Genomic DNA, 72,089 nt, shown 5'->3' with positions numbered 1-72,089 from the left:
CTGAGAAACTTCTTTCTGATCTGTGAGTTCTTCTCACAGAGTTACAAACTCTGCCTCAAGAAGCAGTTTGCTAACACTCTCTTCGTGGAATCTGCAAAGTGATATTTGGGAGTCTATTGGGGCCCATGTTGATAAAGCAAATATCCTCACATAATAACTAAAGAGAAGCTTTCTGAGAAACTGCATTGCCATGTGTGAATGCAACTCACAGAGTTACACGTTTCTCTTCATTGATCAGTTTGTTAGCACAGTTTTCTGGAAATCTGCAATTAGATACTTCATAGCGCAATGAACATTACAGTGACAAAGGAAATATCCACAGATGAAAACTAGAAAGAAGCTTTCTTAGAAACTTCTTGGTGATGTGTGAATTCATCTCACAGAGCTACACTTATGTTTCGTGGAGCATTCCATTAACACTGTCTTTGGGGAAACTGAGAAGGGCTTCTTTGGATCACATTGAGGCCTAGGCTGATAAAGGAAATTTCATCCGTTCAAAACGTGAAAGAAGCTTTCTGAGAAACTTCTTTCTGATCTGTGAGTTCTTCTCACAGAGTTACAAACTCTGCCTCAAGAAGCAGTTTGCTAACACTCTCTTCGTGGTATCTGCAAAGTGATATTTGGGAGTCTATTGGGGCCCATGTTGATAAAGCAAATATCCTCACATAATAACTAAAGAGAAGCTTTCTGAGAAACTGCATTGCCATGTGTGAATGCAACTCACAGAGTTACACGTTTCTCTTCATTGATCAGTTTGTTAGCACAGTTTTCTGGAAATCTGCAATTAGATACTTCATAGCGCAATGAACATTACAGTGACAAAGGAAATATCCACAGATGAAAACTAGAAAGAAGCTTTCTTAGAAACTTCTTGGTGATGTGTGAATTCATCTCACAGAGTTACACTTATGTTTCGTGGAGCAGTCCATTAACACTGTCTTTGGGGAAACTGAGAAGGGCTTCTTTGGATCACATTGAGGCCTACGCTGATAAAGGAAATTTCATCCGTTCAAAACGTGAAAGAAGCTTTCTGAGAAACTTCTTTCTGATCTGTGAGTTCATCTCACAGAGTTACAAACTCTGCCTCAAGAAGCAGTTTGCTAACACTCTCTTCGTGGAATCTGCAAAGTGATATATGGGAGTCTATTGGGGCCCATGGTGATAAAGCAAATATCCTCACATAATAACTAAAGAGAAGCTTTCTGAGAACCTGCATTGCCATTTGTGAATGCAACTCACAGAGTTACACGTTTCTCTTCATTGATCAGTTTGTTAGCACAGTTTTCTGGAAATCTGCAATTAGATACTTCATAGCGCAATGAACATTACAGTGACAAAGGAAATATCCACAGATGAAAACTAGAAAGAAGCTTTCTTAGAAACTTCTTGGTGATGTGTGAATTCATCTCACAGAGTTACACTTATGTTTCATGGAGCATTCCATTAACACTGTCTTTGGGGAAACTGAGAAGGGCTTCTTTGGATCACATTGAGGCCTACGCTGATAAAGGAAATTTCATCCGTTCAAAACGTGAAAGAAGCTTTCTGAGAAACTTCTTTCTGATCTGTGAGTTCTTCTCACAGAGTTACAAACTCTGCCTCAAGAAGCAGTTTGCTAACACTCTCTTCGTGGAATCTGCAAAGTGATATTTGGGAGTCTATTGGGGCCCATGTTGATAAAGCAAATATCCTCACATAATAACTAAAGAGAAGCTTTCTGAGAAACTGCATTGCCATGTGTGAATGCAACTCACAGAGTTACACGTTTCTCTTCATTGATCAGTTTGTTAGCACAGTTTTCTGGAAATCTGCAATTAGATACTTCATAGCGCAATGAACATTACAGTGACAAAGGAAATATCCACAGATGAAAACTAGAAAGAAGCTTTCTTAGAAACTTCTTGGTGATGTGTGAATTCATCTCACAGAGTTACACTTATGTTTCGTGGAGCAGTCCATTAACACTGTCTTTGGGGAAACTGAGAAGGGCTTCTTTGGATCACATTGAGGCCTACGCTGATAAAGGAAATTTCATCCGTTCAAAACGTGAAAGAAGCTTTCTGAGAAACTTCTTTCTGATCTGTGAGTTCTTCTCACAGAGTTACAAACTCTGCCTCAAGAAGCAGTTTGCTAACACTCTCTTCGTGGAATCTGCGAAGTGATATTTGGGAGTCTATTGGGGCCCATGTTGATAAAGCAAATATCCTCACATAATAACTAAAGAGAAGCTTGCTGAGAAACTGCATTGCCATGTGTGAATGCAACTCACAGAGTTACGCCAGTGTTTTTTGGAGCCGTTTCTTAGGACTGTTTCCATGGATTCTGAGAAGTGATATTTCAGATAGCTTTGAAGAATAGAAGGAGAAAATAATTATCCTCCAAGAGAAAGCAGAACCAAGCTTTCTGAGAAACTGCTTTGTGATATGTGAATTCATTTCACAGTGTTCTATCACCCTTTCTCGGTGTTGTTTCCTAGCACTCATATTGAGGAATCTCAGATGTGATGTCTTGGATATCGTTGAATCGCATGCTGAATAAGGAACTATCCTCAGAGAAACCTGCAGAGAAGCCTTCTCAGAAACTTCTATGTTGTGGGTGAATTCAGCCCACAGATGTCCATCATTGTTTCCACTGAGAAACTTGCTAGCAGAGTTTTCGCAGAATCTGCAATAGGACACACGGTGGCGCTCCAAGACCACAAATAACCTCGTCTTATTAAGGAAAGAAGCTTTCTGAAGACCGCTTTGTGAAGTGTGAATTCAACTCACTAAGTTGCAGCTGTATTTCGTGGGGCCGTGCCCTAGCCCTATTTGTGTGGAATCTGAGAACAGATATTCCCGATCCCTTTGAAAACAATGGGGCCAATGGAAACATCTTCCAATAAAAATGAGAAAGAAGCTTTCTGAGAAACTTCTTTCTGATCTGTGAGTTCATCTCACAGAGTTACAAACTCTGCCTCAAGAAGCAGTTTGCTAACACTCTCTTCGTGGAATCTGCAAAGTGATATTTGGGAGTCTATTGGGGCCCATGGTGATAAAGCAAATATCCTCACATAATAACTAAAGAGAAGCTTTCTGAGAAACTGCATTGCCATGTGTGAATGCAACTCACAGAGTTACACGTTTTTCCTCATTGATCAGTTTGTTAGCACAGTTTTCTGGAAATCTGCAATTAGATACTTCATAGTGCAATGAACATTACAGTGACAAAGGAAATATCCACAGATGAAAACTAGAAAGAAGCTTTCTTAGAAACTTCTTGGTGATGTGTGAATTCATCTCACAGAGTTACACTTATGTTTCGTGGAGCATTCCATTAACACTGTCTTTGGGGAAACTGAGAAGGGCTTCTTTGGATCACATTGAGGCCTACGCTGATAAAGGAAATTTCATCCGTTCAAAACGTGAAAGAAGCTTTCTGAGAAACTTCTTTCTGATCTGTGAGTTCATCTCACAGAGTTACAAACTCTGCCTCAAGAAGCAGTTTGCTAACACTCTCTTCGTGGAATCTGCAAAGTGATATTTGGGAGTCTATTGGGGCCCATGTTGATAAAGCAAATATCCTCACATAATAACTAAAGAGAAGCTTTCTGAGAAACTGCATTGCCATGTGTGAATGCAACTCACAGAGTTACGCCAGTGTTTTTTGGAGCCGTTTCTTAGGACTGTTTCCATGGATTCTGAGAAGTGATATTTCAGATAGCTTTGAAGAATAGAAGGAGAAAATAATTATCCTCCAAGAGAAAGCAGAACCAAGCTTTCTGAGAAACTGCTTTGTGATATGTGAATTCATTTCACAGTGTTCTATCACCCTTTCTCGGTGTTGTTTCCTAGCACTCATATTGAGGAATCTCAGATGTGATGTCTTGGATATCGTTGAATCGCATGCTGAATAAGGAACTATCCTCAGAGAAACCTGCAGAGAAGCCTTCTCAGAAACTTCTATGTTGTTGGTGAATTCAGCCCACAGATGTCCATCATTGTTTCCACTGAGAAACTTGCTAGCAGAGTTTTCGCAGAATCTGCAATAGGACACACGGTGGCGCTCCAAGACCACAAATAACCTCGTCTTATTAAGGAAAGAAGCTTTCTGAAGACCGCTTTGTGAAGTGTGAATTCAACTCACTAAGTTGCAGCTGTATTTCGTGGGGCCGTGCCCTAGCCCTATTTGTGTGGAATCTGAGAACAGATATTCCCGATCCCTTTGAAAACAATGGGGCCAATGGAAACATCTTCCAATAAAAATGAGAAAGAAGCTTTCTGAGAAACTTCTTTCTGATCTGTGAGTTCATCTCACAGAGTTACAAACTCTGCCTCAAGAAGCAGTTTGCTAACACTCTCTTCGTGGAATCTGCAAAGTGATATTTGGGAGTCTATTGGGGCCCATGGTGATAAAGCAAATATCCTCACATAATAACTAAAGAGAAGCTTTCTGAGAAACTGCATTGCCATGTGTGAATGCAACTCACAGAGTTACACGTTTCTCCTCATTGATCAGTTTGTTAGCACAGTTTTCTGGAAATCTGCAATTAGATACTTCATAGTGCAATGAACATTACAGTGACAAAGGAAATATCCACAGATGAAAACTAGAAAGAAGCTTTCTTAGAAACTTCTTGGTGATGTGTGAATTCATCTCACAGAGTTACACTTATGTTTCGTGGAGCATTCCATTAACACTGTCTTTGGGGAAACTGAGAAGGGCTTCTTTGGATCACATTGAGGCCTACGCTGATAAAGGAAATTTCATCCGTTCAAAACGTGAAAGAAGCTTTCTGAGAAACTTCTTTCTGATCTGTGAGTTCATCTCACAGAGTTACAAACTCTGCCTCAAGAAGCAGTTTGCTAACACTCTCTTCGTGGAATCTGCAAAGTGATATTTGGGAGTCTATTGGGGCCCATGGTGATAAAGCAAATATCCTCACATAATAACTAAAGAGAAGCCTTCTGAGAAACTGCATTGCCATGTGTGAATGCAACTCCCAGAGTTACACGTTTCTCTTCATTGATCAGTTTGTTAGCACAGTTTTCTGGAAATCTGCAATTAGATACTTCATAGCGCAATGAACATTACAGTGACAAAGGAAATATCCACAGATGAAAACTAGAAAGAAGCTTTCTTAGAAACTTCTTGGTGATGTGTGAATTCATCTCACAGAGTTACACTTATGTTTCGTGGAGCAGTCCATTAACACTGTCTTTGGGGAAACTGAGAAGGGCTTCTTTGGATCACATTGAGGCCTACGCTGATAAAGGAAATTTCATCCGTTCAAACGTGAAAGAAGCTTTCTGAGAAACTTCTTTCTGATCTGTGAGTTCTTCTCACAGAGTTACAAACTCTGCCTCAAGAAGCAGTTTGCTAACACTCTCTTCGTGGAATCTGCAAAGTGATATTTGGGAGTCTATTGGGGCCCATGTTGATAAAGCAAATATCCTCACATAATAACTAAAGAGAAGCTTGCTGAGAAACTGCATTGCCATGTGTGAATGCAACTCACAGAGTTACGCCAGTGTTTTTTGGAGCCGTTTCTTAGGACTGTTTCCATGGATTCTGAGAAGTGATATTTCAGATAGCTTTGAAGAATAGAAGGAGAAAATAATTATCCTCCAAGAGAAAGCAGAACCAAGCTTTCTGAGAAACTGCTTTGTGATATGTGAATTCATTTCACAGTGTTCTATCACCCTTTCTCGGTGTTGATTCCTAGCACTCATATTGAGGAATCTCAGATGTGATGTCTTGGATATCGTTGAATCGCATGCTGAATAAGGAACTATCCTCAGAGAAACCTGCAGAGAAGCCTTCTCAGAAACTTCTATGTTGTGGGTGAATTCAGCCCACAGATGTCCATCATTGTTTCCACTGAGAAACTTGCTAGCAGAGTTTTCGCAGAATCTGCAATAGGACACACGGTGGCGCTCCAAGACCACAAATAACCTCGTCTTATTAAGGAAAGAAGCTTTCTGAAGACCGCTTTGTGAAGTGTGAATTCAACTCACTAAGTTGCAGCTGTATTTCGTGGGGCCGTGCCCTAGCCCTATTTGTGTGGAATCTGAGAACAGATATTCCCGATCCCTTTGAAAACAATGGGGCCAATGGAAACATCTTCCAATAAAAATGAGAAAGAAGCTTTCTGAGAAACTTCTTTCTGATCTGTGAGTTCATCTCACAGAGTTACAAACTCTGCCTCAAGAAGCAGTTTGCTAACACTCTCTTCGTGGAATCTGCAAAGTGATATTTGGGAGTCTATTGGGGCCCATGGTGATAAAGCAAATATCCTCACATAATAACTAAAGAGAAGCTTTCTGAGAAACTGCATTGCCATGTGTGAATGCAACTCACAGAGTTACACGTTTCTCCTCATTGATCAGTTTGTTAGCACAGTTTTCTGGAAATCTGCAATTAGATACTTCATAGTGCAATGAACATTACAGTGACAAAGGAAATATCCACAGATGAAAACTAGAAAGAAGCTTTCTTAGAAACTTCTTGGTGATGTGTGAATTCATCTCACAGAGTTACACTTATGTTTCGTGGAGCATTCCATTAACACTGTCTTTGGGGAAACTGAGAAGGGCTTCTTTGGATCACATTGAGGCCTACGCTGATAAAGGAAATTTCATCCGTTCAAAACGTGAAAGAAGCTTTCTGAGAAACTTCTTTCTGATCTGTGAGTTCTTCTCACAGAGTTACAAACTCTGCCTCAAGAAGCAGTTTGCTAACACTCTCTTCGTGGAATCTGCAAAGTGATATTTGGGAGTCTATTGGGGCCCATGTTGATAAAGCAAATATCCTCACATAATAACTAAAGAGAAGCTTTCTGAGAAACTGCATTGCCATGTGTGAATGCAACTCACAGAGTTACACGTTTCTCCTCATTGATCAGTTTGTTAGCACAGTTTTCTGGAAATCTGCAATTAGATACTTCATAGCGCAATGAACATTACAGTGACAAAGGAAATATCCACAGATGAAAACTAGAAAGAAGCTTTCTTAGAAACTTCTTGGTGATGTGTGAATTCATCTCACAGAGTTACACTTATGTTTCGTGGAGCATTCCATTAACACTGTCTTTGGGGAAACTGAGAAGGGCTTCTTTGGATCACATTGAGGCCTACGCTGATAAAGGAAATTTCATCCGTTCAAAACGTGAAAGAAGCTTTCTGAGAAACTTCTTTCTGATCTGTGAGTTCATCTCACAGAGTTACAAACTCTGCCTCAAGAAGCAGTTTGCTAACACTCTCTTCGTGGAATCTGCAAAGTGATATTTGGGAGTCTATTGGGGCCCATGGTGATAAAGCAAATATCCTCACATAATAACTAAAGAGAAGCCTTCTGAGAAACTGCATTGCCATGTGTGAATGCAACTCCCAGAGTTACACGTTTCTCTTCATTGATCAGTTTGTTAGCACAGTTTTCTGGAAATCTGCAATTAGATACTTCATAGCGCAATGAACATTACAGTGACAAAGGAAATATCCACAGATGAAAACTAGAAAGAAGCTTTCTTAGAAACTTCTTGGTGATGTGTGAATTCATCTCACAGAGTTACACTTATGTTTCGTGGAGCAGTCCATTAACACTGTCTTTGGGGAAACTGAGAAGGGCTTCTTTGGATCACATTGAGGCCTACGCTGATAAAGGAAATTTCATCCGTTCAAAACGTGAAAGAAGCTTTCTGAGAAACTTCTTTCTGATCTGTGAGTTCTTCTCACAGAGTTACAAACTCTGCCTCAAGAAGCAGTTTGCTAACACTCTCTTCGTGGAATCTGCAAAGTGATATTTGGGAGTCTATTGGGGCCCATGTTGATAAAGCAAATATCCTCACATAATAACTAAAGAGAAGCTTGCTGAGAAACTGCATTGCCATGTGTGAATGCAACTCACAGAGTTACGCCAGTGTTTTTTGGAGCCGTTTCTTAGGACTGTTTCCATGGATTCTGAGAAGTGATATTTCAGATAGCTTTGAAGAATAGAAGGAGAAAATAATTATCCTCCAAGAGAAAGCAGAACCAAGCTTTCTGAGAAACTGCTTTGTGATATGTGAATTCATTTCACAGTGTTCTATCACCCTTTCTCGGTGTTGATTCCTAGCACTCATATTGAGGAATCTCAGATGTGATGTCTTGGATATCGTTGAATCGCATGCTGAATAAGGAACTATCCTCAGAGAAACCTGCAGAGAAGCCTTCTCAGAAACTTCTATGTTGTGGGTGAATTCAGCCCACAGATGTCCATCATTGTTTCCACTGAGAAACTTGCTAGCAGAGTTTTCGCAGAATCTGCAATAGGACACACGGTGGCGCTCCAAGACCACAAATAACCTCGTCTTATTAAGGAAAGAAGCTTTCTGAAGACCGCTTTGTGAAGTGTGAATTCAACTCACTAAGTTGCAGCTGTATTTCGTGGGGCCGTGCCCTAGCCCTATTTGTGTGGAATCTGAGAACAGATATTCCCGATCCCTTTGAAAACAATGGGGCCAATGGAAACATCTTCCAATAAAAATGAGAAAGAAGCTTTCTGAGAAACTTCTTTCTGATCTGTGAGTTCATCTCACAGAGTTACAAACTCTGCCTCAAGAAGCAGTTTGCTAACACTCTCTTCGTGGAATCTGCAAAGTGATATTTGGGAGTCTATTGGGGCCCATGGTGATAAAGCAAATATCCTCACATAATAACTAAAGAGAAGCTTTCTGAGAAACTGCATTGCCATGTGTGAATGCAACTCACAGAGTTACACGTTTCTCCTCATTGATCAGTTTGTTAGCACAGTTTTCTGGAAATCTGCAATTAGATACTTCATAGTGCAATGAACATTACAGTGACAAAGGAAATATCCACAGATGAAAACTAGAAAGAAGCTTTCTTAGAAACTTCTTGGTGATGTGTGAATTCATCTCACAGAGTTACACTTATGTTTCGTGGAGCATTCCATTAACACTGTCTTTGGGGAAACTGAGAAGGGCTTCTTTGGATCACATTGAGGCCTACGCTGATAAAGGAAATTTCATCCGTTCAAAACGTGAAAGAAGCTTTCTGAGAAACTTCTTTCTGATCTGTGAGTTCTTCTCACAGAGTTACAAACTCTGCCTCAAGAAGCAGTTTGCTAACACTCTCTTCGTGGAATCTGCAAAGTGATATTTGGGAGTCTATTGGGGCCCACGTTGATAAAGCAAATATCCTCACATAATAACTAAAGAGAAGCTTTCTGAGAAACTGCATTGCCATGTGTGAATGCAACTCACAGAGTTACACGTTTCTCCTCATTGATCAGTTTGTTAGCACAGTTTTCTGGAAATCTGCAATTAGATACTTCATAGCGCAATGAACATTACAGTGACAAAGGAAATATCCACAGATGAAAACTAGAAAGAAGCTTTCTTAGAAACTTCTTGGTGATGTGTGAATTCATCTCACAGAGTTACACTTATGTTTCGTGGAGCAGTCCATTAACACTGTCTTTGGGGAAACTGAGAAGGGCTTCTTTGGATCACATTGAGGCCTACGCTGATAAAGGAAATTTCATCCGTTCAAAACGTGAAAGAAGCTTTCTGAGAAACTTCTTTCTGATCTGTGAGTTCATCTCACAGAGTTACAAACTCTGCCTCAAGAAGCAGTTTGCTAACACTCTCTTCGTGGAATCTGCAAAGTGATATATGGGAGTCTATTGGGGCCCATGGTGATAAAGCAAATATCCTCACATAATAACTAAAGAGAAGCTTTCTGAGAAACTGCATTGCCATGTGTGAATGCAACTCACAGAGTTACACGTTTCTCCTCATTGATCAGTTTGTTAGCACAGTTTTCTGGAAATCTACAATTAGATACTTCATAGCGCAATGAACATTACAGTGACAAAGGAAATATCCACAGATGAAAACTAGAAAGAAACTTTCTTAGAAACTTCTTGGTGATGTGTGAATTCATCTCACAGAGTTACACTTATGTTTCGTGGAGCAGTCCATTAACACTGTCTTTGGGGAAACTGAGAAGGGCTTCTTTGGATCACATTGAGGCGTACGCTGATAAAGGAAATTTCATCCCTTCAAAACGTGAAAGAAGCTTTCTGAGAAACTTCTTTCTGATCTGTGAGTTCTTCTTACAGAGTTACAAACTCTGCCTCAAGAAGCAGTTTGCTAACACTCTCTTCGTGGAATCTGCAAAGTGATATTTTGGAGTCTGTTGGGGCCCATGGTGATAAAGCAAATATCCTCACATAATAACTAAAGAGAAGCTTTCTGAGAAACTGCATTGCCATGTGTGAATGCAACTCACAGAGTTACACGTTTCTCTTCATTGATCAGTTTGTTAGCACAGTTGTCTGGAAATCTGCAATTAGATACTTCATAGCGCAATGAACATTACAGTGACAAAGGAAATATCCACAGATGAAAACTAGAAAGAAGCTTTCTTAGAAACTTCTTGGTGATGTGTGAATTCATCTCACAGAGTTACACTAATGTTTCGTGGAGCATTCCATTAACACTGTCTTTGGGGAAACTGAGAAGGGCTTCTTTGGATCACATTGAGGCCTACGCTGATAAAGGAAATTTCATCCGTTCAAAACCTGAAAGAAGCTTTCTGAGAAACTTCTTTCTGATCTGTGAGTTCTTCTCACAGAGTTACAAACTCTGCCTCAAGAAGCAGTTTGCTAACACTCTCTTCGTGGAATCTGCAAAGTGATATTTGGGAGTCTATTGGGGCCCATGGTGATAAAGCAAATATCCTCACATAATAACTAAAGAGAAGCTTTCTGAGAAACTGCATTGCCATGTGTGAATGCAACTCACAGAGTTACACGTTTCTCCTCATTGATCAGTTTGTTAGCACAGTTTTCTGGAAATCTGCAATTAGATACTTCATAGCGCAATGAACATTACAGTGACAAAGGAAATATCCACAGATGAAAATTAGAAAGAAGCTTTCTTAGAAACTTCTTGGTGATGTGTGAATTCATCTCACAGAGTTACACTTATGTTTCGTGGAGCAGTCCATTAACACTCTCTTTGGGGAAACTGAGAAGGGCTTCTTTGGATCACATTGAGGCCTACGCTGATAAAGGAAATTTCATCCGTTCAAAACGTGAAAGAAGCTTTCTGAGAAACTTCTTTCTGATCTGTGAGTTCATCTCACAGAGTTACAAACTCTGCCTCAAGAAGCAGTTTGCTAACACTCTCTTCGTGGAATCTGCAAAGTGATATTTGGGAGTCTATTGGGGCCCATGTTGATAAAGCAAATATCCTCACATAATAACTAAAGAGAAGCTTTCTGAGAAACTGCATTGCCATGTGTGAATGCAACTCACAGAGTTACGCCAGTGTTTTTTGGAGCCGTTTCTTAGGACTGTTTCCATGGATTCTGAGAAGTGATATTTCAGATACCTTTGAAGAATAGAAGGAGAAAATAATTATCCTCCAAGAGAAAGCAGAACCAAGCTTTCTGAGAAACTGCTTTGTGATATGTGAATTCATTTCACAGTGTTCTATCACCCTTTCTCGGTGTTGTTTCCTAGCACTCATATTGAGGAATCTCAGATGTGATGTCTTGGATATCTTTGAATCGCATGCTGAATAAGGAACTATCCTCAGAGAAACCTGCAGAGAAGCCTTCTCAGAAACTTCTATGTTGTGGGTGAATTCAGCCCACAGATGTCCATCATTGTTTCCACTGAGAAACTTGCTAGCAGAGTTTTCGCAGAATCTGCAATAGGACACACGGTGGCGCTCCAAGACCACAAATAACCTCGTCTTATTAAAGAAAGAAGCTTTCTGAAGACCGCTTTGTGATGTGTGAATTCAACTCACTAAGTTGCAGCTGTATTTCGTGGGGCCGTGCCCCTAGCCCTATTTGTGTGGAATCTGAGAACAGATATTCCCGATCCCTTTGAAAACAATGGGGCCAATGGAAACATCTTCCAATAAAAATGAGAAAGAAGCTTTCTGAGAAACTTCTTTCTGATCTGTGAGTTCATCTCACAGAGTTACAAACTCTGCCTCAAGAAGCAGTTTGCTAACACTCTCTTCGTGGAATCTGCAAAGTGATATTTGGGAGTCTATTGGGGCCCATGATGATAAAGCAAATATCCTCACATAATAACTAAAGAGAAGCTTTCTGAGAAACTGCATTGTCATGTGTGAATGCAACTCCCAGAGTTACACGTTTCTCTTCATTGATCAGTTTGTTAGCACAGTTTTCTGGAAATCTGCAATTAGATAGTTCATAGCGCAATGAACATTACAGTGACAAAGGAAATATCCACAGATGAAAACTAGAAAGAAGCTTTCTTAGAAACTTCTTGGTAATGTGTGAATTCATCTCACAGAGTTACACTTATGTTTCGTGGAGCATTCCATTAACACTGTCTTTGGGGAAACTGAGAAGGGATTCTTTGGATCACATTGAGGCCTACGCTGATAAAGGAAATTTCATCCGTTCAAAACGAGAAAGAAGCTTTCTGAGAAACTTCTTTCTGATCTGTGAGTTCATCTCACAGAGTTACAAACTCTGCCTCAAGAAGAAGTTTGTTAACACTCTCTTCGTGGAATCTGCAAAGTGATATTTGGGAGTCTATTGGGGCCCATGGTGATAAAGCAAATATCCTCACATAATAACTAAAGAGAAGCTTTCTGAGAAACTGCATTGCCATGTGTGAATGCACCTCCCAGAGTTACACGTTTCTCTTCATTGATCAGTTTCTTAGCACAGTTTTCTGGAAATCTGCAATTAGATACTTCATAGCGCAATGAACATTACAGTGACAAAGGAAATATCCACAGATGAAAACAAGAAAGAAGCTTTCTGAGAAACTTCTTGGTGATGTGTGAATTCATCTCACAGAGTTACACTTATGTTTCGTGGAGCAGTCCATTAACACTGTGTTGGGGGAAACTGAGAAGGGCTTCTTTGGATCACATTGAGGCCTACGCTGATAAAGGAAATTTCATCCGTTCAAAACGTGAAAGAAGCTTTCTGAGAAACTTCTTTCTGATCTGTGAGTTCTTCTCACAGAGTTACAAACTCTGCCTCAAGAAGCAGTTTGCTAACACTCTCTTCGTGGAATCTGCAAAGTGATATTTGGGAGTCTATTGGAGCCCATGTTGATAAAGCAAATATCCTCACATAATAACTAAAGAGAAGCTTTCTGAGAAACTGCATTGCCATGTGTGAATGCAACTCACAGAGTTACGCCAGTGTTTTTGGAGCCGTTTCTTAGGACTGTTTCCATGGATTCTGAGAAGTGATATTTCAGATAGCTTTGAAGAATAGAAGGAGAAAATAATTATCCTCCAAGAGAAAGCAGAACCAAGCTTTCTGAGAAACTGCTTTGTGATATGTGAATTCATTTCACAGTGTTCTATCACCCTTTCTCGGTGGAGTTTCCTAGCACTCATATTGAGGAATCTCAGATGTGATGTCTTGGATATCGTTGAATCGCATGCTGAATAAGGAACTATCCTCAGAGAAACCTGCAGAGAAGCCTTCTCAGAAACTTCTATGTTGTGGGTGAATTCAGCCCACAGATGTCCATAATTGTTTCCACTGAGAAACTTGCTAGCAGAGTTTTCGCAGAATCTGCAATAGGACACACGGTGGCGCTCCAAGACCACAAATAACCTCGTCTTATTAAAGAAGGAAGCTTTCTGAAGACCGCTTTGTGATGTGTGAATTCAACTCACTAAGTTACAGATGTATTTCGTGGGGCCGTGCCCTAGCCCTATTTGTGTGGAATCTGAGAACAGATATTCCCGATCCCTTTGAAAACAATGGGGCCAATGGAAACATCTTCCAATAAAAATGAGAAAGAAGCTTTCTGAGAAACTTCTTTCTGATCTGTGAGTTCATCTCACAGAGTTACAAACTCTGCCTCAAGAAGCAGTTTGCTAACACTCTGTTCGTGGAATCTGCTAAGTGATATTTGGGAGTCTATTGGGGCCCATGGTGATAAAGCAAATATCCTCACATAATAACTAAAGAGAAGGTTTCTGAGAAACTGCATTGCCATGTGTGAATGCAACTCACAGAGGTACACGTTTCTCTTCATTGATCAGTTTGTTAGCACAGTTTTCTGGAAATCTGCAATTAGATACTTCATAGCGCAATGAACATTACAGTGACAAAGGAAATAACCACAGATGAAAACTAGAAAGAAGCTTTCTTAGAAACTTCTTGGTGATGTGTGAATTCATCTCACAGAGTTACACTTATGTTTCGTGGAGTAGTCCATTAACACTGTCTTTGGGGAAACTGAGAAGGGCTTCTTTGGATCACATTGAGGCCTACGCTGATAAAGGAAATTTCATCGGTTCAAAACGTGAAAGAAGCTTTCTGAGAAACTTCTTTCTGATCTGTGAGTTCTTCTCACAGAGGTACAAACTCTGCCTCAAGAAGCAGTTTGCTAACACTCTCTTCGTGGAATCTGCAAAGTGATATTTGGGAGTCTATTGGGGCCCATGTTGATAAAGCAAATATCCTCACATAATAACTAAAGAGAAGCTTTCTGAGAAACTGCATTGCCATGTGTGAATGCAACTCACAGAGTTACACGTTTCTCCTCATTGATCAGTTTGTTAGCACAGTTTTCTGGAAATCTACAATTAGATACTTCATAGCGCAATGAACATTACAGTGACAAAGGAAATATCCACAGATGAAAACTAGAAAGAAACTTTCTTAGAAACTTCTTGGTGATGTGTGAATTCATCTCACAGAGTTACACTTATGTTTCGTGGAGCAGTCCATTAACACTGTCTTTGGGGAAACTGAGAAGGGCTTCTTTGGATCACATTGAGGCGTACGCTGATAAAGGAAATTTCATCCCTTCAAAACGTGAAAGAAGCTTTCTGAGAAACTTCTTTCTGATCTGTGAGTTCTTCTTACAGAGTTACAAACTCTGCCTCAAGAAGCAGTTTGCTAACACTCTCTTCGTGGAATCTGCAAAGTGATATTTTGGAGTCTGTTGGGGCCCATGGTGATAAAGCAAATATCCTCACATAATAACTAAAGAGAAGCTTTCTGAGAAACTGCATTGCCATGTGTGAATGCAACTCACAGAGTTACACGTTTCTCTTCATTGATCAGTTTGTTAGCACAGTTGTCTGGAAATCTGCAATTAGATACTTCATAGCGCAATGAACATTACAGTGACAAAGGAAATATCCACAGATGAAAACTAGAAAGAAGCTTTCTTAGAAACTTCTTGGTGATGTGTGAATTCATCTCACAGAGTTACACTAATGTTTCGTGGAGCATTCCATTAACACTGTCTTTGGGGAAACTGAGAAGGGCTTCTTTGGATCACATTGAGGCGTACGCTGATAAAGGAAATTTCATCCGTTCAAAACCTGAAAGAAGCTTTCTGAGAAACTTCTTTCTGATCTGTGAGTTCTTCTCACAGAGTTACAAACTCTGCCTCAAGAAGCAGTTTGCTAACACTCTCTTCGTGGAATCTGCAAAGTGATATTTGGGAGTCTATTGGGGCCCATGGTGATAAAGCAAATATCCTCACATAATAACTAAAGAGAAGCTTTCTGAGAAACTGCATTGCCATGTGTGAATGCAACTCACAGAGTTACACGTTTCTCCTCATTGATCAGTTTGTTAGCACAGTTTTCTGGAAATCTGCAATTAGATACTTCATAGCGCAATGAACATTACAGTGACAAAGGAAATATCCACAGATGAAAATTAGAAAGAAGCTTTCTTAGAAACTTCTTGGTGATGTGTGAATTCATCTCACAGAGTTACACTTATGTTTCGTGGAGCAGTCCATTAACACTCTCTTTGGGGAAACTGAGAAGGGCTTCTTTGGATCACATTGAGGCCTACGCTGATAAAGGAAATTTCATCCGTTCAAAACGTGAAAGAAGCTCTCTGAGAAACTTCTTTCTGATCTGTGAGTTCATCTCACAGAGTTACAAACTCTGCCTCAAGAAGCAGTTTGCTAACACTCTCTTCGTGGAATCTGCAAAGTGATATTTGGGAGTCTATTGGGGCCCATGTTGATAAAGCAAATATCCTCACATAATAACTAAAGAGAAGCTTTCTGAGAAACTGCATTGCCATGTGTGAATGCAACTCACAGAGTTACGCCAGTGTTTTTTGGAGCCGTTTCTTAGGACTGTTTCCATGGATTCTGAGAAGTGATATTTCAGATACCTTTGAAGAATAGAAGGAGAAAATAATTATCCTCCAAGAGAAAGCAGAACCAAGCTTTCTGAGAAACTGCTTTGTGATATGTGAATTCATTTCACAGTGTTCTATCACCCTTTCTCGGTGTTGATTCCTAGCACTCATATTGAGGAATCTCAGATGTGATGTCTTGGATATCGTTGAATCGCATGCTGAATAAGGAACTATCCTCAGAGAAACCTGCAGAGAAGCCTTCTCAGAAACTTCTATGTTGTGGGTGAATTCAGCCCACAGATGTCCATCATTGTTTCCACTGAGAAACTTGCTAGCAGAGTTTTCGCAGAATCTGCAATAGGACACACGGTGGCGCTCCAAGACCACAAATAACCTCGTCTTATTAAGGAAAGAAGCTTTCTGAAGACCGCTTTGTGAAGTGTGAATTCAACTCACTAAGTTGCAGCTGTATTTCGTGGGGCCGTGCCCTAGCCCTATTTGTGTGGAATCTGAGAACAGATATTCCCGATCCCTTTGAAAACAATGGGGCCAATGGAAACATCTTCCAATAAAAATGAGAAAGAAGCTTTCTGAGAAACTTCTTTCTGATCTGTGAGTTCATCTCACAGAGTTACAAACTCTGCCTCAAGAAGCAGTTTGCTAACACTCTCTTCGTGGAATCTGCAAAGTGATATTTGGGAGTCTATTGGGGTCCATGGTGATAAAGCAAATATCCTCACATAATAACTAAAGAGAAGCTTTCTGAGAAACTGCATTGCCATGTGTGAATGCAACTCACAGAGTTACACGTTTCTCCTCATTGATCAGTTTGTTAGCACAGTTTTCTGGAAATCTGCAATTAGATACTTCATAGTGCAATGAACATTACAGTGACAAAGGAAATATCCACAGATGAAAACTAGAAAGAAGCTTTCTTAGAAACTTCTTGGTGATGTGTGAATTCATCTCACAGAGTTACACTTATGTTTCGTGGAGCATTCCATTAACACTGTCTTTGGGGAAACTGAGAAGGGCTTCTTTGGATCACATTGAGGCCTACGCTGATAAAGGAAATTTCATCCGTTCAAAACGTGAAAGAAGCTTTCTGAGAAACTTCTTTCTGATCTGTGAGTTCTTCTCACAGAGTTACAAACTCTGCCTCAAGAAGCAGTTTGCTAACACTCTCTTCGTGGAATCTGCAAAGTGATATTTGGGAGTCTATTGGAGCCCATGTTGATAAAGCAAATATCCTCACATAATAACTAAAGAGAAGCTTTCTGAGAAACTGCATTGCCATGTGTGAATGCAACTCACAGAGTTACGCCAGTGTTTTTTGGAGCCGTTTCTTAGGACTGTTTCCATGGATTCTGAGAAGTGATATTTCAGATAGCTTTGAAGAATAGAAGGAGAAAATAATTATCCTCCAAGAGAAAGCAGAACCAAGCTTTCTGAGAAACTGCTTTGTGATATGTGAATTCATTTCACAGTGTTCTATCACCCTTTCTCGGTGTAGTTTCCTAGCACTCATATTGAGGAATCTCAGATGTGATGTCTTGGATATCGTTGAATCGCATGCTGAATAAGGAACTATCCTCAGAGAAACCTGCAGAGAAGCCTTCTCAGAAACTTCTATGTTGTGGGTGAATTCAGCCCACAGATGTCCATCATTGTTTCCACTGAGAAACTTGCTAGCAGAGTTTTCGCAGAATCTGCAATAGGACACACGGTGGCGCTCCAAGACCACAAATAACCTCGTCTTATTAAAGAAAGAAGCTTTCTGAAGACCGCTTTGTGATGTGTGAATTCAACTCACTAAGTTGCAGCTGTATTTCGTGGGGCCGTGCCCTAGCCCTATTTGTGTGGAATCTGAGAACAGATATTCCCGATTCCTTTGAAAACAATGGGGCCAATGGAAACATCTTCCAATAAAAATGAGAAAGAAGCTTTCTGAGAAACTTCTTTCTGATCTGTGAGTTCATCTCACAGAGTTACAAACTCTGCCTCAAGAAGCAGTTTGCTAACACTCTCTTCGTGGAATCTGCAAAGTGATATTTGGGAGTCTATTGGGGCCCATGGTGATAAAGCAAATATCCTCACATAATAACTAAAGAGAAGCTTTCTGAGAAACTGCATTGCCATGTGTGAATGCAACTCCCAGAGTTACACGTTTCTCTTCATTGATCAGTTTGTTAGCACAGTTTTCTGGAAATCTGCAATTAGATACTTCATAGCGCAATGAATATTACAGTGACAAAGGAAATATCCACAGATGAAAACTAGAAAGAAGCTTTCTTAGAAACTTCTTGGTGATGTGTGAATTCATCTCACAGAGTTACACTTATGTTTCGTGGAGCATTCCATTAACACTGTCTTTGGGGAAACTGAGAAGGGCTTCTTTGGATCACATTGAGGCCTACGCTGATAAAGGAAATTTCATCCGTTCAAAACGTGAAAGAAGCTTTCTGAGAAACTTCTTTCTGATCTGTGAGTTCATCTCACAGAGTTACAAACTCTGCCTCAAGAAGCAGTTTGCTAACACTCTCTTCGTGGAATCTGCAAAGTGATATATGGGAGTCTATTGGGGCCCATGGTGATAAAGCAAATATCCTCACATAATAACTAAAGAGAAGCTTTCTGAGAAACTGCATTGCCATTTGTGAATGCAACTCACAGAGTTACACGTTTCTCTTCATTGATCAGTTTGTTAGCACAGTTTTCTGGAAATCTGCAATTAGATACTTCATAGCGCAATGAACATTACAGTGACAAAGGAAATATCCACAGATGAAAACTAGAAAGAAGCTTTCTTAGAAACTTCTTGGTGATGTGTGAATTCATCTCACAGAGTTACACTTATGTTTCGTGGAGCATTCCATTAACACTGTCTTTGGGGAAACTGAGAAGGGCTTCTTTGGATCACATTGAGGCCTACGCTGATAAAGGAAATTTCATCCGTTCAAAACGTGAAAGAAGCTTTCTCAAACACTTCTTTCTGATCTGTGAGTTCTTCTCACAGAGTTACAAACTCTGCCTCAAGAAGCAGTTTGCTAACACTCTCTTCGTGGAATCTGCAAAGTGATATTTGGGAGTCTATTGGGGCCCATGTTGATAAAGCAAATATCCTCACATAATAACTAAAGAGAAGCTTTCTGAGAAACTGCATTGCCATGTGTGAATGCAACTCACAGAGTTACACGTTTCTCCTCATTGATCAGTTTGTTAGCACAGTTTTCTGGAAATCTGCAATTAGATACTTCATAGCGCAATGAACATTACAGTGACAAAGGAAATATCCACAGATGAAAACTAGAAAGAAGCTTTTTAGAAACTTCTTGGTGATGTGTGAATTCATCTCACAGAGTTACACTTATGTTTCGTGGAGCAGTCCATTAACACTGTCTTTGGGGAAACTGAGAAGGGCTTCTTTGGATCACATTGAGGCCTACGCTGATAAAGGAAATTTCATCCGTTCAAAACGTGAAAGAAGCTTTCTGAGAAACTTCTTTCTGATCTGTGAGTTCATCTCACAGAGTTACAAACTCTGCCTCAAGAAGCAGTTTGCTAACACTCTCTTCGTGGAATCTGCAAAGTGATATATGGGAGTCTATTGGGGCCCATGGTGATAAAGCAAATATCCTCACATAATAACTAAAGAGAAGCTTTCTGAGAAACTGCATTGCCATTTGTGAATGCAACTCACAGAGTTACACGTTTCTCTTCATTGATCAGTTTGTTAGCACAGTTTTCTGGAAATCTGCAATTAGATACTTCATAGCGCAATGAACATTACAGTGACAAAGGAAATATCCACAGATGAAAACTAGAAAGAAGCTTTCTTAGAAACTTCTTGGTGATGTGTGAATTCATCTCACAGAGTTACACTTATGTTTCGTGGAGCAGTCCATTAACACTGTCTTTGGGGAAACTGAGAAGGGCTTCTTTGGATCACATTGAGGCCTACGCTGATAAAGGAAATTTCATCCGTTCAAAACGTGAAAGAAGCTTTCTGAGAAACTTCTTTCTGATCTGTGAGTTCTTCTCACAGAGTTACAAACTCTGCCTCAAGAAGCAGTTTGCTAACACTCTCTTCGTGGAATCTGCAAAGTGATATTTGGGAGTCTATTGGGGCCCATGTTGATAAAGCAATATCCTCACATAATAACTAAAGAGAAGCTTTCTGAGAAACTGCATTGCCATGTGTGAATGCAACTCACAGAGTTACGCCAGTGTTTTTTGGAGCCGTTTCTTAGGACTGTTTCCATGGATTCTGAGAAGTGATATTTCAGATACCTTTGAAGAATAGAAGGAGAAAATAATTATCCTCCAAGAGAAAGCAGAACCAAGCTTTCTGAGAAACTGCTTTGTGATATGTGAATTCATTTCACAGTGTTCTATCACCCTTTCTCGGTGTTGTTTCCTAGCACTCATATTGAGGAATCTCAGATGTGATGTCTTGGATATCTTTGAATCGCATGCTGAATAAGGAACTATCCTCAGAGAAACCTGCAGAGAAGCCTTCTCAGAAACTTCTATGTTGTGGGTGAATTCAGCCCACAGATGTCCATCATTGTTTCCACTGAGAAACTTGCTAGCAGAGTTTTCGCAGAATCTGCAATAGGACACACGGTGGCGCTCCAAGACCACAAATAACCTCGTCTTATTAAAGAAAGAAGCTTTCTGAAGACCGCTTTGTGATGTGTGAATTCAACTCACTAAGTTGCAGCTGTATTTCGTGGGGCCGTGCCCTAGCCCTATTTGTGTGGAATCTGAGAACAGATATTCCCGATTCCCTTTGAAAACAATGGGGCCAATGGAAACATCTTCCAATAAAAATGAGAAAGAAGCTTTCTGAGAAACTTCTTTCTGATCTGTGAGTTCATCTCACAGAGTTACAAACTCTGCCTCAAGAAGCAGTTTGCTAACACTCTCTTCGTGGAATCTGCAAAGTGATATTTGGGAGTCTATTGGGGCCCATGGTGATAAAGCAAATATCCTCACATAATAACTAAAGAGAAGCTTTCTGAGAAACTGCATTGCCATGTGTGAATGCAACTCACAGAGTTACACGTTTCTCCTCATTGATCAGTTTGTTAGCACAGTTTTCTGGAAATCTGCAATTAGATACTTCATAGCGCAATGAACATTACAGTGACAAAGGAAATATCCACAGATGAAAACTAGAAAGAAGCTTTCTTAGAAACTTCTTGGTGATGTGTGAATTCATCTCACAGAGTTACACTTATGTTTCGTGGAGCAGTCCATTAACACTGTCTTTGGGGAAACTGAGAAGGGCTTTTTGGATCACATTGAGGCCTACGCTGATAAAGGAAATTTCATCCGTTCAAAACGTGAAGAAGCTTTCTGAGAAACTTCTTTCTGATCTGTGAGTTCATCTCACAGAGTTACAAACTCTGCCTCAAGAAGCAGTTTGCTAACACTCTCTTCGTGGAATCTGCAAAGTGATATTTGGGAGTCTATTGGGGCCCATGTTGATAAAGCAAATATCCTCACATAATAACTAAAGAGAAGCTTTCTGAGAAACTGCATTGCCATGTGTGAATGCAACTCACATGAGTTACACGTTTCTCTCATTGATCAGTTTGTTAGCACAGTTTTCTGGAAATCTGCAATTAGATACTTCATAGCGCAATGAACATTACAGTGACAAAGGAAATATCCACAGATGAAAACTAGAAAGAAGCTTTCTTAGAAACTTCTTGGTGATGTGTGAATTCATCTCACAGAGCTTACACTTATGTTTCGTGGAGCATTCCATTAACACTGTCTTTGGGGAAACTGAGAAGGGCTTCTTTGGATCACATTGAGGCCTACGCTGATAAAGGAAATTTCATCCGTTCAAAACGTGAAAGAAGCTTTCTGAGAAACTTCTTTCTGATCTGTGAGTTCTTCTCACAGAGTTACAAACTCTGCCTCAAGAAGCAGTTTGCTAACACTCTCTTCGTGGAATCTGCAAAGTGATATTTGGGAGTCTATTGGGGCCCATGTTGATAAAGCAAATATCCTCACATAATAACTAAAGAGAAGCTTTCTGAGAAACTGCATTGCCATGTGTGAATGCAACTCACAGAGTTACACGTTTCTCTTCATTGATCAGTTTGTTAGCACAGTTTTTCTGGAAATCTGCAATTAGATACTTCATAGCGCAATGAACATTACAGTGACAAAGGAAATATCCACAGATGAAAACTAGAAAGAAGCTTTCTTAGAAACTTCTTGGTGATGTGTGAATTCATCTCACAGAGTTACACTTATGTTTCGTGGAGCAGTCCATTAACACTGTCTTTGGGGAAACTGAGAAGGGCTTCTTTGGATCACATTGAGGCCTACGCTGATAAAGGAAATTTCATCCGTTCAAAACGTGAAAGAAGCTTTCTGAGAAACCTCTTTCTGATCTGTGAGTTCATCTCACAGAGTTACAAACTCTGCCTCAAGAAGCAGTTTGCTAACACTCTCTTCGTGGAATCTGCAAAGTGATATATGGGAGTCTATTTGGGCCCATGGTGATAAAGCAAATATCCTCACATAATAACTAAAGAGAAGCTTTCTGAGAAACTGCATTGCCATGTGTGAATGCAACTCACAGAGTTACACGTTTCTCTTCAATGATCAGTTTGTTAGCACAGTTTTCTGGAAATCTGCAATTAGATACTTCATAGCGCAATGAACATTACAGTGACAAAGGAAATATCCACAGATGAAAACTAGAAAGAAGCTTTCTTAGAAACTTCTTGGTGATGTGTGAATTCATCTCACAGAGTTACACTTATGTTTCGTGGAGCATTCCATTAACACTGTCTTTGGGGAAACTGAGAAGGGCTTCTTTGGATCACATTGAGGCCTACGCTGATAAGGAAATTTCATCCGTTCAAAACGTGAAAGAAGCTTTCTGAGAAACTTCTTTCTGATCTGTGAGTTCTTCTCACAGAGTTACAAACTCTGCCTCAAGAAGCAGTTTGCTAACACTCTCTTCGTGGAATCTGCAAAGTGATATTTGGGAGTCTATTGGGGCCCATGTTGATAAAGCAAATATCCTCACATAATAACTAAAGAGAAGCTTTCTGAGAAACTGCATTGCCATGTGTGAATGCAACTCACAGAGTTACGCCAGTGTTTTTTGGAGCCGTTTCTTAGGACTGTTTCCATGGATTCTGAGAAGTGATATTTCAGATAGCTTTGAAGAATAGAAGGAGAAAATAATTATCCTCCAAGAGAAAGCAGAACCAAGCTTTCTGAGAAACTGCTTTGTGATATGTGAATTCATTTCACAGTGTTCTATCACCCTTTCTCGGTGTTGTTTCCTAGCACTCATATTGAGGAATCTCAGATGTGATGTCTTGGATATCTTTGAATCGCATGCTGAATAAGGAACTATCCTCAGAGAAACCTGCAGAGAAGCCTTCTCAGAAACTTCTATGTTGTGGGTGAATTCAGCCCACAGATGTCCATCATTGTTTCCACTGAGAAACTTGCTAGCAGAGTTTTCGCAGAATCTGCAATAGGACACACGGTGGCGCTCCAAGACCACAAATAACCTCGTCTTATTAAAGAAAGAAGCTTTCTGAAGACCGCTTTGTGATGTGTGAATTCAACTCACTAAGTTGCAGCTGTATTTCGTGGGGCCGTGCCCCTAGCCCTATTTGTGTGGAATCTGAGAACAGATATTCCCGATCCCTTTGAAAACAATGGGGCCAATGGAAACATCTTCCAATAAAAATGAGAAAGAAGCTTTCTGAGAAACTTCTTTCTGATCTGTGAGTTCATCTCACAGAGTTACAAACTCTGCCTCAAGAAGCAGTTTGCTAACACTCTCTTCGTGGAATCTGCAAAGTGATATTTGGGAGTCTATTCGGGCCCATGGTGATAAAGCAAATATCCTCACATAATAACTAAAGAGAAGCTTTCTGAGAAACTGCATTGCCATGTGTGAATGCAACTCACAGAGTTACACGTTTCTCTTCATTGATCAGTTTGTTAGCACAGTTTTCTGGAAATCTGCAATTAGATACTTCATAGCGCAATGAACATTACAGTGACAAAGGAAATATCCACAGATGAAAACTAGAAAGAAGCTTTCTTAGAAACTTCTTGGTGATGTGTGAATTCATCTCACAGAGTTACACTTATGTTTCGTGGAGCAGTCCATTAACACTGTCTTTGGGGAAACTGAGAAGGGCTTCTTTGGATCACATTGAGGCCTATGCTGATAAAGGAAATTTCATCCGTTCAAAACGTGAAAGAAGCTTTCTGAGAAACTTCTTTCTGATCTGTGAGTTCTTCTCACAGAGTTACAAACTCTGCCTCAAGAAGCAGTTTGCTAACACTCTCTTCGTGGAATCTGCAAAGTGATATTTGGGAGTCTATTGGGGCCCATGTTGATAAAGCAAATATCCTCACATAATAACTAAAGAGAAGCTTTCTGAGAAACTGCATTGCCATGTGTGAATGCAACTCACAGAGTTACGCCAGTGTTTTTTGGAGCCGTTTCTTAGGACTGTTTCCATGGATTCTGAGAAGTGATATTTCAGATAGCTTTGAAGAATAGAAGGAGAAAATAATTATCCTCCAAGAGAAAGCAGAACCAAGGCTTTCTGAGAAACTGCTTTGTGATATGTGAATTCATTTCACAGTGTTCTATCACCCTTTCTCGGTGTTGTTTCCTAGCACTCATATTGAGGAATCTCAGATGTGATGTCTTGGATATCGTTGAATCGCATGCTGAATAAGGAACTATCCTCAGAGAAACCTGCAGAGAAGCCTTCTCAGAAACTTCTATGTTGTGGGTGAATTCAGCCCACAGATGTCCATCATTGTTTCCACTGAGAAACTTGCTAGCAGAGTTTTCGCAGAATCTGCAATAGGACACACGGTGGCGCTCCAAGACCACAAATAACCTCGTCTTATTAAGGAAAGAAGCTTTCTGAAGACCGCTTTGTGAAGTGTGAATTCAACTCACTAAGTTGCAGCTGTATTTCGTGGGGCCGTGCCCTAGCCCTATTTGTGTGGAATCTGAGAACAGATATTCCCGATCCCTTTGAAAACAATGGGGCCAATGGAAACATCTTCCAATAAAAATGAGAAAGAAGCTTTCTGAGAAACTTCTTTCTGATCTGTGAGTTCATCTCACAGAGTTACAAACTCTGCCTCAAGAAGCAGTTTGCTAACACTCTCTTCGTGGAATCTGCAAAGTGATATTTGGGAGTCTATTGGGGCCCATGGTGATAAAGCAAATATCCTCACATAATAACTAAAGAGAAGCTTTCTGAGAAACTGCATTGCCATGTGTGAATGCAACTCACAGAGTTACACGTTTTCTCTCATTGATCAGTTTGTTAGCACAGTTTTCTGGAAATCTGCAATTAGATACTTCATAGTGCAATGAACATTACAGTGACAAAGGAAATATCCACAGATGAAAACTAGAAAGAAGCTTTCTTAGAAACTTCTTGGTGATGTGTGAATTCATCTCACAGAGTTACACTTATGTTTCGTGGAGCATTCCATTAACACTGTCTTTGGGGAAACTGAGAAGGGCTTCTTTGGATCACATTGAGGCCTACGCTGATAAAGGAAATTTCATCCGTTCAAAACGTGAAAGAAGCTTTCTGAGAAACTTCTTTCTGATCTGTGAGTTCTTCTCACAGAGTTACAAACTCTGCCTCAAGAAGCAGTTTGCTAACACTCTCTTCGTGGAATCTGCAAAGTGATATTTGGGAGTCTATTGGGGCCCATGTTGATAAAGCAAATATCCTCACATAATAACTAAAGAGAAGCTTTCTGAGAAACTGCATTGCCATGTGTGAATGCAACTCACAGAGTTACGCCAGTGTTTTTTGGAGCCGTTTCTTAGGACTGTTTCCATGGATTCTGAGAAGTGATATTTCAGATAGCTTTGAAGAATAGAAGGAGAAAATAATTATCCTCCAAGAGAAAGCAGAACCAAGCTTTCTGAGAAACTGCTTTGTGATATGTGAATTCATTTCACAGTGTTCTATCACCCTTTCTCGGTGTTGTTTCCTAGCACTCATATTGAGGAATCTCAGATGTGATGTCTTGGATATCGTTGAATCGCATGCTGAATAATGGAACTATCCTCAGAGAAACCTGCAGAGAAGCCTTCTCAGAAACTTCTATGTTGTGGGTGAATTCAGCCCACAGATGTCCATCATTGTTTCCACTGAGAAACTTGCTAGCAGAGTTTTCGCAGAATCTGCAATAGGACACACGGTGGCGCTCCAAGACCACAAATAACCTCGTCTTATTAAGGAAAGAAGCTTTCTGAAGACCGCTTTGTGAAGTGTGAATTCAACTCACTAAGTTGCAGCTGTATTTCGTGGGGCCGTGCCCTAGCCCTATTTGTGTGGAATCTGAGAACAGATATTCCCGATCCCTTTGAAAACAATGGGGCCAATGGAAACATCTTCCAATAAAAATGAGAAAGAAGCTTTCTGAGAAACTTCTTTCTGATCTGTGAGTTCATCTCACAGAGTTACAAACTCTGCCTCAAGAAGCAGTTTGCTAACACTCTCTTCGTGGAATCTGCAAAGTGATATTTGGGAGTCTATTGGGGCCCATGGTGATAAAGCAAATATCCTCACATAATAACTAAAGAGAAGCTTTCTGAGAAACTGCATTGCCATGTGTGAATGCAACTCACAGAGTTACACGTTTCTCCTCATTGATCAGTTTGTTAGCACAGTTTTCTGGAAATCTGCAATTAGATACTTCATAGTGCAATGAACATTACAGTGACAAAGGAAATATCCACAGATGAAAACTAGAAAGAAGCTTTCTTAGAAACTTCTTGGTGATGTGTGAATTCATCTCACAGAGTTACACTTATGTTTCGTGGAGCATTCCATTAACACTGTCTTTGGGGAAACTGAGAAGGGCTTCTTTGGATCACATTGAGGCCTACGCTGATAAAGGAAATTTCATCCGTTCAAAACGTGAAAGAAGCTTTCTGAGAAACTTCTTTCTGATCTGTGAGTTCATCTCACAGAGTTACAAACTCTGCCTCAAGAAGCAGTTTGCTAACACTCTCTTCGTGGAATCTGCAAAGTGATATTTGGGAGTCTATTGGGGCCCATGGTGATAAAGCAAATATCCTCACATAATAACTAAAGAGAAGCTTTCTGAGAAACTGCATTGCCATGTGTGAATGCAACTCCCAGAGTTACACGTTTCTCTTCATTGATCAGTTTGTTAGCACAGTTTTCTGGAAATCTGCAATTAGATACTTCATAGCGCAATGAACATTACAGTGACAAAGGAAATATCCACAGATGAAAACTAGAAAGAAGCTTTCTTAGAAACTTCTTGGTGATGTGTGAATTCATCTCACAGAGTTACACTTATGTTTCGTGGAGCAGTCCATTAACACTGTCTTTGGGGAAACTGAGAAGGGCTTCTTTGGATCACATTGAGGCCTACGCTGATAAAGGAAATTTCATCCGTTCAAAACGTGAAAGAAGCTTTCTGAGAAACTTCTTTCTGATCTGTGAGTTCTTCTCACAGAGTTACAAACTCTGCCTCAAGAAGCAGTTTGCTAACACTCTCTTCGTGGAATCTGCAAAGTGATATTTGGGAGTCTATTGGGGCCCATGTTGATAAAGCAAATATCCTCACATAATAACTAAAGAGAAGCTTGCTGAGAAACTGCATTGCCATGTGTGAATGCAACTCACAGAGTTACGCCAGTGTTTTTTGGAGCCGTTTCTTAGGACTGTTTCCATGGATTCTGAGAAGTGATATTTCAGATAGCTTTGAAGAATAGAAGGAGAAAATAATTATCCTCCAAGAGAAAGCAGAACCAAGCTTTCTGAGAAACTGCTTTGTGATATGTGAATTCATTTCACAGTGTTCTATCACCCTTTCTCGGTGTTGTTTCCTAGCACTCATATTGAGGAATCTCAGATGTGATGTCTTGGATATCGTTGAATCGCATGCTGAATATGGAACTATCCTCAGAGAAACCTGCAGAGAAGCCTTCTCAGAAACTTCTATGTTGTGGGTGAATTCAGCCCACAGATGTCCATCATTGTTTCCACTGAGAAACTTGCTAGCAGAGTTTTCGCAGAATCTGCAATAGGACACACGGTGGCGCTCCAAGACCACAAATAACCTCGTCTTATTAAGGAAAGAAGCTTTCTGAAGACCGCTTTGTGAAGTGTGAATTCAACTCACTAAGTTGCAGCTGTATTTCGTGGGGCCGTGCCCTAGCCCTATTTGTGTGGAATCTGAGAACAGATATTCCCGATCCCTTTGAAAACAATGGGGCCAATGGAAACATCTTCCAATAAAAATGAGAAAGAAGCTTTCTGAGAAACTTCTTTCTGATCTGTGAGTTCATCTCACAGAGTTACAAACTCTGCCTCAAGAAGCAGTTTGCTAACACTCTCTTCGTGGAATCTGCAAAGTGATATTTGGGAGTCTATTGGGGCCCATGGTGATAAAGCAAATATCCTCACATAATAACTAAAGAGAAGCTTTCTGAGAAACTGCATTGCCATGTGTGAATGCAACTCACAGAGTTACACGTTTCTCCTCATTGATCAGTTTGTTAGCACAGTTTTCTGGAAATCTGCAATTAGATACTTCATAGTGCAATGAACATTACAGTGACAAAGGAAATATCCACAGATGAAAACTAGAAAGAAGCTTTCTTAGAAACTTCTTGGTGATGTGTGAATTCATCTCACAGAGTTACACTTATGTTTCGTGGAGCATTCCATTAACACTGTCTTTGGGGAAACTGAGAAGGGCTTCTTTGGATCACATTGAGGCCTACGCTGATAAAGGAAATTTCATCCGTTCAAAACGTGAAAGAAGCTTTCTGAGAAACTTCTTTCTGATCTGTGAGTTCATCTCACAGAGTTACAAACTCTGCCTCAAGAAGCAGTTTGCTAACACTCTCTTCGTGGAATCTGCAAAGTGATATTTGGGAGTCTATTGGGGCCCATGGTGATAAAGCAAATATCCTCACATAATAACTAAAGAGAAGCTTTCTGAGAAACTGCATTGCCATGTGTGAATGCAACTCCCAGAGTTACACGTTTCTCTTCATTGATCAGTTTGTTAGCACAGTTTTCTGGAAATCTGCAATTAGATACTTCATAGCGCAATGAACATTACAGTGACAAAGGAAATATCCACAGATGAAAACTAGAAAGAAGCTTTCTTAGAAACTTCTTGGTGATGTGTGAATTCATCTCACAGAGTTACACTTATGTTTCGTGGAGCAGTCCATTAACACTGTCTTTGGGGAAACTGAGAAGGGCTTCTTTGGATCACATTGAGGCCTACGCTGATAAAGGAAATTTCATCCGTTCAAAACGTGAAAGAAGCTTTCTGAGAAACTTCTTTCTGATCTGTGAGTTCTTCTCACAGAGTTACAAACTCTGCCTCAAGAAGCAGTTTGCTAACACTCTCTTCGTGGAATCTGCAAAGTGATATTTGGGAGTCTATTGGGGCCCATGTTGATAAAGCAAATATCCTCACATAATAACTAAAGAGAAGCTTGCTGAGAAACTGCATTGCCATGTGTGAATGCAACTCACAGAGTTACGCCAGTGTTTTTTGGAGCCGTTTCTTAGGACTGTTTCCATGGATTCTGAGAAGTGATATTTCAGATAGCTTTGAAGAATAGAAGGAGAAAATAATTATCCTCCAAGAGAAAGCAGAACCAAGCTTTCTGAGAAACTGCTTTGTGATATGTGAATTCATTTCACAGTGTTCTATCACCCTTTCTCGGTGTTGATTCCTAGCACTCATATTGAGGAATCTCAGATGTGATGTCTTGGATATCGTTGAATCGCATGCTGAATAAGGAACTATCCTCAGAGAAACCTGCAGAGAAGCCTTCTCAGAAACTTCTATGTGGTGGGTGAATTCAGCCCACAGATGTCCATCATTGTTTCCACTGAGAAACTTGCTAGCAGAGTTTTCGCAGAATCTGCAATAGGACACACGGTGGCGCTCCAAGACCACAAATAACCTCGTCTTATTAAGGAAAGAAGCTTTCTGAAGACCGCTTTGTGAAGTGTGAATTCAACTCACTAAGTTGCAGCTGTATTTCGTGGGGCCGTGCCCTAGCCCTATTTGTGTGGAATCTGAGAACAGATATTCCCGATCCCTTTGAAAACAATGGGGCCAATGGAAACATCTTCCAATAAAAATGAGAAAGAAGCTTTCTGAGAAACTTCTTTCTGATCTGTGAGTTCATCTCACAGAGTTACAAACTCTGCCTCAAGAAGCAGTTTGCTAACACTCTCTTCGTGGAATCTGCAAAGTGATATTTGGGAGTCTATTGGGGCCCATGGTGATAAAGCAAATATCCTCACATAATAACTAAAGAGAAGCTTTCTGAGAAACTGCATTGCCATGTGTGAATGCAACTCACAGAGTTACACGTTTCTCCTCATTGATCAGTTTGTTAGCACAGTTTTCTGGAAATCTGCAATTAGATACTTCATAGTGCAATGAACATTACAGTGACAAAGGAAATATCCACAGATGAAAACTAGAAAGAAGCTTTCTTAGAAACTTCTTGGTGATGTGTGAATTCATCTCACAGAGTTACACTTATGTTTCGTGGAGCAGTCCATTAACACTGTCTTTGGGGAAACTGAGAAGGGCTTCTTTGGATCACATTGAGGCCTACGCTGATAAAGGAAATTTCATCCGTTCAAAACGTGAAAGAAGCTTTCTGAGAAACTTCTTTCTGATCTGTGAGTTCTTCTCACAGAGTTACAAACTCTGCCTCAAGAAGCAGTTTGCTAACACTCTCTTCGTGGAATCTGCAAAGTGATATTTGGGAGTCTATTGGGGCCCATGTTGATAAAGCAAATATCCTCACATAATAACTAAAGAGAAGCTTGCTGAGAAACTGCATTGCCATGTGTGAATGCAACTCACAGAGTTACGCCAGTGTTTTTTGGAGCCGTTTCTTAGGACTGTTTCCATGGATTCTGAGAAGTGATATTTCAGATAGCTTTGAAGAATAGAAGGAGAAAATAATTATCCTCCAAGAGAAAGCAGAACCAAGGTTTCTGAGAAACTGCTTTGTGATATGTGAATTCATTTCACAGTGTTCTATCACCCTTTCTCGGTGGAGTTTCCTAGCACTCATATTGAGGAATCTCAGATGTGATGTCTTGGATATCGTTGAATCGCATGCTGAATAAGGAACTATCCTCAGAGAAACCTGCAGAGAAGCCTTCTCAGAAACTTCTATGTTGTGGGTGAATTCAGCCCACAGATGTCCATCATTGTTTCCACTGAGAAACTTGCTAGCAGAGTTTTCGCAGAATCTGCAATAGGACACACGGTGGCGCTCCAAGACCACAAATAACCTCGTCTTATTAAAGAAAGAAGCTTTCTGAAGACCGCTTTGTGAAGTGTGAATTCAACTCACTAAGTTGCAGCTGTATTTCGTGGGGCCGTGCCCTAGCCCTATTTGTGTGGAATCTGAGAACAGATATTCCCGATCCCTTTGAAAACAATGGGGCCAATGGAAACATCTTCCAATAAAAATGAGAAAGAAGCTTTCTGAGAAACTTCTTTCTGATCTGTGAGTTCATCTCACAGAGTTACAAACTCTGCCTCAAGAAGCAGTTTGCTAACACTCTCTTCGTGGAATCTGCAAAGTGATATTTGGGAGTCTATTGGGGCCCATGGTGATAAAGCAAATATCCTCACATAATAACTAAAGAGAAGCTTTCTGAGAAACTGCATTGCCATGTGTGAATGCAACTCACAGAGTTACACGTTTCTCCTCATTGATCAGTTTGTTAGCACAGTTTTCTGGAAATCTGCAATTAGATACTTCATAGTGCAATGAACATTACAGTGACAAAGGAAATATCCACAGATGAAAACTAGAAAGAAGCTTTCTTAGAAACTTCTTGGTGATGTGTGAATTCATCTCACAGAGTTACACTTATGTTTCGTGGAGCATTCCATTAACACTGTCTTTGGGGAAACTGAGAAGGGCTTCTTTGGATCACATTGAGGCCTACGCTGATAAAGGAAATTTCATCCGTTCAAAACGTGAAAGAAGCTTTCTGAGAAACTTCTCTCTGATCTGTGAGTTCATCTCACAGAGTTACAAACTCTGCCTCAAGAAGCAGTTTGCTAACACTCTCTTCGTGGAATCTGCAAAGTGATATTTGGGAGTCTATTGGGGCCCATGGTGATAAAGCAAATATCCTCACATAATAACTAAAGAGAAGCTTTCTGAAAAACTGCATTGCCATGTGTGAATGCAACTCACAGAGTTACACGTTTCTCTTCATTGATCAGTTTGTTAGCACAGTTTTCTGGAAATCTGCAATTAGATACTTCATAGCGCAATGAACATTACAGTGACAAAGGAAATATCCACAGATGAAAACTAGAAAGAAGCTTTCTTAGAAACTTCTTGGTGATGTGTGAATTCATCTCACAGAGTTACACTTATGTTTCGTGGAGCATTCCATTAACACTGTCTTTGGGGAAACTGAGAAGGGCTTCTTTGGATCACATTGAGGCCTACGCTGATAAAGGAAATTTCATCCGTTCAAAACGTGAAAGAAGCTTTCTGAGAAACTTCTTTCTGATCTGTGAGTTCTTCTCACAGAGTTACAAACTCTGCCTCAAGAAGCAGTTTGCTAACACTCTCTTCGTGGAATCTGCAAAGTGATATTTGGGAGTCTATTGGGGCCCATGTTGATAAAGCAAATATCCTCACATAATAACTAAAGAGAAGCTTTCTGAGAAACTGCATTGCCATGTGTGAATGCAACTCACAGAGTTACACGTTTCTCTTCATTGATCAGTTTGTTAGCACAGTTTTCTGGAAATCTGCAATTAGATACTTCATAGCGCAATGAACATTACAGTGACAAAGGAAATATCCACAGATGAAAACTAGAAAGAAGCTTTCTTAGAAACTTCTTGGTGATGTGTGAATTCATCTCACAGAGTTACACTTATGTTTCGTGGAGCAGTCCATTAACACTGTCTTTGGGGAAACTGAGAAGGGCTTCTTTGGATCACATTGAGGCCTACGCTGATAAAGGAAATTTCATCCGTTCAAAACGTGAAAGAAGCTTTCTGAGAAACTTCTTTCTGATCTGTGAGTTCTTCTCACAGAGTTACAAACTCTGCCTCAAGAAGCAGTTTGCTAACACTCTCTTCGTGGAATCTGCAAAGTGATATTTGGGAGTCTATTGGGGCCCATGTTGATAAAGCAAATATCCTCACATAATAACTAAAGAGAAGCTTGCTGAGAAACTGCATTGCCATGTGTGAATGCAACTCACAGAGTTACGCCAGTGTTTTTTGGAGCCGTTTCTTAGGACTGTTTCCATGGATTCTGAGAAGTGATATTTCAGATAGCTTTGAAGAATAGAAGGAGAAAATAATTATCCTCCAAGAGAAAGCAGAACCAAGCTTTCTGAGAAACTGCTTTGTGATATGTGAATTCATTTCACAGTGTTCTATCACCCTTTCTCGGTGTTGTTTCCTAGCACTCATATTGAGGAATCTCAGATGTGATGTCTTGGATATCGTTGAATCGCATGCTGAATAAGGAACTATCCTCAGAGAAACCTGCAGAGAAGCCTTCTCAGAAACTTCTATGTTGTGGGTGAATTCAGCCCACAGATGTCCATCATTGTTTCCACTGAGAAACTTGCTAGCAGAGTTTTCGCAGAATCTGCAATAGGACACACGGTGGCGCTCCAAGACCACAAATAACCTCGTCTTATTAAGGAAAGAAGCTTTCTGAAGACCGCTTTGTGAAGTGTGAATTCAACTCACTAAGTTGCAGCTGTATTTCGTGGGGCCGTGCCCTAGCCCTGTTTGTGTGGAATCTGAGAACAGATATTCCCGATCCCTTTGAAAACAATGGGGCCAATGGAAACATCTTCCAATAAAAATGAGAAAGAAGCTTTCTGAGAAACTTCTTTCTGATCTGTGAGTTCATCTCACAGAGTTACAAACTCTGCCTCAAGAAGCAGTTTGCTAACACTCTCTTCGTGGAATCTGCAAAGTGATATTTGGGAGTCTATTGGGGCCCATGGTGATAAAGCAAATATCCTCACATAATAACTAAAGAGAAGCTTTCTGAGAAACTGCATTGCCATGTGTGAATGCAACTCACAGAGTTACACGTTTCTCTTCATTGATCAGTTTGTTAGCACAGTTTTCTGGAAATCTGCAATTAGATACTTCATAGCGCAATGAACATTACAGTGACAAAGGAAATATCCACAGATGAAAACTAGAAAGAAGCTTTCTTAGAAACTTCTTGGTGATGTGTGAATTCATCTCACAGAGTTACACTTATGTTTCGTGGAGCAGTCCATTAACACTGTCTTTGGGGAAACTGAGAAGGGCTTCTTTGGATCACATTGAGGCCTACGCTGATAAAGGAAATTTCATCCGTTCAAAACGTGAAAGAAGCTTTCTGAGAAACTTCTTTCTGATCTGTGAGTTCTTCTCACAGAGTTACAAACTCTGCCTCAAGAAGCAGTTTGCTAACACTCTCTTCGTGGAATCTGCAAAGTGATATTTGGGAGTCTATTGGGGCCCATGTTGATAAAGCAAATATCCTCACATAATAACTAAAGAGAAGCTTTCTGAGAAACTGCATTGCCATGTGTGAATGCAACTCACAGAATTACGCCAGTGTTTTTTGGAGCCGTTTCTTAGGACTGTTTCCATGGATTCTGAGAAGTGATATTTCAGATAGCTTTGAAGAATAGAAGGAGAAAATAATTATCCTCCAAGAGAAAGCAGAACCAAGCTTTCTGAGAAACTGCTTTGTGATATGTGAATTCATTTCACAGTGTTCTATCACCCTTTCTCGGTGTTGTTTCCTAGCACTCATATTGAGGAATCTCAGATGTGATGTCTTGGATATCGTTGAATCGCATGCTGAATAAGGAACTATCCTCAGAGAAACCTGCAGAGAAGCCTTCTCAGAAACTTCTATGTTGTGGGTGAATTCAGCCCACAGATGTCCATCATTGTTTCCACTGAGAAACTTGCTAGCAGAGTTTTCGCAGAATCTGCAATAGGACACACGGTGGCGCTCCAAGACCACAAATAACCTCGTCTTATTAAGGAAAGAAGCTTTCTGAAGACCGCTTTGTGAAGTGTGAATTCAACTCACTAAGTTGCAGCTGTATTTCGTGGGGCCGTGCCCTAGCCCTATTTGTGTGGAATCTGAGAACAGATATTCCCGATCCCTTTGAAAACAATGGGGCCAATGGAAACATCTTCCAATAAAAATGAGAAAGAAGCTTTCTGAGAAACTTCTTTCTGATCTGTGAGTTCATCTCACAGAGTTACAAACTCTGCCTCAAGAAGCAGTTTGCTAACACTCTCTTCGTGGAATCTGCAAAGTGATATTTGGGAGTCTATTGGGGCCCATGGTGATAAAGCAAATATCCTCACATAATAACTAAAGAGAAGCTTTCTGAGAAACTGCATTGCCATGTGTGAATGCAACTCACAGAGTTACACGTTTCTCCTCATTGATCAGTTTGTTAGCACAGTTTTCTGGAAATCTGCAATTAGATACTTCATAGTGCAATGAACATTACAGTGACAAAGGAAATATCCACAGATGAAAACTAGAAAGAAGCTTTCTTAGAAACTTCTTGGTGATGTGTGAATTCATCTCACAGAGTTACACTTATGTTTCGTGGAGCATTCCATTAACACTGTCTTTGGGGAAACTGAGAAGGGCTTCTTTGGATCACATTGAGGCCTACGCTGATAAAGGAAATTTCATCCGTTCAAAACGTGAAAGAAGCTTTCTGAGAAACTTCTCTCTGATCTGTGAGTTCATCTCACAGAGTTACAAACTCTGCCTCAAGAAGCAGTTTGCTAACACTCTCTTCGTGGAATCTGCAAAGTGATATTTGGGAGTCTATTGGGGCCCATGGTGATAAAGCAAATATCCTCACATAATAACTAAAGAGAAGCTTTCTGAAAAACTGCATTGCCATGTGTGAATGCAACTCACAGAGTTACACGTTTCTCTTCATTGATCAGTTTGTTAGCACAGTTTTCTGGAAATCTGCAATTAGATACTTCATAGCGCAATGAACATTACAGTGACAAAGGAAATATCCACAGATGAAAACTAGAAAGAAGCTTTCTTAGAAACTTCTTGGTGATGTGTGAATTCATCTCACAGAGTTACACTTATGTTTCGTGGAGCAGTCCATTAACACTGTCTTTGGGGAAACTGAGAAGGGCTTCTTTGGATCACATTGAGGCCTACGCTGATAAAGGAAATTTCATCCGTTCAAAACGTGAAAGAAGCTTTCTGAGAAACTTCTTTCTGATCTGTGAGTTCTTCTCACAGAGTTACAAACTCTGCCTCAAGAAGCAGTTTGCTAACACTCTCTTCGTGGAATCTGCAAAGTGATATTTGGGAGTCTATTGGGGCCCATGGTGATAAAGCAAATATCCTCACATAATAACTAAAGAGAAGCTTTCTGAGAAACTGCATTGCCATGTGTGAATGCAACTCACAGAGTTACACGTTTCTCCTCATTGATCAGTTTGTTAGCACAGTTTTCTGGAAATCTGCAATTAGATACTTCATAGCGCAATGAACATTACAGTGACAAAGGAAATATCCACAGATGAAAACTAGAAAGAAGCTTTCTTAGAAACTTCTTGGTGATGTGTGAATTCATCTCACAGAGTTACACTTATGTTTCGTGGAGCAGTCCATTAACACTGTCTTTGGGGAAACTGAGAAGGGCTTTTTGGATCACATTGAGGCCTACGCTGATAAAGGAAATTTCATCCGTTCAAAACGTGAAGGAAGCTTTCTGAGAAACTTCTTTCTGATCTGTGAGTTCATCTCACAGAGTTACAAACTCTGCCTCAAGAAGCAGTTTGCTAACACTCTCTTCGTGGAATCTGCAAAGTGATATTTGGGAGTCTATTGGGGCCCATGGTGATAAAGCAAATATCCTCACATAATAACTAAAGAGAAGCTTTCTGAGAAACTGCATTGCCATGTGTGAATGCAACTCCCTGAGTTACACGTTTCTCTTCATTGATCAGTTTGTTAGCACAGTTTTCTGGAAATCTGCAATTAGATACTTCATAGCGCAATGAACATTACAGTGACAAAGGAAATATCCACAGATGAAAACTAGAAAGAAGCTTTCTTAGAAACTTCTTGGTGATGTGTGAATTCATCTCACAGAGCTACACTTATGTTTCGTGGAGCATTCCATTAACACTGTCTTTGGGGAAACTGAGAAGGGCTTCTTTGGATCACATTGAGGCCTAGGCTGATAAAGGAAATTTCATCCGTTCAAAACGTGAAAGAAGCTTTCTGAGAAACTTCTTTCTGATCTGTGAGTTCTTCTCACAGAGTTACAAACTCTGCCTCAAGAAGCAGTTTGCTAACACTCTCTTCGTGGTATCTGCAAAGTGATATTTGGGAGTCTATTGGGGCCCATGTTGATAAAGCAAATATCCTCACATAATAACTAAAGAGAAGCTTTCTGAGAAACTGCATTGCCATGTGTGAATGCAACTCACAGAGTTACACGTTTCTCTTCATTGATCAGTTTGTTAGCACAGTTTTCTGGAAATCTGCAATTAGATACTTCATAGCGCAATGAACATTACAGTGACAAAGGAAATATCCACAGATGAAAACTAGAAAGAAGCTTTCTTAGAAACTTCTTGGTGATGTGTGAATTCATCTCACAGAGTTACACTTATGTTTCGTGGAGCAGTCCATTAACACTGTCTTTGGGGAAACTGAGAAGGGCTTCTTTGGATCACATTGAGACCTACGCTGATAAAGGAAATTTCATCCGTTCAAAAGGTGAAAGAAGCTTTCTGAGAAACTTCTTTCTGATCTGTGAGTTCATCTCACAGAGTTACAAACTCTGCCTCAAGAAGCAGTTTGCTAACACTCTCTTCGTGGAATCTGCAAAGTGATATATGGGAGTCTATTGGGGCCCATGGTGATAAAGCAAATATCCTCACATAATAACTAAAGAGAAGCTTTCTGAGAACCTGCATTGCCATTTGTGAATGCAACTCACAGAGTTACACGTTTCTCTTCATTGATCAGTTTGTTAGCACAGTTTTCTGGAAATCTGCAATTAGATACTTCATAGCGCAATGAACATTACAGTGACAAAGGAAATATCCACAGATGAAAACTAGAAAGAAGCTTTCTTAGAAACTTCTTGGTGATGTGTGAATTCATCTCACAGAGTTACACTTATGTTTCGTGGAGCATTCCATTAACACTGTCTTTGGGGAAACTGAGAAGGGCTTCTTTGGATCACATTGAGGCCTACGCTGATAAAGGAAATTTCATCCGTTCAAAACGTGAAAGAAGCTTTCTGAGAAACTTCTTTCTGATCTGTGAGTTCTTCTCACAGAGTTACAAACTCTGCCTCAAGAAGCAGTTTGCTAACACTCTCTTCGTGGAATCTGCAAAGTGATATTTGGGAGTCTATTGGGGCCCATGTTGATAAAGCAAATATCCTCACATAATAACTAAAGAGAAGCTTGCTGAGAAACTGCATTGCCATGTGTGAATGCAACTCACAGAGTTACGCCAGTGTTTTTTGGAGCCGTTTCTTAGGACTGTTTCCATGGATTCTGAGAAGTGATATTTCAGATAGCTTTGAAGAATAGAAGGAGAAAATAATTATCCTCCAAGAGAAAGCAGAACCAAGCTTTCTGAGAAACTGCTTTGTGATATGTGAATTCATTTCACAGTGTTCTATCACCCTTTCTCGGTGTTGTTTCCTAGCACTCATATTGAGGAATCTCAGATGTGATGTCTTGGATATCGTTGAATCGCATGCTGAATAAGGAACTATCCTCAGAGAAACCTGCAGAGAAGCCTTCTCAGAAACTTCTATGTTGTGGGTGAATTCAGCCCACAGATGTCCATCATTGTTTCCACTGAGAAACTTGCTAGCAGAGTTTTCGCAGAATCTGCAATAGGACACACGGTGGCGCTCCAAGACCACAAATAAGCTCGTCTTATTAAGGAAAGAAGCTTTCTGAAGACCGCTTTGTGAAGTGTGAATTCAACTCACTAAGTTGCAGCTGTATTTCGTGGGGCCGTGCCCTAGCCCTATTTGTGTGGAATCTGAGAACAGATATTCCCGATCCCTTTGAAAACAATGGGGCCAATGGAAACATCTTCCAATAAAAATGAGAAAGAAGCTTTCTGAGAAACTTCTTTCTGATCTGTGAGTTCATCTCACAGAGTTACAAACTCTGCCTCAAGAAGCAGTTTGCTAACACTCTCTTCGTGGAATCTGCAAAGTGATATTTGGGAGTCTATTGGGGCCCATGGTGATAAAGCAAATATCCTCACATAATAACTAAAGAGAAGCTTTCTGAGAAACTGCATTGCCATGTGTGAATGCAACTCACAGAGTTACACGTTTCTCTTCATTGATCAGTTTGTTAGCACAGTTTTCTGGAAATCTGCAATTAGATACTTCATAGCGCAATGAACATTACAGTGACAAAGGAAATATCCACAGATGAAAACTAGAAAGAAGCTTTCTTAGAAACTTCTTGGTGATGTGTGAATTCATCTCACAGAGTTACACTTATGTTTCGTGGAGCAGTCCATTAACACTGTCTTTGGGGAAACTGAGAAGGGCTTCTTTGGATCACATTGAGGCCTACGCTGATAAAGGAAATTTCATCCGTTCAAAACGTGAAAGAAGCTTTCTGAGAAACTTCTTTCTGATCTGTGAGTTCTTCTCACAGAGTTACAAACTCTGCCTCAAGAAGCAGTTTGCTAACACTCTCTTCGTGGAATCTGCAAAGTGATATTTGGGAGTCTATTGGGGCCCATGTTGATAAAGCAAATATCCTCACATAATAACTAAAGAGAAGCTTTCTGAGAAACTGCATTGCCATGTGTGAATGCAACTCACAGAGTTACGCCAGTGTTTTTTGGAGCCGTTTCTTAGGACTGTTTCCATGGATTCTGAGAAGTGATATTTCAGATAGCTTTGAAGAATAGAAGGAGAAAATAACTATCCTCCAAGAGAAAGCAGAACCAAGCTTTCTGAGAAACTGCTTTGTGATATGTGAATTCATTTCACAGTGTTCTATCACCCTTTCTCGGTGTTGTTTCCTAGCACTCATATTGAGGAATCTCAGATGTGATGTCTTGGATATCGTTGAATCGCATGCTGAATAAGGAACTATCCTCAGAGAAACCTGCAGAGAAGCCTTCTCAGAAACTTCTATGTTGTGGGTGAATTCAGCCCACAGATGTCCATCATTGTTTCCACTGAGAAACTTGCTAGCAGAGTTTTCGCAGAATCTGCAATAGGACACACGGTGGCGCTCCAAGACCACAAATAACCTCGTCTTATTAAGGAAAGAAGCTTTCTGAAGACCGCTTTGTGAAGTGTGAATTCAACTCACTAAGTTGCAGCTGTATTTCGTGGGGCCGTGCCCTAGCCCTATTTGTGTGGAATCTGAGAACAGATATTCCCGATCCCTTTGAAAACAATGGGGCCAATGGAAACATCTTCCAATAAAAATGAGAAAGAAGCTTTCTGAGAAACTTCTTTCTGATCTGTGAGTTCATCTCACAGAGTTACAAACTCTGCCTCAAGAAGCAGTTTGCTAACACTCTCTTCGTGGAATCTGCAAAGTGATATTTGGGAGTCTATTGGGGCCCATGGTGATAAAGCAAATATCCTCACATAATAACTAAAGAGAAGCTTTCTGAGAAACTGCATTGCCATGTGTGAATGCAACTCACAGAGTTACACGTTTTTCCTCATTGATCAGTTTGTTAGCACAGTTTTCTGGAAATCTGCAATTAGATACTTCATAGTGCAATGAACATTACAGTGACAAAGGAAATATCCACAGATGAAAACTAGAAAGAAGCTTTCTTAGAAACTTCTTGGTGATGTGTGAATTCATCTCACAGAGTTACACTTATGTTTCGTGGAGCATTCCATTAACACTGTCTTTGGGGAAACTGAGAAGGGCTTCTTTGGATCACATTGAGGCCTACGCTGATAAAGGAAATTTCATCCGTTCAAAACGTGAAAGAAGCTTTCTGAGAAACTTCTTTCTGATCTGTGAGTTCATCTCACAGAGTTACAAACTCTGCCTCAAGAAGCAGTTTGCTAACACTCTCTTCGTGGAATCTGCAAAGTGATATTTGGGAGTCTATTGGGGCCCATGTTGATAAAGCAAATATCCTCACATAATAACTAAAGAGAAGCTTTCTGAGAAACTGCATTGCCATGTGTGAATGCAACTCACAGAGTTACGCCAGTGTTTTTTGGAGCCGTTTCTTAGGACTGTTTCCATGGATTCTGAGAAGTGATATTTCAGATAGCTTTGAAGAATAGAAGGAGAAAATAATTATCCTCCAAGAGAAAGCAGAACCAAGCTTTCTGAGAAACTGCTTTGTGATATGTGAATTCATTTCACAGTGTTCTATCACCCTTTCTCGGTGTTGTTTCCTAGCACTCATATTGAGGAATCTCAGATGTGATGTCTTGGATATCGTTGAATCGCATGCTGAATAAGGAACTATCCTCAGAGAAACCTGCAGAGAAGCCTTCTCAGAAACTTCTATGTTGTGGGTGAATTCAGCCCACAGATGTCCATCATTGTTTCCACTGAGAAACTTGCTAGCAGAGTTTTCGCAGAATCTGCAATAGGACACACGGTGGCGCTCCAAGACCACAAATAACCTCGTCTTTTTAAGGAAAGAAGCTTTCTGAAGACCGCTTTGTGAAGTGTGAATTCAACTCACTAAGTTGCAGCTGTATTTCGTGGGGCCGTGCCCTAGCCCTATTTGTGTGGAATCTGAGAACAGATATTCCCGATCCCTTTGAAAACAATGGGGCCAATGGAAACATCTTCCAATAAAAATGAGAAAGAAGCTTTCTGAGAAACTTCTTTCTGATCTGTGAGTTCATCTCACAGAGTTACAAACTCTGCCTCAAGAAGCAGTTTGCTAACACTCTCTTCGTGGAATCTGCAAAGTGATATTTGGGAGTCTATTGGGGCCCATGGTGATAAAGCAAATATCCTCACATAATAACTAAAGAGAAGCTTTCTGAGAAACTGCATTGCCATGTGTGAATGCAACTCACAGAGTTACACGTTTTTCCTCATTGATCAGTTTGTTAGCACAGTTTTCTGGAAATCTGCAATTAGATACTTCATAGTGCAATGAACATTACAGTGACAAAGGAAATATCCACAGATGAAAACTAGAAAGAAGCTTTCTTAGAAACTTCTTGGTGATGTGTGAATTCATCTCACAGAGTTACACTTATGTTTCGTGGAGCATTCCATTAACACTGTCTTTGGGGAAACTGAGAAGGGCTTCTTTGGATCACATTGAGGCCTACGCTGATAAAGGAAATTTCATCCGTTCAAAACGTGAAAGAAGCTTTCTGAGAAACTTCTTTCTGATCTGTGAGTTCATCTCACAGAGTTACAAACTCTGCCTCAAGAAGCAGTTTGCTAACACTCTCTTCGTGGAATCTGCAAAGTGATATTTGGGAGTCTATTGGGGCCCATGTTGATAAAGCAAATATCCTCACATAATAACTAAAGAGAAGCTTTCTGAGAAACTGCATTGCCATGTGTGAATGCAACTCACAGAGTTACGCCAGTGTTTTTTGGAGCCGTTTCTTAGGACTGTTTCCATGGATTCTGAGAAGTGATATTTCAGATAGCTTTGAAGAATAGAAGGAGAAAATAATTATCCTCCAAGAGAAAGCAGAACCAAGCTTTCTGAGAAACTGCTTTGTGATATGTGAATTCATTTCACAGTGTTCTATCACCCTTTCTCGGTGTTGTTTCCTAGCACTCATATTGAGGAATCTCAGATGTGATGTCTTGGATATCGTTGAATCGCATGCTGAATAAGGAACTATCCTCAGAGAAACCTGCAGAGAAGCCTTCTCAGAAACTTCTATGTTGTGGGTGAATTCAGCCCACAGATGTCCATCATTGTTTCCACTGAGAAACTTGCTAGCAGAGTTTTCGCAGAATCTGCAATAGGACACACGGTGGCGCTCCAAGACCACAAATAACCTCGTCTTATTAAGGAAAGAAGCTTTCTGAAGACCGCTTTGTGAAGTGTGAATTCAACTCACTAAGTTGCAGCTGTATTTCGTGGGGCCGTGCCCTAGCCCTATTTGTGTGGAATCTGAGAACAGATATTCCCGATCCCTTTGAAAACAATGGGGCCAATGGAAACATCTTCCAATAAAAATGAGAAAGAAGCTTTCTGAGAAACTTCTTTCTGATCTGTGAGTTCATCTCACAGAGTTACAAACTCTGCCTCAAGAAGCAGTTTGCTAACACTCTCTTCGTGGAATCTGCAAAGTGATATTTGGGAGTCTATTGGGGCCCATGGTGATAAAGCAAATATCCTCACATAATAACTAAAGAGAAGCTTTCTGAGAAACTGCATTGCCATGTGTGAATGCAACTCACAGAGTTACACGTTTCTCCTCATTGATCAGTTTGTTAGCACAGTTTTCTGGAAATCTGCAATTAGATACTTCATAGTGCAATGAACATTACAGTGACAAAGGAAATATCCACAGATGAAAACTAGAAAGAAGCTTTCTTAGAAACTTCTTGGTGATGTGTGAATTCATCTCACAGAGTTACACTTATGTTTCGTGGAGCATTCCATTAACACTGTCTTTGGGGAAACTGAGAAGGGCTTCTTTGGATCACATTGAGGCCTACGCTGATAAAGGAAATTTCATCCGTTCAAAACGTGAAAGAAGCTTTCTGAGAAACTTCTTTCTGATCTGTGAGTTCATCTCACAGAGTTACAAACTCTGCCTCAAGAAGCAGTTTGCTAACACTCTCTTCGTGGAATCTGCAAAGTGATATTTGGGAGTCTATTGGGGCCCATGGTGATAAAGCAAATATCCTCACATAATAACTAAAGAGAAGCCTTCTGAGAAACTGCATTGCCATGTGTGAATGCAACTCCCAGAGTTACACGTTTCTCTTCATTGATCAGTTTGTTAGCACAGTTTTCTGGAAATCTGCAATTAGATACTTCATAGCGCAATGAACATTACAGTGACAAAGGAAATATCCACAGATGAAAACTAGAAAGAAGCTTTCTTAGAAACTTCTTGGTGATGTGTGAATTCATCTCACAGAGTTACACTTATGTTTCGTGGAGCAGTCCATTAACACTGTCTTTGGGGAAACTGAGAAGGGCTTCTTTGGATCACATTGAGGCCTACGCTGATAAAGGAAATTTCATCCGTTCAAAACGTGAAAGAAGCTTTCTGAGAAACTTCTTTCTGATCTGTGAGTTCTTCTCACAGAGTTACAAACTCTGCCTCAAGAAGCAGTTTGCTAACACTCTCTTCGTGGAATCTGCAAAGTGATATTTGGGAGTCTATTGGGGCCCATGTTGATAAAGCAAATATCCTCACATAATAACTAAAGAGAAGCTTTCTGAGAAACTGCATTGCCATGTGTGAATACAACTCACAGAGTTACGCCAGTGTTTTTTGGAGCCGTTTCTTAGGACTGTTTCCATGGATTCTGAGAAGTGATATTTCAGATAGCTTTGAAGAATAGAAGGAGAAAATAATTATCCTCCAAGAGAAAGCAGAACCAAGGTTTCTGAGAAACTGCTTTGTGATATGTGAATTCATTTCACAGTGTTCTATCACCCTTTCTCGGTGGAGTTTCCTAGCACTCATATTGAGGAATCTCAGATGTGATGTCTTGGATATCGTTGAATCGCATGCTGAATAAGGAACTATCCTCAGAGAAACCTGCAGAGAAGCCTTCTCAGAAACTTCTGTTGTGGGTGAATTCAGCCCACAGATGTCCATCATTGTTTCCACTGAGAAACTTGCTAGCAGAGTTTTCGCAGAATCTGCAATAGGACACACGGTGGCGCTCCAAGACCACAAATAACCTCGTCTTATTAAAGAAAGAAGCTTTCTGAAGACCGCTTTGTGAAGTGTGAATTCAACTCACTAAGTTGCAGCTGTATTTCGTGGGGCCGTGCCCTAGCCCTATTTGTGTGGAATCTGAGAACAGATATTCCCGATCCCTTTGAAAACAATGGGGCCAATGGAAACATCTTCCAATAAAAATGAGAAAGAAGCTTTCTGAGAAACTTCTTTCTGATCTGTGAGTTCATCTCACAGAGTTACAAACTCTGCCTCAAGAAGCAGTTTGCTAACACTCTCTTCGTGGAATCTGCAAAGTGATATTTGGGAGTCTATTGGGGCCCATGGTGATAAAGCAAATATCCTCACATAATAACTAAAGAGAAGCTTTCTGAGAAACTGCATTGCCATGTGTGAATGCAACTCACAGAGTTACACGTTTCTCCTCATTGATCAGTTTGTTAGCACAGTTTTCTGGAAATCTGCAATTAGATACTTCATAGTGCAATGAACATTACAGTGACAAAGGAAATATCCACAGATGAAAACTAGAAAGAAGCTTTCTTAGAAACTTCTTGGTGATGTGTGAATTCATCTCACAGAGTTACACTTATGTTTCGTGGAGCATTCCATTAACACTGTCTTTGGGGAAACTGAGAAGGGCTTCTTTGGATCACATTGAGGCCTACGCTGATAAAGGAAATTTCATCCGTTCAAAACGTGAAAGAAGCTTTCTGAGAAACTTCTCTCTGATCTGTGAGTTCATCTCACAGAGTTACAAACTCTGCCTCAAGAAGCAGTTTGCTAACACTCTCTTCGTGGAATCTGCAAAGTGATATTTGGGAGTCTATTGGGGCCCATGGTGATAAAGCAAATATCCTCACATAATAACTAAAGAGAAGCTTTCTGAAAAACTGCATTGCCATGTGTGAATGCAACTCACAGAGTTACACGTTTCTCTTCATTGATCAGTTTGTTAGCACAGTTTTCTGGAAATCTGCAATTAGATACTTCATAGCGCAATGAACATTACAGTGACAAAGGAAATATCCACAGATGAAAACTAGAAAGAAGCTTTCTTAGAAACTTCTTGGTGATGTGTGAATTCATCTCACAGAGCTACACTTATGTTTCGTGGAGCATTCCATTAACACTGTCTTTGGGGAAACTGAGAAGGGCTTCTTTGGATCACATTGAGGCCTAGGCTGATAAAGGAAATTTCATCCGTTCAAAACGTGAAAGAAGCTTTCTGAGAAACTTCTTTCTGATCTGTGAGTTCTTCTCACAGAGTTACAAACTCTGCCTCAAGAAGCAGTTTGCTAACACTCTCTTCGTGGAATCTGCAAAGTGATATTTGGGAGTCTATTGGGGCCCATGTTGATAAAGCAAATATCCTCACATAATAACTAAAGAGAAGCTTGCTGAGAAACTGCATTGCCATGTGTGAATGCAACTCACAGAGTTACGCCAGTGTTTTTTGGAGCCGTTTCTTAGGACTGTTTCCATGGATTCTGAGAAGTGATATTTCAGATAGCTTTGAAGAATAGAAGGAGAAAATAATTATCCTCCAAGAGAAAGCAGAACCAAGGTTTCTGAGAAACTGCTTTGTGATATGTGAATTCATTTCACAGTGTTCTATCACCCTTTCTCGGTGGAGTTTCCTAGCACTCATATTGAGGAATCTCAGATGTGATGTCTTGGATATCGTTGAATCGCATGCTGAATAAGGAACTATCCTCAGAGAAACCTGCAGAGAAGCCTTCTCAGAAACTTCTATGTTGTGGGTGAATTCAGCCCACAGATGTCCATCATTGTTTCCACTGAGAAACTTGCTAGCAGAGTTTTCGCAGAATCTGCAATAGGACACACGGTGGCGCTCCAAGACCACAAATAACCTCGTCTTATTAAAGAAAGAAGCTTTCTGAAGACCGCTTTGTGAAGTGTGAATTCAACTCACTAAGTTGCAGCTGTATTTCGTGGGGCCGTGCCCTAGCCCTATTTGTGTGGAATCTGAGAACAGATATTCCCGATCCCTTTGAAAACAATGGGGCCAATGGAAACATCTTCCAATAAAAATGAGAAAGAAGCTTTCTGAGAAACTTCTTTCTGATCTGTGAGTTCATCTCACAGAGTTACAAACTCTGCCTCAAGAAGCAGTTTGCTAACACTCTCTTCGTGGAATCTGCAAAGTGATATTTGGGAGTCTATTGGGGCCCATGGTGATAAAGCAAATATCCTCACATAATAACTAAAGAGAAGCTTTCTGAGAAACTGCATTGCCATGTGTGAATGCAACTCACAGAGTTACACGTTTCTCCTCATTGATCAGTTTGTTAGCACAGTTTTCTGGAAATCTGCAATTAGATACTTCATAGTGCAATGAACATTACAGTGACAAAGGAAATATCCACAGATGAAAACTAGAAAGAAGCTTTCTTAGAAACTTCTTGGTGATGTGTGAATTCATCTCACAGAGTTACACTTATGTTTCGTGGAGCATTCCATTAACACTGTCTTTGGGGAAACTGAGAAGGGCTTCTTTGGATCACATTGAGGCCTACGCTGATAAAGGAAATTTCATCCGTTCAAAACGTGAAAGAAGCTTTCTGAGAAACTTCTCTCTGATCTGTGAGTTCATCTCACAGAGTTACAAACTCTGCCTCAAGAAGCAGTTTGCTAACACTCTCTTCGTGGAATCTGCAAAGTGATATTTGGGAGTCTATTGGGGCCCATGGTGATAAAGCAAATATCCTCACATAATAACTAAAGAGAAGCTTTCTGAAAAACTGCATTGCCATGTGTGAATGCAACTCACAGAGTTACACGTTTCTCTTCATTGATCAGTTTGTTAGCACAGTTTTCTGGAAATCTGCAATTAGATACTTCATAGCGCAATGAACATTACAGTGACAAAGGAAATATCCACAGATGAAAACTAGAAAGAAGCTTTCTTAGAAACTTCTTGGTGATGTGTGAATTCATCTCACAGAGTTACACTTATGTTTCGTGGAGCATTCCATTAACACTGTCTTTGGGGAAACTGAGAAGGGCTTCTTTGGATCACATTGAGGCGTACGCTGATAAAGGAAATTTCATCCGTTCAAAACGTGAAAGAAGCTCTCTGAGAAACTTCTTTCTGATCTGTGAGTTCTTCTCACAGAGTTACAAACTCTGCCTCAAGAAGCAGTTTGCTAACACTCTCTTCGTGGAATCTGCAAAGTGATATTTGGGAGTCTATTGGGGCCCATGGTGATAAAGCAAATATCCTCACATAATAACTAAAGAGAAGCTTTCTGAGAAACTGCATTGCCATGTGTGAATGCAACTCACAGAGTTACACGTTTCTCCTCATTGATCAGTTTGTTAGCACAGTTTTCTGGAAATCTGCAATTAGATACTTCATAGCGCAATGAACATTACAGTGACAAAGGAAATATCCACAGATGAAAACTAGAAAGAAGCTTTCTTAGAAACTTCTTGGTGATGTGTGAATTCATCTCACAGAGTTACACTTATGTTTCGTGGAGCAGTCCATTAACACTGTCTTTGGGGAAACTGAGAAGGGCTTTTTGGATCACATTGAGGCCTACGCTGATAAAGGAAATTTCATCCGTTCAAAACGTGAAGGAAGCTTTCTGAGAAACTTCTTTCTGATCTGTGAGTTCATCTCACAGAGTTACAAACTCTGCCTCAAGAAGCAGTTTGCTAACACTCTCTTCGTGGAATCTGCAAAGTGATATTTGGGAGTCTATTGGGGCCCATGGTGATAAAGCAAATATCCTCACATAATAACTAAAGAGAAGCTTTCTGAGAAACTGCATTGCCATGTGTGAATGCAACTCCCTGAGTTACACGTTTCTCTTCATTGATCAGTTTGTTAGCACAGTTTTCTGGAAATCTGCAATTAGATACTTCATAGCGCAATGAACATTACAGTGACAAAGGAAATATCCACAGATGAAAACTAGAAAGAAGCTTTCTTAGAAACTTCTTGGTGATGTGTGAATTCATCTCACAGAGCTACACTTATGTTTCGTGGAGCATTCCATTAACACTGTCTTTGGGGAAACTGAGAAGGGCTTCTTTGGATCACATTGAGGCCTAGGCTGATAAAGGAAATTTCATCCGTTCAAAACGTGAAAGAAGCTTTCTGAGAAACTTCTTTCTGATCTGTGAGTTCTTCTCACAGAGTTACAAACTCTGCCTCAAGAAGCAGTTTGCTAACACTCTCTTCGTGGTATCTGCAAAGTGATATTTGGGAGTCTATTGGGGCCCATGTTGATAAAGCAAATATCCTCACATAATAACTAAAGAGAAGCTTTCTGAGAAACTGCATTGCCATGTGTGAATGCAACTCACAGAGTTACACGTTTCTCTTCATTGATCAGTTTGTTAGCACAGTTTTCTGGAAATCTGCAATTAGATACTTCATAGCGCAATGAACATTACAGTGACAAAGGAAATATCCACAGATGAAAACTAGAAAGAAGCTTTCTTAGAAACTTCTTGGTGATGTGTGAATTCATCTCACAGAGTTACACTTATGTTTCGTGGAGCAGTCCATTAACACTGTCTTTGGGGAAACTGAGAAGGGCTTCTTTGGATCACATTGAGACCTACGCTGATAAAGGAAATTTCATCCGTTCAAAACGTGAAAGAAGCTTTCTGAGAAACTTCTTTCTGATCTGTGAGTTCTTCTCACAGAGTTACAAACTCTGCCTCAAGAAGCAGTTTGCTAACACTCTCTTCGTGGAATCTGCAAAGTGATATTTGGGAGTCTATTGGGGCCCATGTTGATAAAGCAAATATCCTCACATAATAACTAAAGAGAAGCTTTCTGAGAAACTGCATTGCCATGTGTGAATGCAACTCACAGAGTTACACGTTTCTCTTCATTGATCAGTTTGTTAGCACAGTTTTCTGGAAATCTGCAATTAGATACTTCATAGCGCAATGAACATTACAGTGACAAAGGAAATATCCACAGATGAAAACTAGAAAGAAGCTTTCTTAGAAACTTCTTGGTGATGTGTGAATTCATCTCACAGAGTTACACTTATGTTTCGTGGAGCAGTCCATTAACACTGTCTTTGGGGAAACTGAGAAGGGCTTCTTTGGATCACATTGAGGCCTACGCTGATAAAGGAAATTTCATCCGTTCAAAACGTGAAAGAAGCTTTCTGAGAAACTTCTTTCTGATCTGTGAGTTCTTCTCACAGAGGTACAAACTCTGCCTCAAGAAGCAGTTTGCTAACACTCTCTTCGTGGAATCTGCAAAGTGATATTTGGGAGTCTATTGGGGCCCATGTTGATAAAGCAAATATCCTCACATAATAACTAAAGAGAAGCTTGCTGAGAAACTGCATTGCCATGTGTGAATGCAACTCACAGAGTTACGCCAGTGTTTTTTGGAGCCGTTTCTTAGGACTGTTTCCATGGATTCTGAGAAGTGATATTTCAGATAGCTTTGAAGAATAGAAGGAGAAAATAATTATCCTCCAAGAGAAAGCAGAACCAAGCTTTCTGAGAAACTGCTTTGTGATATGTGAATTCATTTCACAGTGTTCTATCACCCTTTCTCGGTGTTGTTTCCTAGCACTCATATTGAGGAATCTCAGATGTGATGTCTTGGATATCGTTGAATCGCATGCTGAATAAGGAACTATCCTCAGAGAAACCTGCAGAGAAGCCTTCTCAGAAACTTCTATGTGGTGGGTGAATTCAGCCCACAGATGTCCATCATTGTTTCCACTGAGAAACTTGCTAGCAGAGTTTTCGCAGAATCTGCAATAGGACACACGGTGGCGCTCCAAGACCACAAATAACCTCGTCTTATTAAGGAAAGAAGCTTTCTGAAGACCGCTTTGTGAAGTGTGAATTCAACTCACTAAGTTGCAGCTGTATTTCGTGGGGCCGTGCCCTAGCCCTATTTGTGTGGAATCTGAGAACAGATATTCCCGATCCCTTTGAAAACAATGGGGCCAATGGAAACATCTTCCAATAAAAATGAGAAAGAAGCTTTCTGAGAAACTTCTTTCTGATCTGTGAGTTCATCTCACAGAGTTACAAACTCTGCCTCAAGAAGCAGTTTGCTAACACTCTCTTCGTGGAATCTGCAAAGTGATATTTGGGAGTCTATTGGGGCCCATGGTGATAAAGCAAATATCCTCACATAATAACTAAAGAGAAGCTTTCTGAGAAACTGCATTGCCATGTGTGAATGCAACTCACAGAGTTACACGTTTCTCTTCATTGATCAGTTTGTTAGCACAGTTTTCTGGAAATCTGCAATTAGATACTTCATAGCGCAATGAACATTACAGTGACAAAGGAAATATCCACAGATGAAAACTAGAAAGAAGCTTTCTTAGAAACTTCTTGGTGATGTGTGAATTCATCTCACAGAGTTACACTTATGTTTCGTGGAGCAGTCCATTAACACTGTCTTTGGGGAAACTGAGAAGGGCTTCTTTGGATCACATTGAGGCCTACGCTGATAAAGGAAATTTCATCCGTTCAAAACGTGAAAGAAGCTTTCTGAGAAACTTCTTTCTGATCTGTGAGTTCTTCTCACAGAGTTACAAACTCTGCCTCAAGAAGCAGTTTGCTAACACTCTCTTCGTGGAATCTGCAAAGTGATATTTGGGAGTCTATTGGGGCCCATGTTGATAAAGCAAATATCCTCACATAATAACTAAAGAGAAGCTTGCTGAGAAACTGCATTGCCATGTGTGAATGCAACTCACAGAGTTACGCCAGTGTTTTTTGGAGCCGTTTCTTAGGACTGTTTCCATGGATTCTGAGAAGTGATATTTCAGATAGCTTTGAAGAATAGAAGGAGAAAATAATTATCCTCCAAGAGAAAGCAGAACCAAGCTTTCTGAGAAACTGCTTTGTGATATGTGAATTCATTTCACAGTGTTCTATCACCCTTTCTCGGTGTTGTTTCCTAGCACTCATATTGAGGAATCTCAGATGTGATGTCTTGGATATCGTTGAATCGCATGCTGAATAAGGAACTATCCTCAGAGAAACCTGCAGAGAAGCCTTCTCAGAAACTTCTATGTGGTGGGTGAATTCAGCCCACAGATGTCCATCATTGTTTCCACTGAGAAACTTGCTAGCAGAGTTTTCGCAGAATCTGCAATAGGACACACGGTGGCGCTCCAAGACCACAAATAACCTCGTCTTATTAAGGAAAGAAGCTTTCTGAAGACCGCTTTGTGAAGTGTGAATTCAACTCACTAAGTTGCAGCTGTATTTCGTGGGGCCGTGCCCTAGCCCTATTTGTGTGGAATCTGAGAACAGATATTCCCGATCCCTTTGAAAACAATGGGGCCAATGGAAACATCTTCCAATAAAAATGAGAAAGAAGCTTTCTGAGAAACTTCTTTCTGATCTGTGAGTTCATCTCACAGAGTTACAAACTCTGCCTCAAGAAGCAGTTTGCTAACACTCTCTTCGTGGAATCTGCAAAGTGATATTTGGGAGTCTATTGGGGCCCATGGTGATAAAGCAAATATCCTCACATAATAACTAAAGAGAAGCTTTCTGAGAAACTGCATTGCCATGTGTGAATGCAACTCACAGAGTTACACGTTTCTCTTCATTGATCAGTTTGTTAGCACAGTTTTCTGGAAATCTGCAATTAGATACTTCATAGCGCAATGAACATTACAGTGACAAAGGAAATATCCACAGATGAAAACTAGAAAGAAGCTTTCTTAGAAACTTCTTGGTGATGTGTGAATTCATCTCACAGAGTTACACTTATGTTTCGTGGAGCATTCCATTAACACTGTCTTTGGGGAAACTGAGAAGGGCTTCTTTGGATCACATTGAGGCCTACGCTGATAAAGGAAATTTCATCCGTTCAAAACGTGAAAGAAGCTTTCTGAGAAACTTCTTTCTGATCTGTGAGTTATTCTCACAGAGTTACAAACTCTGCCTCAAGAAGCAGTTTGCTAACACTCTCTTCGTGGAATCTGCAAAGTGATATTTGGGAGTCTATTGGGGCCCATGTTGATAAAGCAAATATCCTCACATAATAACTAAAGAGAAGCTTGCTGAGAAACTGCATTGCCATGTGTGAATGCAACTCACAGAGTTACGCCAGTGTTTTTTGGAGCCGTTTCTTAGGACTGTTTCCATGGATTCTGAGAAGTGATATTTCAGATAGCTTTGAAGAATAGAAGGAGAAAATAATTATCCTCCAAGAGAAAGCAGAACCAAGCTTTCTGAGAAACTGCTTTGTCATATGTGAATTCATTTCACAGTGTTCTATCACCCTTTCTCGGTGTTGTTTCCTAGCACTCATATTGAGGAATCTCAGATGTGATGTCTTGGATATCGTTGAATCGCATGCTGAATAAGGAACTATCCTCAGAGAAACCTGCAGAGAAGCCTTCTCAGAAACTTCTATGTTGTGGGTGAATTCAGCCCACAGATGTCCATCATTGTTTCCACTGAGAAACTTGCTAGCAGAGTTTTCGCAGAATCTGCAATAGGACACACGGTGGCGCTCCAAGACCACAAATAACCTCGTCTTATTAAGGAAAGAAGCTTTCTGAAGACCGCTTTGTGAAGTGTGAATTCAACTCACTAAGTTGCAGCTGTATTTCGTGGGGCCGTGCCCTAGCCCTATTTGTGTGGAATCTGAGAACAGATATTCCCGATCCCTTTGAAAACAATGGGGCCAATGGAAACATCTTCCAATAAAAATGAGAAAGAAGCTTTCTGAGAAACTTCTTTCTGATCTGTGAGTTCATCTCACAGAGTTACAAACTCTGCCTCAAGAAGCAGTTTGCTAACACTCTCTTCGTGGAATCTGCAAAGTGATATTTGGGAGTCTATTGGGGCCCATGGTGATAAAGCAAATATCCTCACATAATAACTAAAGAGAAGCTTTCTGAGAAACTGCATTGCCATGTGTGAATGCAACTCACAGAGTTACACGTTTCTCCTCATTGATCAGTTTGTTAGCACAGTTTTCTGGAAATCTGCAATTAGATACTTCATAGTGCAATGAACATTACAGTGACAAAGGAAATATCCACAGATGAAAACTAGAAAGAAGCTTTCTTAGAAACTTCTTGGTGATGTGTGAATTCATCTCACAGAGTTACACTTATGTTTCGTGGAGCATTCCATTAACACTGTCTTTGGGGAAACTGAGAAGGGCTTCTTTGGATCACATTGAGGCCTACGCTGATAAAGGAAATTTCATCCGTTCAAAACGTGAAAGAAGCTTTCTGAGAAACTTCTCTCTGATCTGTGAGTTCATCTCACAGAGTTACAAACTCTGCCTCAAGAAGCAGTTTGCTAACACTCTCTTCGTGGAATCTGCAAAGTGATATTTGGGAGTCTATTGGGGCCCATGGTGATAAAGCAAATATCCTCACATAATAACTAAAGAGAAGCTTTCTGAAAAACTGCATTGCCATGTGTGAATGCAACTCACAGAGTTACACGTTTCTCTTCATTGATCAGTTTGTTAGCACAGTTTTCTGGAAATCTGCAATTAGATACTTCATAGCGCAATGAACATTACAGTGACAAAGGAAATATCCACAGATGAAAACTAGAAAGAAGCTTTCTTAGAAACTTCTTGGTGATGTGTGAATTCATCTCACAGAGTTACACTTATGTTTCGTGGAGCATTCCATTAACACTGTCTTTGGGGAAACTGAGAAGGGCTTCTTTGGATCACATTGAGGCGTACGCTGATAAAGGAAATTTCATCCGTTCAAAACGTGAAAGAAGCTTTCTGAGAAACTTCTTTCTGATCTGTGAGTTCTTCTCACAGAGTTACAAACTCTGCCTCAAGAAGCAGTTTGCTAACACTCTCTTCGTGGAATCTGCAAAGTGATATTTGGGAGTCTATTGGGGCCCATGGTGATAAAGCAAATATCCTCACATAATAACTAAAGAGAAGCTTTCTGAGAAACTGCATTGCCATGTGTGAATGCAACTCACAGAGTTACACGTTTCTCCTCATTGATCAGTTTGTTAGCACAGTTTTCTGGAAATCTGCAATTAGATACTTCATAGCGCAATGAACATTACAGTGACAAAGGAAATATCCACAGATGAAAACTAGAAAGAAGCTTTCTTAGAAACTTCTTGGTGATGTGTGAATTCATCTCACAGAGTTACACTTATGTTTCGTGGAGCAGTCCATTAACACTGTCTTTGGGGAAACTGAGAAGGGCTTTTTGGATCACATTGAGGCCTACGCTGATAAAGGAAATTTCATCCGTTCAAAACGTGAAGGAAGCTTTCTGAGAAACTTCTTTCTGATCTGTGAGTTCATCTCACAGAGTTACAAACTCTGCCTCAAGAAGCAGTTTGCTAACACTCTCTTCGTGGAATCTGCAAAGTGATATTTGGGAGTCTATTGGGGCCCATGGTGATAAAGCAAATATCCTCACATAATAACTAAAGAGAAGCTTTCTGAGAAACTGCATTGCCATGTGTGAATGCAACTCCCTGAGTTACACGTTTCTCTTCATTGATCAGTTTGTTAGCACAGTTTTCTGGAAATCTGCAATTAGATACTTCATAGCGCAATGAACATTACAGTGACAAAGGAAATATCCACAGATGAAAACTAGAAAGAAGCTTTCTTAGAAACTTCTTGGTGATGTGTGAATTCATCTCACAGAGCTACACTTATGTTTCGTGGAGCATTCCATTAACACTGTCTTTGGGGAAACTGAGAAGGGCCTCTTTGGATCACATTGAGGCCTAGGCTGATAAAGGAAATTTCATCCGTTCAAAACGTGAAAGAAGCTTTCTGAGAAACTTCTTTCTGATCTGTGAGTTCTTCTCACAGAGTTACAAACTCTGCCTCAAGAAGCAGTTTGCTAACACTCTCTTCGTGGTATCTGCAAAGTGATATTTGGGAGTCTATTGGGGCCCATGTTGATAAAGCAAATATCCTCACATAATAACTAAAGAGAAGCTTTCTGAGAAACTGCATTGCCATGTGTGAATGCAACTCACAGAGTTACACGTTTCTCTTCATTGATCAGTTTGTTAGCACAGTTTTCTGGAAATCTGCAATTAGATACTTCATAGCGCAATGAACATTACAGTGACAAAGGAAATATCCACAGATGAAAACTAGAAAGAAGCTTTCTTAGAAACTTCTTGGTGATGTGTGAATTCATCTCACAGAGTTACACTTATGTTTCGTGGAGCATTCCATTAACACTGTCTTTGGGGAAACTGAGAAGGGCTTCTTTGGATCACATTGAGGCCTACGCTGATAAAGGAAATTTCATCCGTTCAAAACGTGAAAGAAGCTTTCTGAGAAACTTCTTTCTGATCTGTGAGTTCTTCTCACAGAGTTACAAACTCTGCCTCAAGAAGCAGTTTGCTAACACTCTCTTCGTGGAATCTGCAAAGTGATATTTGGGAGTCTATTGGGGCCCATGTTGATAAAGCAAATATCCTCACATAATAACTAAAGAGAAGCTTTCTGAGAAACTGCATTGCCATGTGTGAATGCAACTCACAGAGTTACACGTTTCTCTTCATTGATCAGTTTGTTAGCACAGTTTTCTGGAAATCTGCAATTAGATACTTCATAGCGCAATGAACATTACAGTGACAAAGGAAATATCCACAGATGAAAACTAGAAAGAAGCTTTCTTAGAAACTTCTTGGTGATGTGTGAATTCATCTCACAGAGTTACACTTATGTTTCGTGGAGCAGTCCATTAACACTGTCTTTGGGGAAACTGAGAAGGGCTTCTTTGGATCACATTGAGGCCTACGCTGATAAAGGAAATTTCATCCGTTCAAAACGTGAAAGAAGCTTTCTGAGAAACTTCTTTCTGATCTGTGAGTTCTTCTCACAGAGTTACAAACTCTGCCTCAAGAAGCAGTTTGCTAACACTCTCTTCGTGGAATCTGCAAAGTGATATTTGGGCGTCTATTGGGGCCCATGTTGATAAAGCAAATATCCTCACATAATAACTAAAGAGAAGCTTGCTGAGAAACTGCATTGCCATGTGTGAATGCAACTCACAGAGTTACGCCAGTGTTTTTTGGAGCCGTTTCTTAGGACTGTTTCCATGGATTCTGAGAAGTGATATTTCAGATAGCTTTGAAGAATAGAAGGAGAAAATAATTATCCTCCAAGAGAAAGCAGAACCAAGCTTTCTGAGAAACTGCTTTGTGATATGTGAATTCATTTCACAGTGTTCTATCACCCTTTCTCGGTGTTGTTTCCTAGCACTCATATTGAGGAATCTCAGATGTGATGTCTTGGATATCGTTGAATCGCATGCTGAATAAGGAACTATCCTCAGAGAAACCTGCAGAGAAGCCTTCTCAGAAACTTCTATGTTGTGGGTGAATTCAGCCCACAGATGTCCATCATTGTTTCCACTGAGAAACTTGCTAGCAGAGTTTTCGCAGAATCTGCAATAGGACACACGGTGGCGCTCCAAGACCACAAATAACCTCGTCTTATTAAGGAGAGAAGCTTTCTGAAGACCGCTTTGTGAAGTGTGAATTCAACTCACTAAGTTGCAGCTGTATTTCGTGGGGCCGTGCCCTAGCCCTATTTGTGTGGAATCTGAGAACAGATATTCCCGATCCCTTTGAAAACAATGGGGCCAATGGAAACATCTTCCAATAAAAATGAGAAAGAAGCTTTCTGAGAAACTTCTTTCTGATCTGTGAGTTCATCTCACAGAGTTACAAACTCTGCCTCAAGAAGCAGTTTGCTAACACTCTCTTCGTGGAATCTGCAAAGTGATATTTGGGAGTCTATTGGGGCCCATGGTGATAAAGCAAATATCCTCACATAATAACTAAAGAGAAGCTTTCTGAGAAACTGCATTGCCATGTGTGAATGCAACTCACAGAGTTACACGTTTCTCTTCATTGATCAGTTTGTTAGCACAGTTTTCTGGAAATCTGCAATTAGATACTTCATAGTGCAATGAACATTACAGTGACAAAGGAAATATCCACAGATGAAAACTAGAAAGAAGCTTTCTTAGAAACTTCTTGGTGATGTGTGAATTCATCTCACAGAGTTACACTTATGTTTCGTGGAGCATTCCATTAACACTGTCTTTGGGGAAACTGAGAAGGGCTTCTTTGGATCACATTGAGGCCTACGCTGATAAAGGAAATTTCATCCGTTCAAAACGTGAAAGAAGCTTTCTGAGAAACTTCTCTCTGATCTGTGAGTTCATCTCACAGAGTTACAAACTCTGCCTCAAGAAGCAGTTTGCTAACACTCTCTTCGTGGAATCTGCAAAGTGATATTTGGGAGTCTATTGGGGCCCATGTTGATAAAGCAAATATCCTCACATAATAACTAAAGAGAAGCTTTCTGAAAAACTGCATTGCCATGTGTGAATGCAACTCACAGAGTTACACGTTTCTCTTCATTGATCAGTTTGTTAGCACAGTTTTCTGGAAATCTGCAATTAGATACTTCATAGCGCAATGAACATTACAGTGACAAAGGAAATATCCACAGATGAAAACTAGAAAGAAGCTTTCTTAGAAACTTCTTGGTGATGTGTGAATTCATCTCACAGAGTTACACTTATGTTTCGTGGAGCATTCCATTAACACTGTCTTTGGGGAAACTGAGAAGGGCTTCTTTGGATCACATTGAGGCGTACGCTGATAAAGGAAATTTCATCCGTTCAAAACGTGAAAGAAGCTTTCTGAGAAACTTCTTTCTGATCTGTGAGTTCTTCTCACAGAGTTACAAACTCTGCCTCAAGAAGCAGTTTGCTAACACTCTCTTCGTGGAATCTGCAAAGTGATATTTGGGAGTCTATTGGGGCCCATGGTGATAAAGCAAATATCCTCACATAATAACTAAAGAGAAGCTTTCTGAGAAACTGCATTGCCATGTGTGAATGCAACTCACAGAGTTACACGTTTCTCCTCATTGATCAGTTTGTTAGCACAGTTTTCTGGAAATCTGCAATTAGATACTTCATAGCGCAATGAACATTACAGTGACAAAGGAAATATCCACAGATGAAAACTAGAAAGAAGCTTTCTTAGAAACTTCTTGGTGATGTGTGAATTCATCTCACAGAGTTACACTTATGTTTCGTGGAGCAGTCCATTAACACTGTCTTTGGGGAAACTGAGAAGGGCTTTTTGGATCACATTGAGGCCTACGCTGATAAAGGAAATTTCATCCGTTCAAAACGTGAAGGAAGCTTTCTGAGAAACTTCTTTCTGATCTGTGAGTTCATCTCACAGAGTTACAAACTCTGCCTCAAGAAGCAGTTTGCTAACACTCTCTTCGTGGAATCTGCAAAGTGATATTTGGGAGTCTATTGGGGCCCATGGTGATAAAGCAAATATCCTCACATAATAACTAAAGAGAAGCTTTCTGAGAAACTGCATTGCCATGTGTGAATGCAACTCCCTGAGTTACACGTTTCTCTTCATTGATCAGTTTGTTAGCACAGTTTTCTGGAAATCTGCAATTAGATACTTCATAGCGCAATGAACATTACAGTGACAAAGGAAATATCCACAGATGAAAACTAGAAAGAAGCTTTCTTAGAAACTTCTTGGTGATGTGTGAATTCATCTCACAGAGCTACACTTATGTTTCGTGGAGCATTCCATTAACACTGTCTTTGGGGAAACTGAGAAGGGCTTCTTTGGATCACATTGAGGCCTAGGCTGATAAAGGAAATTTCATCCGTTCAAAACGTGAAAGAAGCTTTCTGAGAAACTTCTTTCTGATCTGTGAGTTCTTCTCACAGAGTTACAAACTCTGCCTCAAGAAGCAGTTTGCTAACACTCTCTTCGTGGTATCTGCAAAGTGATATTTGGGAGTCTATTGGGGCCCATGTTGATAAAGCAAATATCCTCACATAATAACTAAAGAGAAGCTTTCTGAGAAACTGCATTGCCATGTGTGAATGCAACTCACAGAGTTACACGTTTCTCTTCATTGATCAGTTTGTTAGCACAGTTTTCTGGAAATCTGCAATTAGATACTTCATAGCGCAATGAACATTACAGTGACAAAGGAAATATCCACAGATGAAAACTAGAAAGAAGCTTTCTTAGAAACTTCTTGGTGATGTGTGAATTCATCTCACAGAGTTACACTTATGTTTCGTGGAGCATTCCATTAACACTGTCTTTGGGGAAACTGAGAAGGGCTTCTTTGGATCACATTGAGGCCTACGCTGATAAAGGAAATTTCATCCGTTCAAAACGTGAAAGAAGCTTTCTGAGAAACTTCTTTCTGATCTGTGAGTTCTTCTCACAGAGTTACAAACTCTGCCTCAAGAAGCAGTTTGCTAACACTCTCTTCGTGGAATCTGCAAAGTGATATTTGGGAGTCTATTGGGGCCCATGTTGATAAAGCAAATATCCTCACATAATAACTAAAGAGAAGCTTTCTGAGAAACTGCATTGCCATGTGTGAATGCAACTCACAGAGTTACACGTTTCTCTTCATTGATCAGTTTGTTAGCACAGTTTTCTGGAAATCTGCAATTAGATACTTCATAGCGCAATGAACATTACAGTGACAAAGGAAATATCCACAGATGAAAACTAGAAAGAAGCTTTCTTAGAAACTTCTTGGTGATGTGTGAATTCATCTCACAGAGTTACACTTATGTTTCGTGGAGCAGTCCATTAACACTGTCTTTGGGGAAACTGAGAAGGGCTTCTTTGGATCACATTGAGGCCTACGCTGATAAAGGAAATTTCATCCGTTCAAAACGTGAAAGAAGCTTTCTGAGAAACTTCTTTCTGATCTGTGAGTTCTTCTCACAGAGTTACAAACTCTGCCTCAAGAAGCAGTTTGCTAACACTCTCTTCGTGGAATCTGCAAAGTGATATTTGGGCGTCTATTGGGGCCCATGTTGATAAAGCAAATATCCTCACATAATAACTAAAGAGAAGCTTGCTGAGAAACTGCATTGCCATGTGTGAATGCAACTCACAGAGTTACGCCAGTGTTTTTTGGAGCCGTTTCTTAGGACTGTTTCCATGGATTCTGAGAAGTGATATTTCAGATAGCTTTGAAGAATAGAAGGAGAAAATAATTATCCTCCAAGAGAAAGCAGAACCAAGCTTTCTGAGAAACTGCTTTGTGATATGTGAATTCATTTCACAGTGTTCTATCACCCTTTCTCGGTGTTGTTTCCTAGCACTCATATTGAGGAATCTCAGATGTGATGTCTTGGATATCGTTGAATCGCATGCTGAATAAGGAACTATCCTCAGAGAAACCTGCAGAGAAGCCTTCTCAGAAACTTCTATGTTGTGGGTGAATTCAGCCCACAGATGTCCATCATTGTTTCCACTGAGAAACTTGCTAGCAGAGTTTTCGCAGAATCTGCAATAGGACACACGGTGGCGCTCCAAGACCACAAATAACCTCGTCTTATTAAGGAAAGAAGCTTTCTGAAGACCGCTTTGTGAAGTGTGAATTCAACTCACTAAGTTGCAGCTGTATTTCGTGGGGCCGTGCCCTAGCCCTATTTGTGTGGAATCTGAGAACAGATATTCCCGATCCCTTTGAAAACAATGGGGCCAATGGAAACATCTTCCAATAAAAATGAGAAAGAAGCTTTCTGAGAAACTTCTTTCTGATCTGTGAGTTCATCTCACAGAGTTACAAACTCTGCCTCAAGAAGCAGTTTGCTAACACTCTCTTCGTGGAATCTGCAAAGTGATATTTGGGAGTCTATTGGGGCCCATGGTGATAAAGCAAATATCCTCACATAATAACTAAAGAGAAGCTTTCTGAGAAACTGCATTGCCATGTGTGAATGCAACTCACAGAGTTACACGTTTCTCTTCATTGATCAGTTTGTTAGCACAGTTTTCTGGAAATCTGCAATTAGATACTTCATAGCGCAATGAACATTACAGTGACAAAGGAAATATCCACAGATGAAAACTAGAAAGAAGCTTTCTTAGAAACTTCTTGGTGATGTGTGAATTCATCTCACAGAGTTACACTTATGTTTCGTGGAGCAGTCCATTAACACTGTCTTTGGGGAAACTGAGAAGGGCTTCTTTGGATCACATTGAGGCCTACGCTGATAAAGGAAATTTCATCCGTTCAAAACGTGAAAGAAGCTTTCTGAGAAACTTCTTTCTGATCTGTGAGTTCTTCTCACAGAGCTACAAACTCTGCCTCAAGAAGCAGTTTGCTAACACTCTCTTCGTGGAATCTGCAAAGTGATATTTGGGAGTCTATTGGGGCCCATGTTGATAAAGCAAATATCCTCACATAATAACTAAAGAGAAGCTTTCTGAGAAACTGCATTGCCATGTGTGAATGCAACTCCCTGAGTTACACGTTTCTCTTCATTGATCAGTTTGTTAGCACAGTTTTCTGGAAATCTGCAATTAGATACTTCATAGCGCAATGAACATTACAGTGACAAAGGAAATATCCACAGATGAAAACTAGAAAGAAGCTTTCTTAGAAACTTCTTGGTGATGTGTGAATTCATCTCACAGAGCTACACTTATGTTTCGTGGAGCATTCCATTAACACTGTCTTTGGGGAAACTGAGAAGGGCTTCTTTGGATCACATTGAGGCCTAGGCTGATAAAGGAAATTTCATCCGTTCAAAACGTGAAAGAAGCTTTCTGAGAAACTTCTTTCTGATCTGTGAGTTCTTCTCACAGAGTTACAAACTCTGCCTCAAGAAGCAGTTTGCTAACACTCTCTTCGTGGTATCTGCAAAGTGATATTTGGGAGTCTATTGGGGCCCATGTTGATAAAGCAAATATCCTCACATAATAACTAAAGAGAAGCTTTCTGAGAAACTGCATTGCCATGTGTGAATGCAACTCACAGAGTTACACGTTTCTCTTCATTGATCAGTTTGTTAGCACAGTTTTCTGGAAATCTGCAATTAGATACTTCATAGCGCAATGAACATTACAGTGACAAAGGAAATATCCACAGATGAAAACTAGAAAGAAGCTTTCTTAGAAACTTCTTGGTGATGTGTGAATTCATCTCACAGAGTTACACTTATGTTTCGTGGAGCAGTCCATTAACACTGTCTTTGGGGAAACTGAGAAGGGCTTCTTTGGATCACATTGAGGCCTACGCTGATAAAGGAAATTTCATCCGTTCAAAACGTGAAAGAAGCTTTCTGAGAAACTTCTTTCTGATCTGTGAGTTCTTCTCACAGAGTTACAAACTCTGCCTCAAGAAGCAGTTTGCTAACACTCTCTTCGTGGAATCTGCAAAGTGATATTTGGGAGTCTATTGGGGCCCATGTTGATAAAGCAAATATCCTCACATAATAACTAAAGAGAAGCTTTCTGAGAAACTGCATTGCCATGTGTGAATGCAACTCACAGAGTTACACGTTTCTCTTCATTGATCAGTTTGTTAGCACAGTTTTCTGGAAATCTGCAATTAGATACTTCATAGCGCAATGAACATTACAGTGACAAAGGAAATATCCACAGATGAAAACTAGAAAGAAGCTTTCTTAGAAACTTCTTGGTGATGTGTGAATTCATCTCACAGAGTTACACTTATGTTTCGTGGAGCAGTCCATTAACACTGTCTTTGGGGAAACTGAGAAGGGCTTCTTTGGATCACATTGAGGCCTACGCTGATAAAGGAAATTTCATCCGTTCAAAACGTGAAAGAAGCTTTCTGAGAAACTTCTTTCTGATCTGTGAGTTCTTCTCACAGAGTTACAAACTCTGCCTCAAGAAGCAGTTTGCTAACACTCTCTTCGTGGAATCTGCAAAGTGATATTTGGGAGTCTATTGGGGCCCATGTTGATAAAGCAAATATCCTCACATAATAACTAAAGAGAAGCTTTCTGAGAAACTGCATTGCCATGTGTGAATGCAACTCACAGAGTTACACGTTTCTCTTCATTGATCAGTTTGTTAGCACAGTTTTCTGGAAATCTGCAATTAGATACTTCATAGCGCAATGAACATTACAGTGACAAAGGAAATATCCACAGATGAAAACTAGAAAGAAGCTTTCTTAGAAACTTCTTGGTGATGTGTGAATTCATCTCACAGAGTTACACTTATGTTTCGTGGAGCAGTCCATTAACACTGTCTTTGGGGAAACTGAGAAGGGCTTCTTTGGATCACATTGAGGCCTACGCTGATAAAGGAAATTTCATCCGTTCAAAACGTGAAAGAAGCTTTCTGAGAAACTTCTTTCTGATCTGTGAGTTCTTCTCACAGAGTTACAAACTCTGCCTCAAGAAGCAGTTTGCTAACACTCTCTTCGTGGAATCTGCAAAGTGATATTTGGGAGTCTATTGGGGCCCATGTTGATAAAGCAAATATCCTCACATAATAACTAAAGAGAAGCTTTCTGAGAAACTGCATTGCCATGTGTGAATGCAACTCACAGAGTTACACGTTTCTCTTCATTGATCAGTTTGTTAGCACAGTTTTCTGGAAATCTGCAATTAGATACTTCATAGCGCAATGAACATTACAGTGACAAAGGAAATATCCACAGATGAAAACTAGAAAGAAGCTTTCTTAGAAACTTCTTGGTGATGTGTGAATTCATCTCACAGAGTTACACTTATGTTTCGTGGAGCAGTCCATTAACACTGTCTTTGGGGAAACTGAGAAGGGCTTCTTTGGATCACATTGAGGCCTACGCTGATAAAGGAAATTTCATCCGTTCAAAACGTGAAAGAAGCTTTCTGAGAAACTTCTTTCTGATCTGTGAGTTCTTCTCACAGAGTTACAAACTCTGCCTCAAGAAGCAGTTTGCTAACACTCTCTTCGTGGAATCTGCAAAGTGATATTTGGGAGTCTATTGGGGCCCATGTTGATAAAGCAAATATCCTCACATAATAACTAAAGAGAAGCTTGCTGAGAAACTGCATTGCCATGTGTGAATGCAACTCACAGAGTTACGCCAGTGTTTTTTGGAGCCGTTTCTTAGGACTGTTTCCATGGATTCTGAGAAGTGATATTTCAGATAGCTTTGAAGAATAGAAGGAGAAAATAATTATCCTCCAAGAGAAAGCAGAACCAAGCTTTCTGAGAAACTGCTTTGTGATATGTGAATTCATTTCACAGTGTTCTATCACCCTTTCTCGGTGTTGTTTCCTAGCACTCATATTGAGGAATCTCAGATGTGATGTCTTGGATATCGTTGAATCGCATGCTGAATAAGGAACTATCCTCAGAGAAACCTGCAGAGAAGCCTTCTCAGAAACTTCTATGTTGTGGGTGAATTCAGCCCACAGATGTCCATCATTGTTTCCACTGAGAAACTTGCTAGCAGAGTTTTCGCAGAATCTGCAATAGGACACACGGTGGCGCTCCAAGACCACAAATAACCTCGTCTTTTTAAGGAAAGAAGCTTTCTGAAGACCGCTTTGTGAAGTGTGAATTCAACTCACTAAGTTGCAGCTGTATTTCGTGGGGCCGTGCCCTAGCCCTATTTGTGTGGAATCTGAGAACAGATATTCCCGATCCCTTTGAAAACAATGGGGCCAATGGAAACATCTTCCAATAAAAATGAGAAAGAAGCTTTCTGAGAAACTTCTTTCTGATCTGTGAGTTCATCTCACAGAGTTACAAACTCTGCCTCAAGAAGCAGTTTGCTAACACTCTCTTCGTGGAATCTGCAAAGTGATATTTGGGAGTCTATTGGGGCCCATGGTGATAAAGCAAATATCCTCACATAATAACTAAAGAGAAGCTTTCTGAGAAACTGCATTGCCATGTGTGAATGCAACTCACAGAGTTACACGTTTTTCCTCATTGATCAGTTTGTTAGCACAGTTTTCTGGAAATCTGCAATTAGATACTTCATAGTGCAATGAACATTACAGTGACAAAGGAAATATCCACAGATGAAAACTAGAAAGAAGCTTTCTTAGAAACTTCTTGGTGATGTGTGAATTCATCTCACAGAGTTACACTTATGTTTCGTGGAGCATTCCATTAACACTGTCTTTGGGGAAACTGAGAAGGGCTTCTTTGGATCACATTGAGGCCTACGCTGATAAAGGAAATTTCATCCGTTCAAAACGTGAAAGAAGCTTTCTGAGAAACTTCTTTCTGATCTGTGAGTTCATCTCACAGAGTTACAAACTCTGCCTCAAGAAGCAGTTTGCTAACACTCTCTTCGTGGAATCTGCAAAGTGATATTTGGGAGTCTATTGGGGCCCATGTTGATAAAGCAAATATCCTCACATAATAACTAAAGAGAAGCTTTCTGAGAAACTGCATTGCCATGTGTGAATGCAACTCACAGAGTTACGCCAGTGTTTTTTGGAGCCGTTTCTTAGGACTGTTTCCATGGATTCTGAGAAGTGATATTTCAGATAGCTTTGAAGAATAGAAGGAGAAAATAATTATCCTCCAAGAGAAAGCAGAACCAAGCTTTCTGAGAAACTGCTTTGTGATATGTGAATTCATTTCACAGTGTTCTATCACCCTTTCTCGGTGTTGTTTCCTAGCACTCATATTGAGGAATCTCAGATGTGATGTCTTGGATATCGTTGAATCGCATGCTGAATAAGGAACTATCCTCAGAGAAACCTGCAGAGAAGCCTTCTCAGAAACTTCTATGTTGTGGGTGAATTCAGCCCACAGATGTCCATCATTGTTTCCACTGAGAAACTTGCTAGCAGAGTTTTCGCAGAATCTGCAATAGGACACACGGTGGCGCTCCAAGACCACAAATAACCTCGTCTTATTAAGGAAAGAAGCTTTCTGAAGACCGCTTTGTGAAGTGTGAATTCAACTCACTAAGTTGCAGCTGTATTTCGTGGGGCCGTGCCCTAGCCCTATTTGTGTGGAATCTGAGAACAGATATTCCCGATCCCTTTGAAAACAATGGGGCCAATGGAAACATCTTCCAATAAAAATGAGAAAGAAGCTTTCTGAGAAACTTCTTTCTGATCTGTGAGTTCATCTCACAGAGTTACAAACTCTGCCTCAAGAAGCAGTTTGCTAACACTCTCTTCGTGGAATCTGCAAAGTGATATTTGGGAGTCTATTGGGGCCCATGGTGATAAAGCAAATATCCTCACATAATAACTAAAGAGAAGCTTTCTGAGAAACTGCATTGCCATGTGTGAATGCAACTCACAGAGTTACACGTTTCTCCTCATTGATCAGTTTGTTAGCACAGTTTTCTGGAAATCTGCAATTAGATACTTCATAGTGCAATGAACATTACAGTGACAAAGGAAATATCCACAGATGAAAACTAGAAAGAAGCTTTCTTAGAAACTTCTTGGTGATGTGTGAATTCATCTCACAGAGTTACACTTATGTTTCGTGGAGCATTCCATTAACACTGTCTTTGGGGAAACTGAGAAGGGCTTCTTTGGATCACATTGAGGCCTACGCTGATAAAGGAAATTTCATCCGTTCAAAACGTGAAAGAAGCTTTCTGAGAAACTTCTTTCTGATCTGTGAGTTCATCTCACAGAGTTACAAACTCTGCCTCAAGAAGCAGTTTGCTAACACTCTCTTCGTGGAATCTGCAAAGTGATATTTGGGAGTCTATTGGGGCCCATGGTGATAAAGCAAATATCCTCACATAATAACTAAAGAGAAGCCTTCTGAGAAACTGCATTGCCATGTGTGAATGCAACTCCCAGAGTTACACGTTTCTCTTCATTGATCAGTTTGTTAGCACAGTTTTCTGGAAATCTGCAATTAGATACTTCATAGCGCAATGAACATTACAGTGACAAAGGAAATATCCACAGATGAAAACTAGAAAGAAGCTTTCGTAGAAACTTCTTGGTGATGTGTGAATTCATCTCACAGAGTTACACTTATGTTTCGTGGAGCAGTCCATTAACACTGTCTTTGGGGAAACTGAGAAGGGTTTCTTTGGATCACATTGAGGCCTACGCTGATAAAGGAAATTTCATCCGTTCAAAACGTGAAAGAAGCTTTCTGAGAAACTTCTTTCTGATCTGTGAGTTCTTCTCACAGAGTTACAAACTCTGCCTCAAGAAGCAGTTTGCTAACACTCTCTTCGTGGAATCTGCAAAGTGATATTTGGGAGTCTATTGGGGCCCATGTTGATAAAGCAAATATCCTCACATAATAACTAAAGAGAAGCTTTCTGAGAAACTGCATTGCCATGTGTGAATGCAACTCACAGAGTTACGCCAGTGTTTTTTGGAGCCGTTTCTTAGGACTGTTTCCATGGATTCTGAGAAGTGATATTTCAGATAGCTTTGAAGAATAGAAGGAGAAAATAATTATCCTCCAAGAGAAAGCAGAACCAAGCTTTCTGAGAAACTGCTTTGTGATATGTGAATTCATTTCACAGTGTTCTATCACCCTTTCTCGGTGTTGATTCCTAGCACTCATATTGAGGAATCTCAGATGTGATGTCTTGGATATCGTTGAATCGCATGCTGAATAAGGAACTATCCTCAGAGAAACCTGCAGAGAAGCCTTCTCAGAAACTTCTATGTTGTGGGTGAATTCAGCCCACAGATGTCCATCATTGTTTCCACTGAGAAACTTGCTAGCAGAGTTTTCGCAGAATCTGCAATAGGACACACGGTGGCGCTCCAAGACCACAAATAACCTCGTCTTATTAAAGAAAGAAGCTTTCTGAAGACCGCTTTGTGAAGTGTGAATTCAACTCACTAAGTTGCAGCTGTATTTCGTGGGGCCGTGCCCTAGCCCTATTTGTGTGGAATCTGAGAACAGATATTCCCGATCCCTTTGAAAACAATGGGGCCAATGGAAACATCTTCCAATAAAAATGAGAAAGAAGCTTTCTGAGAAACTTCTTTCTGATCTGTGAGTTCATCTCACAGAGTTACAAACTCTGCCTCAAGAAGCAGTTTGCTAACACTCTCTTCGTGGAATCTGCAAAGTGATATTTGGGAGTCTATTGGGGCCCCTGGTGATAAAGCAAATATCCTCACATAATAACTAAAGAGAAGCTTTCTGAGAAACTGCATTGCCATGTGTGAATGCAACTCACAGAGTTACACGTTTCTCCTCATTGATCAGTTTGTTAGCACAGTTTTCTGGAAATCTGCAATTAGATACTTCATAGTGCAATGAACATTACAGTGACAAAGGAAATATCCACAGATGAAAACTAGAAAGAAGCTTTCTTAGAAACTTCTTGGTGATGTGTGAATTCATCTCACAGAGTTACACTTATGTTTCGTGGAGCATTCCATTAACACTGTCTTTGGGGAAACTGAGAAGGGCTTCTTTGGATCACATTGAGGCCTACGCTGATAAAGGAAATTTCATCTGTTCAAAACGTGAAAGAAGCTTTCTGAGAAACTTCTCTCTGATCTGTGAGTTCATCTCACAGAGTTACAAACTCTGCCTCAAGAAGCAGTTTGCTAACACTCTCTTCGTGGAATCTGCAAAGTGATATTTGGGAGTCTATTGGGGCCCATGGTGATAAAGCAAATATCCTCACATAATAACTAAAGAGAAGCTTTCTGAGAAACTGCATTGCCATGTGTGAATGCAACTCACAGAGTTACACGTTTCTCTTCATTGATCAGTTTGTTAGCACAGTTTTCTGGAAATCTGCAATTAGATACTTCATAGCGCAATGAACATTACAGTGACAAAGGAAATATCCACAGATGAAAACTAGAAAGAAGCTTTCTTAGAAACTTCTTGGTGATGTGTGAATTCATCTCACAGAGTTACACTTATGTTTCGTGGAGCATTCCATTAACACTGTCTTTGGGGAAACTGAGAAGGGCTTCTTTGGATCACATTGAGGCCTACGCTGATAAAGGAAATTTCATCCGTTCAAAACGTGAAAGAAGCTTTCTGAGAAACTTCTTTCTGATCTGTGAGTTTTTCTCACAGAGTTACAAACTCTGCCTCAAGAAGCAGTTTGCTAACACTCTCTTCGTGGAATCTGCAAAGTGATATTTGGGAGTCTATTGGGGCCCATGGTGATAAAGCAAATATCCTCACATAATAACTAAAGAGAAGCTTTCTGAGAAACTGCATTGCCATGTGTGAATGCAACTCACAGAGTTACACGTTTCTCCTCATTGATCAGTTTGTTAGCACAGTTTTCTGGAAATCTGCGATTAGATACTTCATAGCGCAATGAACATTACAGTGACAAAGGAAATATCCACAGATGAAAACTAGAAAGAAGCTTTCTTAGAAACTTCTTGGTGATGTGTGAATTCATCTCACAGAGTTACACTTATGTTTCGTGGAGCAGTCCATTAACACTGTCTTTGGGGAAACTGAGAAGGGCTTTTTGGATCACATTGAGGCCTACGCTGATAAAGGAAATTTCATCCGTTCAAAACGTGAAGGAAGCTTTCTGAGAAACTTCTTTCTGATCTGTGAGTTCATCTCACAGAGTTACAAACTCTGCCTCAAGAAGCAGTTTGCTAACACTCTCTTCGTGGAATCTGCAAAGTGATATTTGGGAGTCTATTGGGGCCCATGGTGATAAAGCAAATATCCTCACATAATAACTAAAGAGAAGCTTTCTGAGAAACTGCATTGCCATGTGTGAATGCAACTCCCTGAGTTACACGTTTCTCTTCATTGATCAGTTTGTTAGCACAGTTTTCTGGAAATCTGCAATTAGATACTTCATAGCGCAATGAACATTACAGTGACAAAGGAAATATCCACAGATGAAAACTAGAAAGAAGCTTTCTTAGAAACTTCTTGGTGATGTGTGAATTCATCTCACAGAGCTACACTTATGTTTCGTGGAGCATTCCATTAACACTGTCTTTGGGGAAACTGAGAAGGGCTTCTTTGGATCACATTGAGGCCTAGGCTGATAAAGGAAATTTCATCCGTTCAAAACGTGAAAGAAGCTTTCTGAGAAACTTCTTTCTGATCTGTGAGTTCTTCTCACAGAGTTACAAACTCTGCCTCAAGAAGCAGTTTGCTAACACTCTCTTCGTGGTATCTGCAAAGTGATATTTGGGAGTCTATTGGGGCCCATGTTGATAAAGCAAATATCCTCACATAATAACTAAAGAGAAGCTTTCTGAGAAACTGCATTGCCATGTGTGAATGCAACTCACAGAGTTACACGTTTCTCTTCATTGATCAGTTTGTTAGCACAGTTTTCTGGAAATCTGCAATTAGATACTTCATAGCGCAATGAACATTACAGTGACAAAGGAAATATCCACAGATGAAAACTAGAAAGAAGCTTTCTTAGAAACTTCTTGGTGATGTGTGAATTCATCTCACAGAGTTACACTTATGTTTCGTGGAGCAGTCCATTATCACTGTCTTTGGGGAAACTGAGAAGGGCTTCTTTGGATCACATTGAGACCTACGCTGATAAAGGAAATTTCATCCGTTCAAAACGTGAAAGAAGCTTTCTGAGAAACTTCTTTCTGATCTGTGAGTTCATCTCACAGAGTTACAAACTCTGCCTCAAGAAGCAGTTTGCTAACACTCTCTTCGTGGAATCTGCAAAGTGATATATGGGAGTCTATTGGGGCCCATGGTGATAAAGCAAATATCCTCACATAATAACTAAAGAGAAGCTTTCTGAGAACCTGCATTGCCATTTGTGAATGCAACTCACAGAGTTACACGTTTCTCTTCATTGATCAGTTTGTTAGCACAGTTTTCTGGAAATCTGCAATTAGATACTTCATAGCGCAATGAACATTACAGTGACAAAGGAAATATCCACAGATGAAAACTAGAAAGAAGCTTTCTTAGAAACTTCTTGGTGATGTGTGAATTCATCTCACAGAGTTACACTTATGTTTCGTGGAGCATTCCATTAACACTGTCTTTGGGGAAACTGAGAAGGGCTTCTTTGGATCACATTGAGGCCTACGCTGATAAAGGAAATTTCATCCGTTCAAAACGTGAAAGAAGCTTTCTGAGAAACTTCTTTCTGATCTGTGAGTTCTTCTCACAGAGTTACAAACTCTGCCTCAAGAAGCAGTTTGCTAACACTCTCTTCGTGGAATCTGCAAAGTGATATTTGGGAGTCTATTGGGGCCCATGTTGATAAAGCAAATATCCTCACATAATAACT

This window comes from Rhinopithecus roxellana, chromosome 11, assembly GCF_007565055.1.
Source record: "Rhinopithecus roxellana isolate Shanxi Qingling chromosome 11, ASM756505v1, whole genome shotgun sequence".
NCBI classification, from domain to species: domain Eukaryota; kingdom Metazoa; phylum Chordata; class Mammalia; order Primates; family Cercopithecidae; genus Rhinopithecus; species Rhinopithecus roxellana.
Note: the sequence above shows the minus strand (reverse complement) of the source record.